Below are 72,089 nucleotides of genomic sequence, written 5' to 3'. Positions count from 1 at the left end.
AAAATACACAGTTAAGCAGGGCATTGATGGCTTCAAGCTTATAATTCTAGCTACTCAGGAGGGTGAGATTCCAGGAGCAATGGCTCAAAGCCAGCCCAAACAGGGAATCTATGAAACTCTTATCTCCAACTAAAAGATGGAGTGGACATGCAGCTCAAGTAGTAGAATACCAGCATTTATCCAAAAAGTTAAGGGACAGCACCCAGGCCCTAAGTTCAAGTCCTAGGAGTAGCACAAATAAAGAAAGGAAAAGAAAAGAAAAAAGAAATTCACAAATGGAAAATATAACTATAAACAGAAACAGAAGTATCTTTGATTTCTTAGAATAATTTGTTCCTAGTACGATAAAGTCTTTACTTCAATAACCTTTAATTTTTTCTAGTTAAGTAGAACACAAATGTAGTACTAGACAAGATAAAGAAAACAATTGTATATACATTTGTTTATTTGAAATAGGAAAAGGAAGGGAGGAAAAAAAGATGATTGAGAGGGGGTGGAGGGAGGAAAATGGAGGCAAAAACAAGAGAAGGCTTATCAATGTGTGAGAAGTAATGCACCTACTATCTGGCGAATGTAACTGTAACCCCTATATACATTAAAATAAAAATTAAAAAAAATATATATCAGAAAAAATAGACAAGTAAAAGAAAAAATATTCTTAAAGTAACGATATAAATGATTTCTTTCCAATTATAACTTATTTGATCTTTGATACCTTAATGACATATGGAAATAAGGAAAAAGATTTAAGTATGATGATTTTTACTTGGCTATTTGTTTTTGACTTGAGCAAGGCACTCAATCTCCAAATACAATGTTAGTTAAAACCTATTTTCTGTTATGCCACGAGGAAAAAATAGAATGGGAAACGATATAATGTCTGAGTGATAATTTATTAAAATATGGAATGTGGCTTTATAGAAATGTCAGATTTGAAGAACACAAGGGAATTTGGAGATTTTTGTTTTCTTTTCAGGGCCTAATTATGTGTTGATTGGTCAATAATCTCAGCTTATTTTCTGTGATGCAGAAGATGATGTGTGATGAAATTATTTTAGGCCAGTTGGAGGGTAGACTCTATACCAAACTTATTCAGTGTGTAGGAGTTCAGGTGAATTCCCAGTTAAGAACTTTGTTGATATCATGGGATAGAAAAGATCCATTTGTGTAACTAGCCTTTCCTTTTACTGGGAATATACATTCCTGTGAAGTGGAGAATTATAGTTGCTTGTAACACAAGAAATTTTGATGACTATGAAATAAATATCCCCCTTATTTATAAGGGCATATTCAAGTAAAAGTAAAATATAGTAGTAAATTAAAACTTTCCAAAACGTATCTACAAAATTTTAAGGCACTGTCTATTACAATTATAGTACAAGCTACTGTAAGTGCTAGATATCTGAGATTCCTTCCATCTCATAAGAAGTCTTGCCTGCCTTTTTCTCTATACTTCTTTAATTTACAATATCGCTGTGTGAGCAGTCCTGAGAAATAAAGTAAGTGACTATAACAGGGGAGGGAAGAAATCTAACTGCTACACAGGTGCACATAGAAAATAAATAAAAAATTGGAAAATCAGGCCCCACGGGTGATATAAAGGAAACATTTGCTGAATAACTAATTTGGTAGCCCTTGTGCCTTATGAATTATTGTTCTGATTTATCCAATCACACTGTCTAACAAACTCAAATTGCTTAACCCTCTAATTATTCTGTATGCAACATGAGAAGAGAGCAATTTCTAACAAGCCAATTATTGAAAGAAAAAGTGATTATCTTTCTTTTGTTTTGTTTAATTTTATTTTCAGTTTCTGCCATAATAGAGGCTTTAATAATTCTGAATCATGTATTGTTTTAATAACACCGAATATTTAAGTGCAATGTAGCAATTTGATGGAAGTTACAAGTGATTATTTGTATAATAACTATCAACGTAATAGTGTACTTCCAATTTGCTGTGTGTGTGTGTGTGTGTGTGTGTGTGTGTGTGTGTGTGTGTGTGTGCTGCTCATGGGAATTGAACTCAGGGCTTGGGGACTGCTCCTGAGCACTTTTCCTTTAGGTTTGTGCTCTACCATTTGAATCATAGCTCCATTTCAGGCATTTTGGGCAGTTAATTGGAGATAAAAATAGTTTCATAGCCTTTCCTGCCTGGGATGTCTTCAAACTACATCCTCATATCTCAGCTTCTTTAATTGCTAGTATTATAGGCATGAGCCACTGGTACCCAACTTCTATTTGCTTTCCAATACTTTACAGAATACCTGCTATACAGATCCCTACTGACTAACACTGTGCTAATTAATACTGCAATCTCATCACCTGGATATTTTTGCAATATTTTACGTCTGTCATTCTATAAAATATATTCTCAGGTATATATCATCTTTCATTCTGGTGCATCATACCATCATTTTTCTTTGTATTTTCTAACCACATTAAGCTTGAATAAGACAAGTTCAGATTTAATAGTACAGTTTTGGCTCACAGTTGCTATGAACTGCTAAATACATTTTTGTTTGTTTGTTTGCTTTTTAGTCTATGCTTGCTTTCAGGGCCTGAGCACTGTTCTTGGGCTTTCTCAACGCCGGAGCACTACCACTTGAGTCACAGCACCACTTCCAGCTTTTTGTCTATGTATGTGGTATCGAGGAATTGAACCTGGGTCTTCATGTATGCTAGGCAAGTACTCTACCACTAGGCCAAACTCCTGGTCCCGATGTCTTGTTTTGATTATTATAAAAATGATTTAGTGATGTCATTTTGTCAAGGCACATTTTAAAGATGATGAAATGATATTTGGATAAATAACTTACTTAAAATCACACTACTAGTATATGCATTCAGACAGGAACAAATTTTAGAGAATGATATGGCAGCCATCATTTCATGCATTATCTACATGCCAACTTCACCAGGGTTTGTGCATTCTTAACAAGCACAATAAAAATTTCCCCCAGCATCTGTATGAGGGGTTAGTTTCAAGATCCCTTCAACACATGAATACTTGTATTGTATTCATGATTTTTTTGAAAGATTTTATTAACACTGATTTGTACATCATATTTCAAATGTCATGTTTAACAAACAAGAATTCACGGAGGGAATCTCTATATGCAATCACTGGCACATAGATTTTTTTTCTTTTTTTATTGTAATTAGTAAAAGGGTTACATGATATTTGCCAGATAGAAGGTGCATTAATTCACATACATTGATACCCTTTCACATGTCTTGGTACCCATTTCCCTCCCCCCCCACACCCTCCACCCGTCTTGGTTTTCCCCCCTTCCCTATCAAATTTCAAATATCCAAATACAAATAATGATTTTTACACCAGAAATTCTGGTATTTGCACTCAACTTGTGTGTATCTTCCTTATATTTAAGCCATTCTATGTTAATTATATTATATGACATAACATAAATGCAATTCAAATAATTGCCACATTGTATGTCAGAGAGAAGAATGACCTGCAACATATTTCTATGTATTCTGTAGAAATGCCATCACCATAGGAGTACCTATATTTCCAATCATTCCTCCAATTACAATATTTTATTTAATTCTCATAACTACTTTTAAACATTTGCAGTGGATGTTTCAGGTGCTTTCCATCTTTGAATGCAGAAATTTAACCTAACCTCAGCTCCTAAATCAATATTGTTCCTTTTCTTAACTAGATCATAGGTCTAGCTGATCCTATGAGAAATTCTCAAAAGCTCCCTTCTGTGCCATCATGTTTATGACCAATATATTTCCATGTCTGATAAATATGTATACTCTATTTAACTCCATCACCGTCATGTTAACTGGTGATACCAGCAGCCTTCGCCTATATGTTTCAAGAGATGCTATATTAGTCACCTGTGCTAACCACCATGGAACCTCATATTATTAACTCATCATACCTTTAATGTCTCACGATTTCTCTGCCCTGGATTTTGGCCTAGTGGTAGAGTGCTTGCCTAGCATGCATGAAGACCCGGGTTTGATTCCTCAGTACCACATACATAGAAAATAAAAGCTGGAAGTGGCCCTGTGGTTCAAGTGGCAGACCATGGGCCTTGAGAAAAAAAGCCCAAGGGCAGTGTTTAGGCCCTGAGTTCAAGCCCCAGGACTGGCAAAAAAAAGTCTCACAATTTCTGTAGATCAGAAATGGGATACTGTTCTGCTTCTTGTCTAATAAGGATCTATTAAGCTGTAGGCCAGAGTGCATTCTTCTCTGTGATTCATGGTCTTCATCCTAGCTTATTCATGTTATCGGTGGAATTAAGATTTGTCTTTAGAAATAATAACTGCTCTTTTTCTTGCTTAAATTCTGAAGGGATGTTTTTAGACACTAGAGCTTCTACTGAATTCTTTGCCATATGGCCATCTTTGTGGTTCACAATATTGATGCCTGATTTTTCAAAACCAGCACAAGAATCTTTCCTTGTTTGAATCACTTATTTTTTAGATGAAAAGACTACACTTTTAGAAGTACACATTGGTTATTTTAGATCCAGAATAATCTCTCTTCTTTTTGACCAAAAGAACAATTAATAATTTTATTTTTGTTTTCTAGATTCCTTCCCCCTTGCCATATAAATTCAGTCCAATCATCAAAAGTGAGATTCCACACATCTTACCATGTTGAAGGGATAGGGGATTGCAAAAAGTGACTTACAAGGAAATGCAATTACTGGGATCTGTTAGCCTTAAATCACTTTGACAAAATATTTAAAAAAATCAACTAAGAAGAAAACTAGGATTTATTTTGGCTCAGAGCTGTAGATACTTCTTCAGTCCACGCTCCCTTGGTGTTAGCATAATTATTTATCATGGCAATACAGAACCAATAAGAGGAAAGCACAGCTCTTCAATGACCTAACTTACTCTCACTAGGCTTCTCCTCCTGAAAACCCTACCACCTCTGGATTGTACCACAGTTGATAGAGCAAGACTTCAACATCTGGGCATTTTGAAAAATATGTATCCAAATATCAGCAAGAACCATCTTAGAATCCTGTGTATCACAATTGTTGGGTAAGACAGAAATGAATGCAGACTTTTCTCCTTTCGATTTTCTAATATTAGAGACACCTCAAATACAACCTTGATCATTTTCCTTCCAAATATTAAACTCCATTGCTTCTTCTCATTGCTTATTTTTTAGATTTTAAATATTTCTTATTGTTATTTTCTTTTTATTTTTTATTATTGAAGTATTATATAGAGGGGTTACAGTTCACCAGATGATAGATACATTACTTCTCACACATTGATAACCCCTTCTTATGTTTTCCCTCCCTCTATTCCCTCCCAATCATTGTGTTTTCCCCCTTCCCTTTCCTATTTCAAATAAACAAAGAAACGTATATACAATATGCCAGGTAAAAGTCAGATACATTAACAATATGAGATTAACCAAACAGCAAAAGAGAAGAGAAATAACATAATACATTAAGAACAACGATCACACAAGACAAAGCTCTTGTCTGTATCCTAGTGATCCTTTCATTTAGTCCATCCTACATGACCTTATGTATCTAGGTTTTGCACTATTGTAATCCTCTGCTAGGAGAGTTGTAGATGTGTACTAATTATTACAAATGAGGGAAACCATTGAGCCTATGTGCCTTTGGGTCTGGCTTACCTCACTTAATATGATTTTTTCCAAATCTTTCCTTGATGTCAAGAACACATAAAAATATTATTACAAAGCACATGGAACTGTCATGGCCTGGCCCATTTTACCTTTCTAATTATATCCTCTACCATTGTCTATATTGTAGAAAACAATACTTTTAGGCTTCTTTTATTTAGTACACTTTAATTCCCATAGGGAATTTGCATACATTATTGGATTGGTCAGCCCATCTATTTCTGCCCCGTCTTTTTTATCTAGTGATTGTATCTCATTCTCCAGATCTCAGATGATGTATCACTTCCATAGACTAAATGTCGTCTTTTATGGACATGCTTTACACTACGTGATTTTTTTTCCCTAGCACTTTCAAAGCTGAAATTTCTTTGTGTTGTGAAGTAAATATTTCTGTCTTCTCTACCAAGCTGCTTAAGGCAGAGACCAAACTGAGTTTTTACACCCTTGTGTATCCTCAGTGCTAGGACCAGTAGCTAGCATAAACTCAATGAACATATGTTGCCTGACTGAATGAATGAGAGTTTTCCAACTGACATCTTTTACATTTGGTTCTGAAAGGAAGTGTAATCTCCTTCTCAAGGCAGTTAATAATATATCTGTATGTTCATTGAAATTTTGTTTATGTGAAACAGCAAATAAGGTTATTTACTCCTCTATATAACACATAGGAATTTTATGATATTGATAGTATTTGAAAGTTATCTATCTGAGAAAAGGCAAGGTAAGTTTTTATACACACACACACACACACACACACACACGTATGTGTGTAACTAATTGCATAATGTCTTACATTCATGTGGAGCATAATTATTTAAAGGCACAAAAATTTACTGAGATATTTTTAATTTAATGTTTTGTCAGGATAATTTACACAGGGATTACTATTACATGTGTAAGGTAGTGAGTACATTTCTTCTTAAACATTGTTACCCCCTCCCATGTTTTTCTCTCCTACTTTCCCTCCTTCCACCCCACCTCTTGACATCTAGTGGAAATTGTGAAATCAATTTATTATTAAATTTGGAAATATGAAAATATTTAAGTGGAGCGGCTGGGAGTTTGGCCTAATGGTAGAGTGCTTGCCTAGCATGCATGAAGACCTGGGTCCGATTCCTTGATACCACATACATAGAAAAAAAAAGGCAGAAGTGATGCTGAGGTTCAAGTGGTAGAGCTCAACCCTTGAGAAAGTCCAAGGACTGTGCTCAGGCCCTGAGCTCAAGCCCAAGACTGGCAAAAAAGATTTTAATTGGAGAGTGTAGTAAATAGAGCTGTACAAATTTAATATGGCATTTAGTATAAATATAAAGTTTATAGATAGAACCAGTGTCTCCTGCCTGCAGTCCTATCTATTCAGGAGGCTAAGATCTAAAAGTAGCAATTTAAAACCAGGACAGGAAGGAGACTTTTTTCTACAATTAATGAATCAGAAAAAAACTGGATATGGAGTTGTTCCTCAAGTGGTAACGCTATATTTGTGCAAAAAATAAAACAGCTCAGGTACTGTGACCAGGCCCTGAATTCAATCTCTACAACTAGTATACACACACACACACACACACACACACACACACACACACACACACGTATGTATGTATATATATATACATGTGCATGTGTATATATATATATACATGTACATGTGTATGTACGTGTGCACACACACACATAAACACACACACACAAAGTAATTATGCTGGCTGCATTTACTTTGATATAAAAAGTGTATAAGTCATCTTCCAAGCTAAAATTTTAGAATATTAATTTGAATTAAAAAGGAATAAAAATCATGCATGGATGGCTTAAACCTGTAATCCTAGTTGCTGAGATCTGAGGATTATGGTTCAAAATCAACCTGGGCAGGAAAGTCCACAAGACACATCTCCATTTAACTATAAAAAAGTCAAAATTTGAGCTATGGCTCAAGTGGTACAATGCTAACCTTGAACAAAAGGCTCAGGGACAATTCTCATGTTCTGAATTCAAGTCTCAGGATAGGTGCAATAACACTTACATCCATACCCACCATCACACACACACACACTCAGCACCCCACCACAAGGAATATATAGACCAAATAAATAATTTCAATACCTAACATCTTCTAGAGTTTTAAATTATTAAATAAGACTGAATTTCTATTGGATTGCCTTGTCTTTGCCCCTATTTTCAGTTTCAATAGGCTAAGAAGCAAATTCAAACCTCACTACTGCAGTTGAATTCTCAGAATGATATGCCTATGCTATAACACTTGTTTTCACAATTGTCAAATTGCTAGAGCACTAGAGGAAGAAATACCACATGGTAACTCATAATAATTATTCTTGAAGATATTTTTTGCACTGATCAGAAACTAAGAAATTTGACTTTGTTCATGGAAATGTAGAATAACATTATTATTCCCTGTGAATAAAGCACTACTCGTAATTTTGTTGGAATTATCTCATGAACAAAAATGTTCTCAGGATATATTAAGTTCAAATTGGAAGCCTATTATTTAGCATGCAGATAGTATTTAGAATTGTTATCTCATCCTAACTAGTTGATTCTTTGTCATTATGTAACATTTACCTTTATCCTTTCAGATAATTCTATAGCTGATATTTACTTTGGCAAATGTTAAAAACTTTGCTAGTAATATTCATGTTAGGTTTGATTCCTATTTTTACTTTTAATATGTTTATTTGGATGATGAATTTATTTAATGCAGTCAATTAGAGTTGATGCACACGTGTCTTCTGATATAGATCAAATCATCATTCTTTTCATTTATGACTAGATTGTGTATGTGTAATGTGAGTGCTGATCTTTTTTTCTTCTGTTTTCCTCTTTTCTTTCTTCTTTTGGGTTGAGAATTTGAGAATCTGTTCCATTTACCTTCAGGAACAGCTTATTGGTTAAGTCTCATTTTAGGATTTTGGAGATGCTTACAAGTTCACAAGAGACAATTTTAAATGATCAAGTCCATTCTTCAAGCATTATTATTTCTTTTTGCCAGTCCTGTGGCTTGAATACAGGGTTTGAGCACTGTCCTTGAGTTTTCTCAAGGCTAGAACTCTACCACTTGAGCCATAGCACCACTTCTGGGAGTTTTTTGCTATGTAAATTGTACTGAGGAGTCGAATCTGGGTCTTCGTGCATGCTTTGCAAGCACTCTACCACTACGCCAAACTCCTGGTCACTTCAAACATCATTATATTTCTGTATTAGTAGTATTAAAATCATGAACAAAATGCTTAAAAATTTCTTTCTTCTATTTTCTTTGGTCAGTTGTGAGGCTTGAACTCTGACCCTGGCTATTGTCACTGAGCTATTTAGCTCAAGGCTACTTACTGCCTTATCCCTTGAGCCACAGCACTAGAACCAAAATTTTCTTTCTTCTTAACCTTGGCTCTTATTGTCATAGATTTTTATCTTTACATGTATCATCAGGCAAGAAATGCATCCCTATGATATTGTTCAAGTTAATCATCTTTTGAAGAAACCATAAATAACGAACAGTATAATCCCTCTTTCTTTTATACATGCCAAAGTTCACATTCATTGTGTAAAGATTTTCAGTTGGCAAACTACTGATCCCTGTAGGAGAATCTATTAGTGCTATTTATGATAGTGCAGTTCTGCCATTAATGAATCTTCTTCTTCTTCTTCTTCTTCTTTTTTTTTTTTGCCAGTCCTGGGCCTTGAACTCAGGGCCTACACACTGTCCTTGGAATTTCTCAAGGCTAGAGCTCTACCACTTGAGCCACAGGACCATTTCTGGATTTTTTTTATATGTATGTGATACCAAGGAATGGAACCCAGGTCTCCGTGCATGCCAGGTAAGCCCCCTGCCCCTACGCTAAATTCCCTGCCCCCTCTCTACATTTTTGTATATTAAATTTTTACATCAGCTCCACCTTAATTTTATATGAAAAGAAGATAAAAGAAGCAAAGTTTGAGAGATAATTATACAAGGAATTTGATGGCAACAATTGTCATCTCCTTTTATTTCTATTTTTATGCTCTCTAGCCCTAGAAATAATGTCTCTTGCTTTTTTTTTTTAACTATTGTGTGACTGCATGATCTCAAACTCATCTCATCCTGGAACACTTTAAAGACAATCTAGGATATTTGGCTTTGGCTTAGACTAGATTACACAATGATGTGATCAATAATTTTTTTTTGCCAGTCCTGGGCTTGAGCTCAGGGCCTGAGCACTGTCCTTGGACTTTCTCAAGGCTAGAGCTCTACCACTTGAGCCTCAGCACCACTTCTGGCTTTTTTTCTATGTGTGTGTGGTACCAAGGAATCGAATTCTGGTCTTTGTGTATGCTAGGCAAGCACTCTACCACGAGACCAAACTCCCGGCCCATGTTCAATATTTTTAACAAGAGCATTGCTGATAATGTTTTCTCACTAGATTGTACAGAAGCCTGGATTCTAACTTATCAGATGACCCCCCAAGGTAGAACTGCCCTCACTTTTAATATTTCAATTTAATGAAAGATAAACTATGTAGAAATTTATTGATCTGTTTTGCATCTCATAGAATGAGGGCACAACATTTGTGTGGCAGTCTTTTGACAGAAAAAGTGGTCTTGTGGAAATCTTCTTCATCTATTTGAATTAGTTAACAGTAATTACCAATGCTACATTTAAGCATTCTCCCATACGTTCTCACAGACAACTGATAAATTTGCCCTAAATAGTTTTTCCTCAAAAAACTTGAGAGAATTGATAAGATTGGGCTAGATGGTAGAGTGATGAAAGGGTCTTGACATTGATCAAAATGAGTGGTTCTCATGTATTGATGTGTTAAATTTAACTCCCTTTACACAAATAAATAATTGTTGCAGGCAATCAAGTATAAACATCTAATATCTTTTCTTTCTACTTTTTTTTAATGAAATCAGATTCCATATGAAAAAGCTGGAACAAAAGAAATAATACAATTTATGTACAATGAAGTCAATTTAAGATAAATGAGAAATTAACTGAATGATATTTATAAAACTCATGTATTTTGATAGGTCACTCTCTATATATGTGCAGATATATATATGTGTCTGTGTGTGTGTGTGTGTATGTGTTTGAACATGTTTAGAAAGTCTGTTATTAGGAAATTAACATATTGTACATTTTTCAGAGGATTTGAAATAAATAAATATATGCTTTACCTCATGAAATCATAGTATCCAAAGCTTACTAAAAATGAGGCAGAATGGGCTGGGAGTTTGGCCTAGTGGTAGAGTGCTTGCCTAGCATGCATGAAGACTTGGGTTCAATTCCTTGGTACCACATACATAGAAAAAGCCGGAAATGGTTCTGTGGCTCAAGTGGTAGAGCTCTAGCCTTGAGAAAGTCCAAGGACAGTGCTCAGGCCTGAGCTCAAGCCCAGGATTGGCAAAAAAAAAATGAGGCAGAAATGCTTAACTTGTATTTAATGCACCTTCAAATACCAGAGAATCAGAAGCTACCTGATGGTTTGTAGATATTTTAATGATACAACAGTATTTCAAGGAGTACATATATAACTTCCTTTACTTTATTAGCAAAGGATTTCATGGTCATCTTTGGGAATCCTGATAAGAAGATGTTGTCTCTGCAGAGAGACATATAAGCCATGCACACTTACTTCTGTTCTCTTGCTGTTTCAGTTGATGCTAGAGGTGGCCAGGAAGCCATTGAAAGAAGTGACACTGCTCATCCCTTCTCTACTCAGCATTTGAGAACTGTATCTTGGTACTGTAAAATCTGGCCACAGTAAAAGTATTGCCACCACAATCATCAGAAAGTATTCAGAGCTGTGTTATTAGTTTTTATTTTTATTTATTTATTTTTTGCCAGTTTTGGGGCTTGTACACAGAGCCTGGGACTGATTCTTGGGAAAACAAAATGAAGCACTAAATTGTTGATGTTAATAAGTCTGTTAGGATGATATAGTTAGAACTCTGTAATGTTTCTTTGTGGTATCTTGTAAACTGTTACCAAAATACTATTTCCTATTTATTTATTTTTGTTGGTCATGGGACTTGAACTCTGGGCCTGGGCGCTGTTCCTGAGCTCTTCAGCTCAAGGCTGCGGCCCTACTCCTGGAGCCACAACACCAGGAATGGTTAATTGGAGATAAGAGTCTCAAGGTCATTAGTGCCCGGGCTGGCTTTGAACCTTGATCATTAGATCTCAGTCACTTGGTAGCTAGGATTACTAAGATTACAGGCTTGAGCCCCTGTACCCAGCTTCCTCACTTAGTTCTTTAAATAAAGTTAAAGACATTTGTGTTATTTGGCACATGGTCATATAATCAATTAATATATAATTGAGAAATATGAATTTCTTGAAGAATATTGTACTGCCTTTATACCACACATTTTATGAATTGTTTCCTGTAAATTGCCTCAGAATAATTATGCACCAAAACTGCCTTAGATTAATATATGAATTAATAGGCAAAGTTGCATTCAAACAAAATTTTACTTACTAAATATGGATTTTAGCTTAATGTTGCCCGAGAGCCATTGTTTGATAGTCTTTGGTCTTTTTCCATCAGTGTTGATACATAGCATTATACTACCGAAAACAAATGTTCTGTTTTATTTTATATTAGAATTTTTGGTATCTTTATGTAATTGTACAAAAGGTTTTCCATTCAACATAGCAATTTTCTGGGTGTTCTTAATATAAGTTCCACGAACTGTAGTTTCCAATAACCTATGAGTTCTAAATACTATGTATGAAATATCTATATCTGGAGGGGGAGTGTAAGTATGTAAGATAAATCATGATAATTCAAATTAATATGTTTGGTAAAATATACCTTGAAATAAAATTTGTTTCATGTCAACTACCTCTGATGTTTCTCCCTGCCTTAAAAGATTAAAGCAGATGAACTGGTTAAGCACTTGCAGAAAACTAAAGTTGGATCCTTCTTTGTCACCCTGCACTAGAATTAACTCCACATGGATCAAAGACCTCGAGGTAAAAGCCGACACACGGAAAACTTTACAAGAAGGAATAGGAGACACACTAGGCCTCCTTGGCACAGGTTGAAACTTTCTTAATAAGGACCAAGAATCACAAGAAATCAGAGAAAGGCTGGATAAGTGGAACTGCATCAAAGTGCAGAGCTTTTATATGGCAAAGTACATAGCTAGTAAATTAATTAGGAAGCCTGCAGAATGGGAGAAGATCTTCACCAACCATACAACGGACAAAGGCCTCATATCTAAAATATATCACCAGCTCAAAAAATTGAATTACTCCAAAACTAATTTCCAAAGAAACCACCATCCCATTAAAAGATGGGCCAAAGATTTAAAGAGACACTTCTCTGAAGAAGAAATAAGAATAGCCTATAGACACATGAAGAAATGCTCAACATCTCTGGTCATAAAAGAAATGCAAGAATCAACATCGTGAAAATGACAATCTTACCAAGGGCTATCTACAAATTCAATTCAATACCCATCAATACCCCAATGTCATTCTTTAAAGAAATAGAAGAGGAAATCCAAAATTTCATATGAAATAATAAAGGACCCCATATAGCAAAAACACTTAGTAGAAAGAATAGCACAGGAGGAATTTCAATACCAAACTTTAGACTCTATTATAGAGCTATAATAATCAAAACAGCTTGGTACTGGCACAAGAACAGGCCTGAAGACCAATGGAATAGAACAGAGGACCCAGGTATTAAACCACAGGCATATGGCCACCTAATCTTTGACAAGGGAGCCAAAAAAATAGAATGGAAAAAAGACAGCCTCTTCAACAAGTGGTGCTGGCAGAACTGGTTAAGCACCTGCAGAAAACTAAAGTTGTATCTTTCTTTGTCACCCTCTACTAGAATTAACTCCAAATGGATCAATGACCTCAAGGTAAAAGCTGACACACTGAAAACTTTACAAGAAGGAATCGGAGATACACTAGGCTTCCTTGGCACAGGTTGAAACTTTCTTAATAAGGACCAAGAAACAAAACAAATCAGAGAAAGGCTGGATAACTGGAACTGCATTAAACTGCAGAGCTTCTGTATGGCAAAGGGCATAGCTAGTAAATTAATTAGGAAGCCTACAGAATGGGAGAAGATCTTCACCAACCATACAATGGACAAAGGCCTCATATCTAAACTATATCAACAGCTCAAAAAATTGAATCACTCCAAAACTAATCTCCAAAGAAACAACCATCCCATCAAAAGATGGGCCAAAGATTTAAAGAGAGACTTCTCTGAAGAAGAAATATGAATGGCCTATAAATACATGAAGAAATGCTCGACATCTCTGGTCATAAAAGAAATGCAAATCAAAACAACTCTAAGATTCCACCTCACTCCAGTTAGAATGGCCAGGATCAAGAAATCTAATAACAACAGATACTGGAGGGGATGTGGCCAAGAGGGATCACTACTACACTGCTGGTGGGAGTGCAAACTCGTTCAACCACTATGGAAAGCAGTATGGTGGTTCCTCCAAAGACTAAACATAGAGCAACGACCCAGCAATTCCACTACTTGACATTTACCCAACCATCCAGAAACAAGGGCATACTAAATCAACTAGCACAACGATGTTCTTTGCAGCACTATTTACCATAGCAAAGATATGGAACCAACCTAGATGTCCCTCAGTTGATGAGTGGATCAACAAGATGTGGTATTTATACACAATGGAATTCTATGCTGCTGTCAGAAAGAACGACATCTCCCCATTTGTAAGGAAATGGAAAGACTTAGAAAAAATCATATTAAGTGAAGTAAGCCAGACCCAAAGGAACATAGGCTCAATGGTTTCCCTTATTTGCCATAATCAGTAGAAACCTTGGACTCTTCTAGCAGAGATTTGCAATAGAGCAAAACCTAGATACATAAGGCCGTACAGTATAATGCTAAATGAAAGGACCTCTAGGATATAGAAACAAAAGCCATATAAAGAGTGATTGTTGTCCTTAATATACTATGTTATCTCTCATCTGTTTTGCTGTCCCTTGGTTATCTCATATTGTTACATTATTTCACTTTGTTATCTGATATATTGGATAAACGCGTTATTTGGTTATTTGAAATTGGATAGGAAAGGGGGGAAAAAAGATGAGGGTATGGTTGGGTGGAGGGAAATGGGGACCAAGACATGAGAAAGGGTATCAATGTATGTGAAGTAATGCTCCTTCCATCTGGCGAATGTAATGTAACCCTTCTATTAATTACAATAAAAAGTATAAATGAAAGAAAGTGTATCAATCTTTGTGAAGTAATGAGCCTTCTATCTGGTGAATATAATGTAACCCTTCTATTAATTAAACTAAAAAAAGAAAAAATGAAAAAAATATATGGAAGAAAAAAATAAATATTTGAAATCTCAAAAAAAAAGAAATGCAAATCAAAACAACTCTAAGAGTCTACCTCACTCCAGTTAGAATGGCCAGGATCAAGGACTCTAATAACAACAGATGCTGGAGGGGACGTGGCCAGGAGGGATCACTACTATACTGCTGGTGGGAGTGCAAACTCGATCAACCACTATGGAAAGCAGTATGGCAGTTCCTCCAAAGACTAAACGTGGAGCTTCCTATGTCCCAGCAATTCCATTACTAGGCATTTACCCAATTGTCCAGAATCAAGGACATACTAAGTCCACTAGCACAACGATGTTCGTTGCAGCACTATTTACCATAGCAAAGATATGGAACCAACCCAGCTGTCTCTCAGTTGATGAGTGGATCAACAAGATGTAGTATTTGTACACAATGGAATTCTATGCTGCTGTCAGAAAGAATGACATCGCCCCATTTGTTGGGAAATGGAAAGACTTAGAAAAATGTAACCCTTCTATTAATTACAATAAAAATATATGGAAAAAAAGAAGAGAGAGGCAAAGAAGGAAGGGAGAAAGGAAAGAGGAATGGAGGGAACTAAGTTTATATTTTCATTCTTAATAAGCATTCATTAATATGTATTATTTATTATATATTGTTAGTGTAGGATTAAAATAAATTCTGTGCTTATTAAATTCTAAAAAAAAGATTAAACAGACAAGTCATTTTAATGTAAGTATCCACTATAAGGTAGTTCTTTACCATGCCCCATTCTGTGGCAGAGAATTGAGGAATACGTAAATAGATCAAAGATATAAGATCTAAAACAGCAAATGTTGTTGCTGGTTGGTCATTAAACTTGAGTGTTCCATATCACTTTCAGAGATTTTTTTATATAGATTTCAATTTTCCCAATTATAGTGGAAGCTTGAGAAAAGTTATGCACTATTAGAAAGCAGCTTCCAGAATTGTGTCTTAAAATTGAATTAGATGAATAAAGTAAAATATAATTAATTATCTAATAATGATATTATCATTAAAATAAATACTATATTTCTAATAAATATGATACTATGATCAATATTTTATGGTATCTTGTATTGAAGATTCATCATTGTCATAAAATATTTGTGATTGCTTTGTGCATTGGGAAATAAAAATAATCCTATCATATTTTAAGAATCTTTCTGACATGAAATTTTTAGGTATTTTATCTTTGTAAAATCAGGGATACAAATCCTACTTGTCATGTTAAGTTGACAAGAGTTAGAAGTTTTATATACACTCATGAGACATTGATAGACCCAGAATACAGTAAAAATGATAACAATAAATCCTTCTCTAGATCAGAAATAATGAAAAACTTTGTGTGTCTCTATAAAGTCAAAAGACCCTCAAAACTTTCACACATTAATTTTCCTTAAATTTAAATTTTCAGGTAAGACTACATCAAGTCAACAATACAAAGACAATATAATCACATTATTACCCAAGTATCAGGTAAATATAGAATGACTGAATTAGTAACATTTGCTTGTTCATCTATAGCATGCCAAGGACAAAAAGGTACACTGTCTTCTAACATAATTGAGTCTTCAACTATGGATAATCAAGTACTAAATATATAGTAGGAAAGGTTTTTCTGACCTAAAAACCTCCCAAAAAGAACTGTGAATACAAGTTAAGTCACACTTGTGCTGTTCCACACTGTTTTAGGAGAACAGGGAGTAGAAAGGCATTGCGGCAGACAAATATATTTACTATATATGAATAGATAACCACCCAGTGACTAGGAGGAAAGTTTTAATTCCCACCACATAATGGTCCATTTGCCGCGAGTGTTTCAGAATGGTTCAATAATCACTAGCCATGTGTATAGTTTGTTGAATTATTTAAGCTTATTTCCAGGGGGGGTAAGAAGACAGGGAGGAGAGCAACTGATTCAATGCAAATGAAAAGCTTTCGAAGCTCCCTATGGTGAAGATGTGATTACAGTCAGACAGTTAATAACCTAGACTTAGAAAAATCTGAAGGTTTTAAAACTGTCTGGCCAGTCAGTAAATGAGGTTTTTCCACACTATCGACCAACTGCCATGCGCGGTAATAGTTTCAGATCTGTGTGGAGTTGGAGTGGACCCAGCAATGAAGCAAGAATACCACCCCCTGTACTTCTGATGATTAAGAAAAGTAGTTTGTAAACCTCCCAGGTTTTCCTTTGGATTTCAGATTGAGTCTTTAGCACGTACAGTTTATAGAGCCATGAACAGCAAGCTCTGTTCTTTAAAAACAGAGACAGAATATCGGTGGCTGATTTGCAAAGTATGAATAGAATATGTTGGGAGTGGGAGTCTCTCCTCTTTAACTGACCCCCGCTGCTCTACTAATGAAGATCAAATGCATCAGAAGTAGTTCCAAAATAGATTAAAGAGATAGAGGAATTATGAGATTTATGAATATCTTGTGATAGAAATTAAACTGCCAAATACAAAAAGAATTTAAGAAATGTTAAGAATTTATATTGACTGCTGCCAGAATCCATTTCATTCATCTGTAAAACTACATACCGTCACTTTTCTTAAATCAAATATCCAGGAGGCACACAATACCTGTTTATGAATTTCTTTGTAGAAAAAAAAATCATGATCCTTTTTGGTAATTAGGCAATATTAGATGTTTGATTTAGGTTAAATCTTAAATCATTTAGTCAGTGGTCAGTGAGAACTTTGAAATCCTTTGAAAATTGAGAAGTAATGCAAAATATTTTCCCAACTTGCCTGTGCTCTGTGAATGAAATCATTTATGCTAGTTAAACTGTTGTTGTTAGTTTCCTATTTTTGTGCTAGTTATTTTCTGTTAGGAGAATGAGGGAAAAATTATTATAAAATTTTTATCTTGTAGATATTTGGTATCTGACTGTATTAATTTCCTTATTAAGATTGCCTTTGTTATTGGAACTGTACAGGATTCTACTCTCAAGGTCAATAGGAGCCTGTTCTAATGCAATTGCATTAAATCAATTGTGTGTGTGTGTGCTTTCATTTTAAAACTAGAGAAAAATGCACATTAATATTCTTTATAATCTGAGGGAAATCCCTTTCAGACTTAAGAAGCAAATTTTCTTCTGATCATACAAAATAATATTTGTCAAAATGAACTCCAAATAGTGAGTTTTCTTTTTGTCTTGTTTATTAATTTGTATGTCTCTGGGAGGGTAAAGGAAGCACAGAAATAGAGGGACAAAGGCTGAACAAATACAGTAGTGGTACTCACTCTACTGTGCTGAAAAATGAATTAAACTATGATTGGGGAGGAGGGAAATAACTGGAAGAGAGGGAGGGAAGGGGCAACATTACTATTTAATTGTTACTCCTCTGCACATCATCTTTTAATAACAAAATTATATTTTTAAAAAGAAGCAAACTCTCCTCAGCAACAGCAAGTGGGTAAGTTTATATAGCTTTATCTTCAGCCTCGCTGAAAAACTGTTTGCTTTCCTTGTAAATATGTAAAATTCCATAACTCAGTCTAAAAGTGCTTTCAAGTAGAAGATGATTAGAAATGTAGCAAATGCAATGCATTTAAAAATTCTATCTCATGATCTCCAACAAGATAAATGATATTATACTTAGATAAAAAAAGATCTATCCCTTCAAAATTTGCTATTGCTCAATTATTGACAGAAATTACCAATTGAATTTAATGATCAGTTCTTTCTCAAAATATGAAACTTCACAGTTTCTTTAAGAACCAAATGGGTTAAAAAAGAGTTACTATTCCATTTTATTCCTAGTCTTTAAAAATCTTATAAACATCTGATAAAAAGTACTAATATATTATCATTAGGAACTACGTGAGTTGTAATTTATCTTTGACTCATAGCATCAGAACTATTTCTTTTTTTATTCACTAATTTTCCTTGCCATACATGGGAAAATCGTGTTGTATAAATTTATACATATTCATATTAGTTATAATGAGAAGAAAATATAATCTTATAGTGTTACATATCACAGTTGAAAATACAAGCTTATGTTCCTGTATTTGACTAATTTACTCACCTTTCTTAAATTTAGTTTTATATCATCAGATTTTTTATATCAGGATTCTAAACTGGTTATTTGACATAAGAGCTCAAAGTATTCAATTGAACAGAACTATTTTATTTTGGAGACAGGTATATGAATGGGTTTTCTACTTCGAGATTAACAATATTTGGTCTCTATCCATACAAATAGTTAAGGAAATGATCATTCATAAAATGTGCAATTGTCCTTTCCTCAAAGGCGGTACAATATGCTAGAGAAAATAGCCAATAGCATTCGTACTCATAATTGGACAAAAAATCTGTCTAAGATTCACATTAATGAAGGTCATTGAACACAAATATATTTGTCCACATGACTATAAAGATCAATGTTAGAATCTATATTAACAATCATAGATTAAGATTGAAAAATCCTAAATAAAATTTCTAACATAAAATTTCATTTTGTTATTCAAAAGTTGTTTCTATTTTACACATAGTTAAATTATGAGGATATGATTATACCCTCAGAAAATAAATATATATATATTATAATGAAGTCAATGTTGCATCATTGTTTTATCACTTCCCAATAATATTCAAAGGGAAATATCAGAAGGAACTTACAGTGTACAAAGTTGCATCAGATTATATATGTATGTACAAGCATAAGAGAATGCTTAAAAAATATAAGCTAGAAATGACTGAACTACATATATGAATTATACAACACGCAATGTGGGTTCTCTTATGAAATGTTGGTTGAAGAATTTGCATGAGAAAAATTAAACCCAGTAAGGTATAGATGCTATGTTAGAATAATTCTTCACTGTAATTGAATAAAGTATAAGCAATATCAAAACTGTATAACAAAAAGCAAATAAAACTGAAAACATTTGCTAGTAAAACTCTTACAAACTGTATGATGGAATCAAAATTTTAAACTCACTGTCATAAATACATACATACATTTACAATGTCCCTTTATATTTAAATCAGCCCAATATATTTTCAGTGATCCAAACATTATGTGGTTATCTGTCTCTACTATTTCCCATGAAAAAAGAAATTCAAGAAAAATATTTTTCCCCCAGATTGGTAAATACCTTAAAAACTGACAATAAACAAAAGATTTTCATGACTGCAGATTTTGAAGCAGTTTCAGTGGCACATCAACAAACCATCTATAAAGAGATGTTTCTGACTTTTATCAGTGTCAACACAGCCAGCAATTGCATTTGATTTAAAACAAACAAACACAATTCCTATTATTTAAAATAGATTGCTTTTGGCATAAAATTGAAGTAGGGAGGGGGAGAATATAGAATTCCACTTGGTTCAAAGAATCCAGAGAGGAGAGCAGCCACACGGCAGAATAAGGAAAATTGTTTACATCGGGTCCTAATCCTGCAAACAGGACAAGTCTGAGAAACAGTAGTGTACATTTTTCTGTGGGTTTGCTTTGCTTTAACTAGAATCAAAAGAAGCCCTTCCTAATTGTGAGAAAAGAAAGCATTTCAGAGGTGGATTGCTTTGGATATTAAAAGGTAGGATTTGTTTTATTCGTTTGGGAAAGACCCTATCAATAACAGGTGTGGTTTAAGCACATCACATTAGGTTCGTTCATCAAGGAAGGAAGAACCTAGAACTGTACATCAACAGAACTCCCGAGGAGTTATATATTAGGCACTAATTAAATAATACTTTGTGTTGCTTTCTTTCACTGGGAATTACATCCTTTTCACCTCTTCTCTGCTAAAGCAGAGACATCCATTAGGCTGAGGAGCTACAACACTTGTCAGATCCAATCAGCCCCAAAGAGCTGAAGGCCAACTGAAGTGTACTCTCTTAAAGCAGCCTTCTTGTGCCCCCAAAGCCCACTATCCTTCCACGTGCATGCAGCAGTCACAAAGGATCACATCACCTAATGAAGAAAAACAGAAACATATGGTAGGAAGGGGCCTCAGCAGGAGATGGCTGAAATGCCAAGGCTTGCACATAAACAAAATATATGCAAAAATGTGTGCTCATCGAACCTGTCACCCAGAGCTTGGGGGAAATAATAAGCCTGTGGAAGAAGATAGAGTTGTTCTCAGACCACAGTTACTTTGGAGTCTGTATCTCTTTGTTTTTCTTTTTTGGGCATTAATTTTTAGTGCGCTAAAATAGTATATCGGAGCAGCCGAGTTCCAGGTAGTTAATGATACATAAGCAGTTGCAAAGGTGGATTTTTGCTCTGTACGACTGAGACACATACACACACACACACACACACACACACACACACACACACACACTGCACAGTATGTTTTTTTATACCTACAGCAGACTTCCACATGACAGCTGAATAGCAAACTGTAAGTGACTTTGTCTATACCCATCGCTAGGCAAGGCTGAATGTTGAATGAAGTTCACGAATCCGCTCTCAGCCTTTGCCACGGATATGTAGATACTGGTATTTCCAGAGGTGAATTCATTAATATTTTAGATGAGCATTGGGCATTCAACCCTAATTGTTTCTTTCAAATTGCTTCCTTGCAATGTTAACGGTCCTAATCAACACCCTTTCTTTCGGGGATGGCTCTCATCTGATTGCGTAAATATACCTTTCCTGCCGCACACAATCTTTATCATTTGTCAGTGCAAATGAAATTTCCTTCTGTTCGACTTAGCTTTTTTGTGTGTGTCAGGGTGACCCTAGGGTTTGCACTTTGTGTACCCGCTTGACTGGAACCGTAGAAAGGTGTATGTCCTTGTTCTGTGAACATTTTAATATACTGTAATGATATTGTTAGAATCAGGGTAGGGGGTTTGTAAAGAAATAACCCAAAAACAGAACCCATTGTGGTTTTCTAAACAAGTCTAGAAGACTCTTACTCTTTAATGTCGAAGAGAAATGAAACAAGCTTGTTTTCTAAAAACAAACAAACAAAAAACCAGACACAGGTTCTCTTGTAAATGCTTGCAATAAAAAATAAATTTAACTTCAGCATAGCAATGCTCTTACTCTAGTTTTAAGTTTAAATTTTATACAAAATACACCCTGTCCCATTAAATGTTTTGATTCATTCATGAAGAATAATTATATTTCTAACATATTGGTGATGCTTTGTCATAACTTTTAACCAGGTTTTCTCCATGCAATATTTTAGCGTTAGGGAATTCTTTTAATCGTGCATTTATTTTGACAATAATATGAAAACAAGCTATATAGTTTTCTTAAAATAACACTTTATTAAAACTTTATTATGATGCTGTACAGCTTTTTTCTGAGACTAAACATGTAGTAGTTTATATGATTGAAATTTGACGCAGAATATTGTGATCTTCCCAACAATTGAACAACTTATATCCCATTATCGACTTATTTGCTTCATTGTATGACTAAAAACAAATAAATAGTACTATGAACAATTTTCTTTTTTTCTTTGATAATGATGGTTTGTTTGCTAATTTGACAGTGATGGTTTGCTCACTAATTGTTGATATAATGAGAATAAAAGGATTCCATGTTAATGAGTACTTTGAGCTAGCCTTCTTAACGGATATCTTTATTGCTGATCATGGCATGTAAGTCAATTCCTTCTTACATTCTTGTTTATTCCTCACTTCCTCTCCTTGTCACTTCATTCTAAAACTTCCACTTGAAGCAGTAAATAAATAAATAAATACAGCATGTACCTTGAGAAGTTCCATGTGAATACAACAGAAACTTGTCAACTAGGTTTCACTGGATAAAAGTGATGGCACAGATAAAATGGATAGCTGTTTATTAAAATCTGTTTAACAGCAATGGACTGATGTTGAAATTTTACTCCCAAATGCTTGAGGCTGTGTCTTACACATTAGCTTCTCTACAGAAAAGTAGATTGAGATATTTCTTAGGATTTTATTGTTGCTGTTGCTGTTGTTGTTTTGTTCAATTTGGCTGTGATTCTTCAGGTGGATCTAAGGCTGACCTGCTTGGTCTGGGATTGTCCCAAATGTCCTTTTAGCTACTATATTACAGCAATGGGATAGTAAGAGAGAGCCATTGCAGGCAAAATGTTGACTATTCCTGATGTGCCTTTGATTGCAGTGCAAAGGTGCTCCGAGCATTCTGTTACACCCTCCATTTATCTCTGAATGCAGCACTTGGTGTGAGAGAGAAACATGGCCCTGAAGTGTGTTATTTTTTCCCTTTTATTTCCCTGTAGCATAGCCTTTTAGAGACTTACGATAATTTCATTTTAAAATATTGAATAAAGAGAATGGGGTGGTAATATCAGGGGACTCTGGATCTTACAATCACTAGAATAATTCAGAAGAGAAAAATAAAAATGTGCCCATAACATTGTGACCACTGTGTATTATTGTTTGAGGGAAGCTCATTGAGTAAGAAGCTTTGTAGGATGAAATAAAGATTTCTGAGAGTTTCTGGGACCGTTTTGAGTGCTTGCTTATTTTCTTCTCTGCTTCTTCAAAAATGATCTCCAAATATAGCAAAGTAAATATCTAATAATATCAAGTAATATTATTTACTGTTAATAATGTAATCAATGAAATAAGTTAAAATGGAGCATTTAAAAATTCTACTCAGTTACTCTACACCTGTGTAATTTGCAGAAAATTAATTTATAGTTTATAAAAGAAAATATTTGAGGAAAGAAATCATTTCTTCATGAAGAGGCTGCCTATAGAACTAAGGATCTTAAATTAAAATTGAATAATTAAACGCTGTGTCTAAATATATCATTCTAACTTTTCATTATAATTCAAATTAATCCTATAAATATGTTAATATTACAAATTATTTCAAACTAAATGTATATCGACAGCAAAATGTTTTTCAGGCGTGAATTATCAGAAGATAAAACTTTCACTTTTAAACTTACTTAACATATCATGAGTGCAAATCAAAATTATTTTTCTTATATTCCTAAGATAGTCTTGTACATAAAACACTGACTATTTTCATATCTTATTTGATCTAATGAAAATAAGATATTTTATTTAAAGAAAATGACAGAGTTCACCTGACCATAATTCAAAATTTCCACAAAATTAAGCCTTTACTATTAGCTAAGAAATAATGTCTCACACTTCAGTGTAAGAACAATTTCTTAGAATTATATTCTGTTAAAAGTAACTTGGAACAATGTTTTCAGATTGAGGTGTTGTGGGACAAAATCACCTATCACAGTTGTGAATGAACTTTCTTCAATAGGAACAAATGCCACCACCTTTGGCCTTTATTTTACTTTTCATTTGCTTTCTTTTATTTTGGGATATAGACAAAATAGTGGGGTGGGGGAAAGCATATATAGACACAAAACATAAAATAGTACACTTGAAGTATATCAACAAACATGAATAAATGAAAGCTTGAGTAAGGATATTTATATTACTAGACTGTTGAACCACCTCGGTGATATCTATTTGGTTTCAGCAACATCTAGATCTGTTTTTGAATTATTTTCTAGTGAGACCAAAATGAAGATAATCACAGCCCTCTTGTGCCTCTTTTATTCCCTGTGGTGTTTCTATATCACAAGATATACAACAATATTGTTTTTGTTGTTTCACTTTATGTTGTTTTACTGATATATTGTTTTACTAATGTCAGCGTAACCTGTGGTTACATAAAGAGTTTAGTTTATTTTGAAAGAATGTGGAAAGGTTTCAATACTTAAAGGAAAATATATAAAATGAAATTGTCCCTGTAGTCCGATCATAATAGGCAAGAAAAATCCTATCTAGTAGCATAGATGCCTTAAAAAATGTTCAAATTCAAAAACATAAGAAAAATTATATTTGGAATGACCCATATATAATGTGTGTGTATATATGTATATATATACATATATTGCATATATATTGCATGTAGTATCAAAACTAAGTTTATTATTGTTGATCAAATGTGAAAACCTGATGACCTTGTGATAGGAGCAGCTCTGTGAGCTATGGCATTTACTTGTGTTTTATCCAAAGTGTCAAAACATTTGTGGCTTCGTTATTTTTAAACTTAGGTGTGTTATCAGTTATATATCTACAAAGCTCTAAAGATGGGTTCCTACAGGTTATGATTTTTATATCGCTAACAGCACACATTATGTGACTAATTGACAGATATTTTAATTAGGAGTGTCTAAGTTAAATATTGTTCTGATAGAGCAGTTACAGGGATTGACAGCTTGGCACTGACTTTTAAAATCCTTGGCATGATGTTTTCAAAATAAACAAAATCATACAGAGAATCAATAATAACAACAAAATTAAATGGGTCCAGGACAATTAATTTTCTATGTAGCTTGCAGTTTCACACTCCCTACTCTTTTCCTTTGACAGGTAAATGGTTGGAGAGAGAAGACTTATTATAGATTTTACATCCAACCCATGAGGATTTTGACTGATTCCATTGAGCAGGCTCAGGTCAGCTAAGTTCTTCCCTTCAAAGCATTCTGGGTGTCTCCAAGCATCATTGCAAGCTTGTCCTGGCAGTAAGCCAGGCTTCAAAAGCTTTCACTACAGTCACTGACTCACTAATGGGCAACTGCAGGCTTTCTGATTTTCCTCTCGTTTCATGTGTTCATTTGACATAAATTTAATTAAACCAAATCTGGTGTTAAAGCAAGTTGAGATAAAAGTGATATGTTTCAAATTAAAGAACTGTGAAAGACACAGGAAATAGAACTATGCTTTTTTATATAAAAATCTGCTCCTATAAAATATTGTCCATTTTTGTAAGCTTACTACTTAAAGTCGGCCAAAATGGGAAAAAAGATAACACTATGCATTATTAGGAATAATATATATCTAGGGTTAGAGAGAGGTCTTGGCCTCCTATTCTCTGCACTCAAACCTTTCATTCAATTCTTATTTCTCTTTCATTTGCACGCTTCAGGTAGTCACCTCTTCTCAGGATGTGAGCCAAGCTTATCCTTGTACAGGCTAAATAGATGTAGTTGCTACACAGCTCAGAAGCATGCAACAGCAGAAACATGAAAAGAACATATATTAAATATAAAAAATCATCAGGTTTTCAAAGGTCTCTTGGTTTTTACTTAAGGCTAAAGAGGAGATTGAAAGAGTAAAAAAAAAGATCATGTTCTTTTAAAAGCTCCATTTAATTGCTTTGAATGTTGCTTTAGGAAATATCTGAGTTCTCCGTCTTTAAAATAATCTCTTTTTTCCCCCATTAAAAGAAACCTCAGACTAGCTGTACACTTACACACTCCATGAACTAAGAGCAGCTTTTCAATCTTCCTCACAAATGCTCAGACTGATCTTTCTGCCACTGAAATGCTACTTCTTAGCCCTCACTCTCAACCACTGAGTGTTAAATGATTACTCTGGGCAAACACACACCAACTTGTAAGTGATTACAGTGTCCTGTGGTTAAGAACCTGAAAACCTGAAAGAACTAAGCTGGCAAGGTGTGGAGCGAAGGGAGATTTCCTTGGAGCAAGAAATAGTATGTCTTTTTCACATCCTGACTTTTGATGACCAACTTCTTTCATGTCAAACAGAGCTCAGGTGCCACCTTCATATACCCCTGACTTGATAAAGTTCCTGTAGAAACCACTGCAGTGTAGATTCTTAGGGTGTACAGTCATAAAATCCCTTTACGACACTTTTACTTCAGAGGTGGAAAAGTTAAGGGCCAAAAGGATTGTTCACGTGACTTATCCAGGGTCACACTGGCAGTTATTAACACTGTGGAGACAAAACTCAGTTCTCTTGATTCCCCAGAATGGTTTAATACTTTGGAAGAGTGCCTGAATACCACAGACCATTTAGATTCTTTGCAAAGTCATCTTTCTATTTACTTGTTATATCTCTGACCTAAGAGAAATTCATTCCTAATGATACTGGTAGAAATAAACCTATTTTAAATTCTTAAGAGCTACTTATGGAGTTCTTCAGCAATTACTTGTTGATGTTAAGTCCTGTACTTTGGGGAATTGTTAATGTCACTGCTTTTAGACTATGCACTCATAGTCTAACTACATAAATATATGACACATAAAAGACAGTGGAGTCATTTATAACTATAGAGCCATTCTCTAGGAGAGTAGCAACTCTCAGTATAATAGGTACTTATTTGTTTCATAAGAAATTTCACCTTAAACTTATCTGCATACATTGGTTTGGAAAGAGAAAACACTGAGATTTTTTTTCCCTTGGAAGCCTCGATTTAATGACATTTGGCTGCTTCAGTTATCATTCCAAGGCTAGGCAGCATTATTAATATATTTTTCAATTAATCTACCAATTAACATATCCAGCACTTAACTATTCAAATATACAACCCAAGTGTTAAAGCAAAGCATTTTCAAATGTCTTGTGAGCCAGGCTGCAGTGGCAGAAGCCTACAATTCTAGCTACTCAGAAAACTGAGGTATGGGACAATGATTCTAAGCCAGTAGAGACAGAACAAACCACAAGAATCTATTTACAATTAGCCAGTTAAAAAGGTCAAACTGGAGACATAGGTTTCCTGATATAGGACCAATCTTGAGTGATAAGCCAAACAAAAATGCAAGTTCCTGTTCAAACACTGGACATGGGTGAAAATACAAAAGCAAATGCTGCATGAGACTTAATTAGCTCTACATTAATAGCTTATGCTAATATGACATTATTTTCATTGTTCAGTTTACTGAGTTCAAATTATTATGCAAATATATATCATTGAAAAACTCTGCAGTTTACTACATGTAGAGCAAAATTGTGACTCATTGAGTCCTTAGCAGTTCAACAACAGAACACAGATGCTTATTTTCTCATGGAATATACTGTCCCATTGATTAAACATACAACTGTAAACATGCTATAGTATTGGAATCTTTTGTAATAGAATGTAATTTTCTACTGTATTGTTACGGAATGAAAATTTTTGTAATGTAATCTTTTGTAATTATGCAATTTCTTAAGTATTCTCTTTTAATAAAAACTGAATTGCTAGTGATAGAACACCGAGATAGTGGTTCTAGATGATTTAAAGATGCTAGAGTATTGAGTGGATCAATGGACTGAAATTCAGTGGTTAGCATCTTACTACAGTGAACATCTGACAGAGACTTTAAATTAAAGCACAAGAAAATTTTAAGTTAATCAAGGATGACCATAATTTGCAAAAATGTATAATTTTCCTATGAGAATATGACATTATTATAGTCTTCAAAATTATCTTCCTTAATATTTCCCAAATTTGATAATAAAAATATTCATTTATAAGTATTTTTAACAACTCACTTAACATTTTTCTAACTAAATTTTTATATTTCTGTCCAAAATAATTTTAGCCAACAGAACTTAGCTATTTTTTTAAAAAATATTTAATATGTGGACATTCCAGGGTCTAATTATTAGTGTTTAGATATGTATCAATAACTGTAGAAAATTTAGATATTCTTATCCCCTGATTTAAAAACAAAAATCATCTTCCATGAGGCACCAGTGGCTCATGCCTGTAATCCTAATTACTCTGGAGGTGGAGAGTAGAGGATCACAGTTAAAAATCTACGAGACTCTTATCTTCAATTAGCCACCAGAAAACTATCATCTCCAATTAAACCACAGCAATGGTGTTATGGCTCAAAGGGATAGGGCACTAGCCTTGAGCTGAATAGCTCAGGAACAGCCCCCAGACCCAGAGTTGAAGCCCCATGACTGACAAAAAAAAGAATATTAGTTCCTTACTTCTTACTAGTGATAAAAAGCCAGTTATTTGATTTGTTGACCTTGAAATATGAATTCTATACAGCATTCATATGGCATCTGACAGTACAATTCTGTTTTTCAAACTTTAAAAATGATTTTAAAAATTATCAGTTTTCTGGTTAAATTTGGTCCATAGGCCATTGTTTCTGATGCTGTGCTGAGAGTGATCACATATATTTTCCTTTGTATGAGACTTTTCAAATGTTACACAAAGCCTATGAAATAATAATTATTTTCCTATGAGAATGAAATTGCAAGTAACTGTTTTCTCCTAATGTGATTTTTATGCTTTCATAATTAAAACTACTTAAAATATTAATTGATGAATTATTTTATAATCTGAATTGTTTTTCCTATGGGATTGCATCAGAAATTCAGAGCAACGTGAGTTTACTTTTGATCGACTTTTTTTTTCAGGAAATAGTTTTTCTTAACATAGTCTTTTCAAATCTTTAGGTCAAATGTTTTATGATATATTGGCAAGAGAGAATACCTCCTAAGCACTTGAACCTTTACATTGTCATTAAATATTAATTCATAAATGCATACTTGATTTTTTTATTGCTTGTCAATAAATAGGGTATAGCTTTTGAGAAAACAAGTACTATTTTTGCAAAACAGAATTGTTGAAAATTAGCCAGGCATAATATAAAAAATAAATCATAGGTAGGGAAACAAAACGTATCTGAATCTACTCCAAATTCATTTCAGATCCATAACCAGCATTGAATTTTCTGTAATTGAACTGGTGGAGATGAAGAAGATCTCATTGTTACTTAGGCACAGACAGGTGTGTGTCTCTGGGAATTTAGGGAATCACTGGTTGAAATCCAAAACACATTTACCCATAAAACTTCAAAAAGAGTGGTTAAGACTTCTAGTGTTAATGGTTCTAAGAAGGAATTAAATAGTTGAAGGTGTGGCTGTTAACTCACCGTACCATTTCCAACAACTTTTCATTGCTAAAAATGGATTTCCTACTGTAAACTGCTAACTTCCTATCATACATTTGCTTCACAAACTGTGAGATCAGCTTTATAATTGCAAATAGAGTTCTGTAGGACTTGAATGATATTGTAAATGAAGGAAACATAAAAGTTATTCCCTCTCTGGCAGCAGAAGTAAAGCATCAATATACACTTCATCCCAGTTAACACAAAGAAAATGTTTCAATGTAATGCAAATCTGAAACAGCACCAGTGGTATCATTGAACTTGGGCAGAGCAGGGATATGACTAAACTAAATTTGGCTAAAGTACTCATTACTCATACCCTCTTTTTTCTGCATTCACACTTCAATTAACAAACTGTGTATGACACTCACACACATATATTTATAGTTTGTGTTTTTTCCTGTGTTGGCACTGAAGCTTTGTAAGTTACCTTCTGTAAGCTTTGAGAATCTTCTACGTGAATCTGTATGATGAGCTTAGCTTAGCTTCAAAAGGAGGGGAGTGAATTGATTTTTCCAGTTTAACCAAAGGCAGATTACATTGGTGTATTTCCATTCACCTCTACTTCATTACATTTCCTACCCCCCTTACTAAGGGAGAAATTATCACCCCCCCATATCCTTTTCAGAATAAGAAACACTTACTCACAAGGGGACTTTGGGCCATGCGTTTTGTATGCACTACTTGAGGTAGCAGTTAGATAGATACATCAAAACTTAAAATTAGGAAACTTGAATAGGATTATATTCAAGATTTATATCTTGGGTAGTCAGGTTTTCCATCTTTGCCCTTCTACTCATGAACTTTGATTTTATTGGTTGGGTTGTTTGAGTTATAAGTTGCATTAAGAGTTATGCTGCTATGACAGTATGAAAACCCCTCCTCAATTAACATAAATATTTTCACCACAGTAAAATATTCTCATGACTTTTTTACCATCAAGATCCTCTACTCATCTGATTTCTGTCTCTAGAAATATATCCTTGGTACAAGGCCATAAAAATGTGATCATATGGGAACATCTGTGTATACATTTTTAATTTAGTGTGGTATTTTAGGATGCCTTATCAATTTTCCTCAAAAATTTTTATCAATGAGTGATATTCCATTTGTTCAGTAATTAATAGACTTTTTATATATTATACTCATATTTTAATGATGGTGAGTAAAGACACTATGAATATATTTGTGTGGTCATGTATTTTCATTGCTTGTGATAAATACCTACAATTAAGAATATTGGAGAGCACCTGTAGTTCATACATGTAATCTTAGCTACTCAGGAGGCTGAGATCAGCTGATCTCATTAGAAGTCATCACAGGGAGAAAAGTCCTGAGCCTTTTATCTCCAACTGCTAAAAAACAATGACACTGTGGCTCAAAGTGGTAGGCCCCTAGCCTTGAGCCAAAGAGTCCAGGGATGGTTCCTGGGCCTGAGTTCAAGCCCCACAACAGGAAGAAAATAAAAGAATATTGGGTTGTCAGGCTGCTTACAACATGTGGATAATTCTTGGTACATTCCTATGGATGGTGCTTTAGAATCTGTTACTCTTTATTCTCAGCAGGCAATCAATCAAGAAGTGTGTGGTAGAATCCACTCTTGCAACATAACATGCATCTCACCAAGCAGTAAAGATCTGAAGTATCTAATCTTGATCTTGTTAGTCACCTATTTATTTCCACCAGGAAATATCTCCTCAAGTCATCTTTCTCCTTTAAAAATGGAGTTTAAAAATTATTGAGTAATGAGACTTCCAAATATGCTCTGGATAAAAATACTCTGACAAATATATGTACTGTAAACATTTTCTAAATTTCTGTGCTTGTTAAAAAATACTTGCTGGAAGAAGAGGGTGTTTCGGGCCGGGAGTTTGGTCTAGTGGTAAGAGTGCTTGCCTAGCATGCACCAAGACCCAGATTCCACATACATAAGAAAAGCCAGAAGTGATGCTGTGGCTCGAGTGGTAGAACACTAGCCTTGAGGAAAGCCAAGGACAGTGTTCAGGCCCCGAGGTCAGTCCCTAGGACTGGCAAAAAATAAAATAAAATAAAGAAGAAGAAGAAAGAGGGTGAGTTTCTAATAATCATCATCTTTTTTCTTTTATGTTCTATGTGGGGTGGTCTTCCTTCCTTCCTTCCTTCCTTCCTTCCTTCCTTCCTTCCTTCCTTCCTTCCTTCCTTTCTTTCTTTCTTTCTTTCTTTCTTTCTTTCTTTCTTTCTTTCTTTCTTTCTTTCTTTCTTTCTTTCTTTCTTTCTTTCTTTCTTTCTTTCTGCCAGTCCTGGGACTTGAAATCAGGGCCAGGGCACCATCCTTGGACACTTTTTGCTCAAGGCTAGTGCTCTGCCACTTGAGAATCACAGCACCATTTCCAGCTTTTTCTGAGCATGTGGTACCAGGGAATTGAGCCCAGTGCTTCATTCATGCTAGGCGAGCACCTTACCACTAGGCTACACTCCAGGCCCATGGGTTTTTCTTTTTTATCTAATTTTATCTTTACTCAGCTCAAGGTCACCCAGCATGTCTTCTGCATTATTTTCTAAGAATTCATAGTTTTAGATTTTAAATGTTTATTCTGATTTGTTCATTTTTGGCCTATGATTCCAAGTGTAGAATGAATTTCAATTTAGGATTTGTTTTCTTTGAAATACTTCAGATCAAATGAGGATCTTCATTTGTAAAATGAAACAAAACAAAACAAATGCTACTGCATTGCACTTCCTCTAAATTTTCAAGGTAGTCCAGTTTTCTTAACTATTTTATTTTGAATTGCTGTAGACATTTTTATTATTTATTTTTATTGCAACATATAGAGGGGTTACAGTTATATTTGCCAGATAGAAGGTCCATTATTTCTCACACATTGATACCTCTTCTCATGTTTTTGTCCCCATTTCCTTCCTCTCACCCCCTCTCAAGCATCTTATTTACACCCCTTCTCTTTCCTATTTCAAATAAACAAATAAACATATATACAATATATCAGGTAACAAAGTCAGATACTGTAGCAGTATGAGGTTAACCAAAGGGTACCAAAAGAGAAGAGAAATAACATAGTACATTAAGAACAACAATCAGACAAGATAAAGCTTTTGTCTCCATAGCCTAGAGATCCTTCCATTCGGTCTCATCCTATATGACCTTATGTACCTAGGTTTTGCACTATTGTAATCCTCTGCTAGGAGAGTCCTAGATGTGTACTAATGATTACAAATGAGGGAAATCATTGAGCCTAGGTTCCTTTGGGTCTGGGCTTCCTGAAACCAGACTCACACTGAGATCCTCCTAGCTTGCCTCCACTGTACCTAGGACCAAATTCATGGCCACCATGGGGTCTTAACATTTTGCCTTGGGATACTTTACAATCATGATCATCTGAATCTGCCTGGATACCTCAGGTTATAAGGGTATCATCGCATTATGCCTCCTCCAGAAGTAATTTGATTTTCTATTCTGATACAATATTTCTATGTATATTATTATGCCACTATGTAGTGCCTTGATTCTCTCAGCTGTATTGTACATTTTGAGCTCGTGTAATGTAGTCAGCTTTATTTTCTTCCAAAGACGTTTACAGTGCTTTATGCTAATATTCTATAAATATTCTGCTATACTTGAAAAATCTCACTGTGGTAAGGATTTTAATTTATTACTTTAACATTTATTAATCACTCTTACTTGCATGTCTAAGGTGAAAGTATTAATTCTTCAAGCAATGATGTTTCTTAATCAGCAGATGTCTTTGTTCTGTGATTGTCTGACAATTCAAAGAGCTAGAGAAAACAGTTTTAAAAACATCACCAAAATACATTATTAAAATATTTATCTCATATTTTATTACCAATGTCCAGCATATAGTTCACAAAAATCTTGACTATGAAGTTTGCATTTAAGTAAGCATTAATACTTAACATTAGTTTGATGATATATACTCTATATTGTCATAGATATTGCCAAGTAAGATATATTTAGATACTGTTATTATTGTTCTGTTTTCCAGCATAATTCCATGAAAGAATAAGTTATTTCAAAACTTGATTGATTGTATATGTGTGTGCATCAGCACAAGAGAGAAACAAACAAAGAGAGTTTTGATCCTACTGCCACTGGGGCTTGAACTCAGAGAATCTCTCTCCTGTTTAGCTTTTTCATTCTGTGCTGGTGCTCTCCCCCTCAGTCACACCTCCAGCCAGCTTTTGTTGCTGGTTAAGAGGAGATGAATCCAAGTGTTCACTATTTGTTGGGAGGGGAAAGTGTCCATGAGGCTTTGTGCATCAGGATACAGGCATATGATTTGAGAAAGCTCAGGATGATGAAGGAAATATGTTTCCATACATGATTTACCACCATTTTTTCTAAAAAACAAAAGACATCCTATATTCTAATTATAGACAAAGTACAAAGAAGAGTCACAAAAAATTTGGATGGTATGGCTGAAAAATACTTAACTTTAATATGGAAGCACTTTTTAAAAGTAGCTCAGTTATTGATGATTGATACTTTACAAAAAACTTAGTAGTGAAAATAAACTTCACAAGTAGCATGTGATTTAATGCTGAAAAACTGATATAATATGGAAGCTGGAAGGTAATAATAAAATATCCAATGATTTCATATCTTGGGCTCTCTGAATCAGTTTAAATGGCCATCAATAAATTTTACCCCAAGAAATTAAAAATAAATGAATTCTTAATTTTAATTATATAAACTGATAAAATGTTTGGTCTCTCTCTAAATGTCCAAAGATCTTCATCTTTACATACAGATTACATATGAATGTGGTCATAGCAATAATAAGATTAGGAAATGCATCAATAGAGAAGTTACAAAAATTAAGCATGCCAATGTTTACATTTCTCACAAAGAAAAGTATAAATAATTACATTTTTCTATCATTAGAAAATATTAAAAATATTCACTAGTAGAATTCATATAACCTCTCTGGAAGACAAGTTGCGAAGATGTTAAAACCTCATATGATCTTCCAAATTTTACTTGTTGGAGATTTTCCTTTAGCCAGACTAAGAAAACATTGCAAAGAAATTAGTGGCAATATAATTACTAAGACATTTGAAGTAACAATTTTATTATACTGAAATTATATTAAATTACTCTAGTAGATTATTATAGAGTCGGGAGACTAATTGTAATTGTGTGTCTTTATTGTATCACTAATATAAATATTAAAACACTAGGTTGTTAGATGAAAATATACTGTAAAATAGTACCGTGCTGACTTTTGCATCAGCTTTACTAAGAAGCTGTGGATGTTCTTTATCCCATGAAGACAGCCATTTCTTTGTCTGCATTTCTTTGACATCTTTTGAATAAGTCAAGTTGACAGGAGGATGAAAGAAGTGGATGTGAATAATACCATCTAAGAGTGATGGCTTGCTTTTTCAATGTTATTTACAGTGTCAATAATGGCAGAGATGGAAGAATCAGCCCCAATGATTTAATGAGACCGTACGGAGAGTGATGGCCACCAAGAAGACGCAAATGATGATCCATAATCCAAACCAATCCATACATAAAAGCCAGAGGTGCCTATTTCTTAAAATATCAAGTGGATAGGTACATATTTGATTGACTACATAAACCACCAATTTGTGATCTTACCTTGCATAATCCCTATGAAAAGGGTACATTTTGGTCATAAGGATCCCTGGTATATATTTTAGGTCACAACATAATTGGAACTGTAAATTCTCTTTTATTTCTCCAAAAATCATGTGTGATTTATCATATAATAAAATTCTGTGCTAGTGAAACAACTGAGATATAAATCCTTTGTAATCCTTGAAATTCACAAGTCTTCCATGGCAGGAGCCATATCAACTTTTACCAGGGCCTCTCACTTCCAACCTACCTGAAGAATTTTGTATTGCTAATATTCACAATCTCAAGTGCCAGTTATTTATGTTTCTCTGTCTCTTTATGTATCTATAACCTCTACCCTCACCCCTCTTGATTACTCTTCCTTGGTCTTTCTGATAACACTATGGGTTCTGTTCCTCTAAACAACCTAAGGCTTGGTAATTTCCTATTGGTAATTCCAGTCAAATTCTTTTTAAATTATTATATGTGTTGCTGAAGTGTTTGGATTCCCACACCCATTCCTTCAACTGTTTCCAAACTATTCTAATGTCATTATATTTTCCATAGCTACTCATGAGCAAACTCAGGCTGTCATCAATTTCTTCTGATTAATTAATCCTTCTCCGCCTCCTCTTTCTTTTCCTCATCTTCTTTTCACTTACTCCTTCTCCTTTTCCTCCACATGTCCAATCTAGTTCTTCGTCTACTGGTGGTTCTGCGGAATGAACAAGGATTTCATAATATGCAAGCACTTTACCATTTGAGCCTTGGCTCCAGTCCTTTGCTTTTCAGTCTTTTTATATTTTATAGATAATATATTCAGCTTTTGTCTAGACAGCCATGGGCCTAGATTCTCCCTGATATCTGAGATTATAGTCTTATGCCACCACACCCTGTGCTATAAAACTCTCTAAATATTTTTCATCTCTACTTTTCCTCTTATATTACACTTCACAAAACATATGCACCATTTCACTTTGCTCATGAGAAGCTTAAGCTCTGCTTTACTATTGCCCTCATTTCTTCATGGTTTGAGTGAATACTTTGTTGGTTAGTAGGCTTCTGGTCTTCATAACTATAGCTACTCCTTTTGCTCTACTGTCATTTTTAGCCTTTCTATTCCTTCATTGTTTTCATAACAACAATGACATTGATTTCTCTGTAATAGAAATTTTGAAAAGTCATAGTAATTCCTTGTTCGAATAGTTTATCAAATATCTCCATTGGAACATGTGTTATAAAATATGACTGGTGACCCTTCAGTAGGATTCTACATGACATGTTCGTTATAGGAAATAATAACAGAATAACTGCTTGAAATTCTGAATGCATTTATTTTTGCCTGCTTACACATATTCTTAATTCTGAAACTCATATAAATTGTGGCCATCAGAATGATCTGGAATATTTTTACAAGAAAAGATTCATGTATTTTAGATCCATTTTATGATTGGATGAAATCTTGCATGGAACCTTTTCAATTGTTGTACTAGTTCTATGAATTAAATTTGGAGCCTCCAACTCTTGCTTCAGCATTTTGTGCTTATGTCTATGATTCTATCACTAGAACCATTCCTTTACTTTTTTCTCCTTAGAGATCGTTAATTGGAGATAACAAATATCACAGATTTTTCTGCTCAAGTTTGCTTTAATTGTGATCTAAGTTTCTTTAATACATTGGACTATAAGCATGACTCACTGATGACTGGCTTAGAATTTGCATTTCTAATAAGTTTTCAGATTACATTGATGTGGCTACATCAAGAAACCCACTTGGAAATGGAATGAATGCCTTCCAAGATGAAGATTGGAATCTTCATAGAAGTGTGGCGTGTATGTGTGTGTATGTGTGAGTCTGTGTGCATGTACACATACATGTTAGTACCAGGGCTTAAACTCAGGACAGGCAATGTCCCTGAGTTTTTTTTTCCTGTCAAGGCAAACAAACTACCACTTGAACAACAGATCCACTTCTGGCTTTTGGGAGAACAGTGGAGTAAGAGTCACATTTGCTCTCATGTCCAGCTTGGCTTCAAAACTCTATAATCAGATGTTAGCCTCCTAAGAAGTGAAGCCATCAGTGCCCAGCTTTCAGTAGGCATGTTGGCATCAGTCTCACTAGCTTTCATTCTTCATTTAAGCAAACCTATTTCAGTGAAGTTATATAAGCCTTCAGTCTGTTTACTTTGCTATAAAATAAATACACTATTTGGCTATCATTAATCTTAAATAATAAAGTGAAGAGAGCCCAGGGCGTGTTAAGTATTCAAACATACTACTACTTTTATTAAATGCAAATAGATACTATTTCAGACCTTTAAGGCTTTCTATCTATTTTCCTGGCAAGTTATCCTGCCTTTACTCAAAAATGGAAAATGGAAAATATAAATAATGAAATTAGATCAAAGTCTCTTACACCTATCTCATCTAAGGCTTCCTTTGCTGACATTCTATGCATTTGGATTAGTGTCTTCAAATAAAATTGTTCAAAGTATGATATTATATAGTTCTGCTGATTTTGTGCTTTATTTTATAACATAGTTATAAACAAATAATTGTTCCTAGAGTAGAATGCTCTGTGAGTTTCTATCTGGCTTTAATGTTTTCCTTCTTCAATGTGATGATGAATCACTGTCTACATTATAGGTAGGGGTATCCATACAGCAATAAAACCTAGGGCAATTCTTTAATTCCGAATGCTGTAACAAGAGTAGATAATTAATAGGAAATAACAAAACATACATATAATAAGACTTGAAGTGTTTATTATAAATGGCTGCCTTCCTTTCTTCCTTCCTGCTTTCCTTCTTTCTCTATTTTGTACTTTCCTTCTTTGATATCTTCACCTTACAGAAAAATATTTGTATTAAGTTACAAATCATCATTTTAAAGAAAACTGTAGGAATGCAATTCCCTCTTTGAAAATAGCCTTATCATATATATATATATGTATATATATATATGATATATTTCCTCAAATTCTTGAGATCTTCCTCATCCTCTGACAAAGCTAACTTCTAAGTTTGAACTTGTGGGAGATGAAAACAAGATGTTGAAGGTCTTTATACAGAACATAACTTTTCCTTAATGCATTATAAAACAGAAGTAGAGTAAGGATAATTGAATGGATTATGTTACTTATACATTCAAATGTTGACTCCTCCAGCCTCTCTTTAATGCTTATGAGTTTCTTGCATTTTCCCTTTATTATCTAGGGAATTATTTGGGGAAACAAGTGTCAATGACTAAGCTCAGTTTTGTGAAGTACAAAAGGTTTTTGAGAGGAAATACGCTATATTGAGAAGGTGCAAATTCTGATCATTAATCTTAAAGAAATATTTTTAAACTTCTGGCAGATGGTGAGTACAATGAAATATTTTTATAGCTCCTTGTTATATTTTCAGAGATGGGAAGGCTTTGTGAAAATATGAGGTTCTAAATATTTGAACTCACTTTTTATTGCATTTTCAGATCAGTGTCACAAAATCATTTTTTTTTTGTAAATAGCATCCTGGTCTTTAACAAGTGAGGTGAAGCTTAGAGAAAAAGAAGAAGAAAAGAAAAGGCAAATAAATGTAAGAGTAGGATTCCTGTAAAAATTCCAGTGGGACATCCGATTTTACACTTCCTGGGCAACCCATTCCATCCTTTAAGTAGAAACTGCTTGAAAGGAACTTGCTGTGGATCACTCAAACAGCTCGTACCATGGATGTCAGTATTAAAAACACCGAATTGGCTGGAAATACTGTTGTATGTCAACCTCTATTTGTCCTTTAAGGAAAAGAAAACAATAAAAGTAAGCCTGTAGGCAAAATAAAGGCCCTTCTTTCTTTTCCCTCCCTTCCATTCCTCTTGCGATCTTCAATTTATGTGAGATTTGTTAAAAAAAAGATTTGTAATAGTTCAGATGACAAAAATTACAGTGGTGTGGCCAAGAAAACACCCAGGGGGCTCTTAGGTTCCCTTGTGCCAGGGCTGAACTATCAGATCAGCCTTCTGGACTCAAATGCGACACTGTCAATAAGGATACATCATCCTTTTTGTGGTGTAGAAGAGCTGTCGGTTATAATTCCCATTATTCCATAGCCAGGATTTTCCATTAGTACAGCCACCTGCTGGGCTGCTCCACTCGGGTTTAATGGAGTCTGAATTTGAATTTATCACCATCTGTAGGAAGAAGGGAAATAAGAGAGCATCACTAATTCCTTTTTTCATTTGCTAAGCCCCCATATGTATAATTTTTATAAGCAGGAGAGCTCCAGATAGATGGAAGAATATTTTAGTTCCTGTTGACATCAGAGCTCCAGACCTAGGGGGAAAAGCGCTGTCTGTCCTAGGGCTAATTTCAGCAACAAAAAGAATGTTTTAATTTCATATGTTATATAGAATGAATTTCATGCAGATTCAAGATATGTTTCTCTTCAGTACCCCTTCCCCACCAAAAAAAAAGTCTCAGATGATTTAATCAGATCTTTGGCAAAGATGAAAGACTTGAATACATATCAAGTTCCACCCCCAAAGCTCAAGATTCCTAATTACTACATTAGCTCATAAATAGAACAGTATACATGGTGGGTGTCTATTTTACAGGTTTCCTTTTATCCTCCACACAATAAAACCAATGTTCTGACTTCTGTAGAAATGAGAAGAGGATAGATGAGGAAATATCAAACATTGAAGACGACATGTAAATCTGAAGTTCCATGACAAAGTTGATGTAAATATGGCACACAGGTTCTGACTTAAATCACTAGTGCTGTTTCCCTGTTACTTAATTGATTAAAAAATAAGTTAGACAGGTTTGTAGCACAGTAAACGATTTGTGATTCATTCTGGCAGAGGCTAGTTGCAAAATTTATCAGGCTGATCTTGGCCATCTCTGACTCTACTGGATAAAGATACTGCCTTCTTGAATCTGCTGTCCAAGCAAAGATATGGAGGAGAAATTAATGTCATTCTTACTACCTACAAAATGTCTGTGGTCCATCCTAACTTAGACCAAAGCAGAAAATAACATAATTGGAAAGATACAGGGGTAAAACATTCAGAAAACGGGAAAGGTTAAAAATGAAACACATACACATACACACACACACACACACACACACACACACACACACACACACACACACACAGCCTTTGAGCAAACTCTGTGTGTCACTGTCTTTTCTTAGGAACCATGGGTTCCTTTTTTTCTCATGAGCCTCCCTCCACGTTTATCATTTTACATTAATGACTCTAAACAATGAGTCTGTTTTAAAGTCATAAGGGTCAGCTGTAGATTTGATGAGCCTGGATAATTGGAGGGAATGCTACTTAGTATGGAGGAGCCCACAATTCCAGGGGAGGAGAGGAATCTACACAAACAACTGGGCTGTTCTTGAAAGCTACCAGGAGAGCAGGCTCAGCTCTCAGAGAAGCTGTGAGTAGTACATTGTGACAAACCCAAATGCCTCCTGGGTACCAGCTTCTCTCGTGGAAAACGTTTGATGTTTGATTTGTAATGAGACCGAGGAGGAAAACAGTTCCCTTGGTTAACAAATGCATATTGGAGATGAACAGATTCAAAGATTTATGTGTTGTCCAGGGATGAGATTTCCCCCCACTTCACTCATTTATTACTTAGAAAATTCTCTAAATGCCTTTTGTTTTGCAATGTGGTGAGGATTAGGATGGTACTGCAGTCAAATTTGACTCTAGGAAATCTAGAGATGGCGATGCTGTATTTCATATTGATTGGTTTGATTCTTTTCTTCCTGTGCAGGTGAAAATGGCTTTAAGCCTTTCCTTTGGGCAAATAGCTGTCCAAACCCAAGACTCTTAAGACAAGGCAATCAGTGGACTGGAAGCTAAGGGAAAAAGAAAAAACCATGAATGGCGATAAGAATACGTAACACAGACCTTCTAAAGAAAAATGAAATGAAAAGCAAAGTAAAACGCTAAATGTCTCTGTGGTTAATTTCACTCCATCAGGCTCCTTGTGGGTGTCGTCACAATTCGCTGGTACATACCGACAGCCCCACGTTTGGAGAGGAAGACCGACCCTAGAAAAGATCTGTCAGTTTGGGTTAATGGAACATTGTTATTACCTGAGGTCAAGCAGATGGAGGGCAAACTTCTCTGCTGGATTCTGCTGCTCTTTAATTAACGTCCACATTTATTATGTCAATATAATGCATCATGCCTGGTTTAAAGGTTGCTTCACTCAAAAGCTAAGAACTAGTTACTAAAATCTCAATATCTGAATAATTGCACAAGTCTCTGAGAGATAGACTTACACATTCATTAGACAAAGTTTAAATCAATTATTTGGGAAAAAGTCAAAGGATGGAGAAAGGGGAAGGAATCAGGATTCATTAGTATATATTTCTTAATGTGTAGATGGTTTTGATAATTCTTTGATGAGCATTTACAAATGAGGGAATGTAAGAACAGGTGTGTGAATAAAGAAGAAAGTTAAACTCCCAGTCAATAAAGCAATGTAGGTCTTCTTACTGAGTTATTCCTTTGGAAAGAAATTAATAGCTATAATTCATTTAGTGTTCTGTTTACCATTGTAGAGAAGAATAGCACACCGGGAAATAGCACAAAAGAGATATCTTTTGTAAACTTTTATTATCTTAGGCCTGTACATAAGCTAAAAGGAATTCCTAAAGTCTAATAGGTACCATGTGGCGTTCTGGTGTTAAATCTTTAGCACCATTCAAAGAATGAGTCTATTATGTAACCACAAGAAAGTATGCATGCCATCACTACAAACATTCTTAAAGATGACAGGCTTGCATTGTTCATTTTAGGAAAGTAGTTTTTCCATGTTAGCTTCAGCCTTTAATTATTTAAGCTAGTCAAATTCAAGATCATTAAAATGTGCACATATTATCTGGAATAACTCCAAGAGGAAACAGCAGGCAGTGATCTGGCCCTTTGGATTAAGCACTTGGTTGCTACTTCATGTTCTCTTTTCTCTTCAAATTCAAGAATAGATGCACTCTTTAACCAAAACTGGTTCACCCAGAGCAACTAAGAAAATATACTTCATAATTCCATGAGAATTTTCAGTTGCTGAGACCACACCCAGTACTGTGGACCCCGATTTCTAGAAAACATAAATTAACTTTTATTGAGTATAAACTTTATTCCTATTAGTAATTTCCCCCCACACACATACATGTATGCATCTTGTCAAGGACCTTTCCTTGTGGATTCTAGATTATATTTTCCTGTGAAACAATCTTCCAGATTCCTACATATCTTCATTGTTCTAAAATAGTACAGACTCAGACTTAATGCAATAACTGAAGAATATACTGGAAGAGCCAGTATCAGTGCCAGAATTTCTTTTGTATGTGTGCGTGTGTGTGTGTGTGTGTGTGTGTGTGTGTGTGTGTGCATCCCCTAGTGTTTGAACCCATAGCCTCACATATGCTGAGAAATTGCATTATCACTTAAGTCACGATCCCTACCTTTTTGTTCATATAGTATTTCAGAAATAGTTTCTTGCCAACTTTGCTTGCACTGTGTTAGAATTCATCCTCCTCCTAATTCTGGAACTATAATAGCTGGGATTACAGGCATATGGAAGCATACCTTGTCCATTGATGTTCTTTATAAAGTTGTCATTTAAGTCAATAGTTCTCCAAGAACACCAATTTTCTTCCTGTCAGGGTATAGAGGTTCTGTGGGAGAGAGTGTCTAATAAAATCAAATTGATAGATGCCAGAGTTTGAGCTAAACTTTTCACAATACATAAAACAGAAACATAAGATGATACTTTATGGAGCCGGGAGTTTGGCCTAGTGGTTAAAGTGCTTGCCTAGCATGCATGAAGACCCGGGTTCAATTCCTCGGTACCACATACATAGAAAAAAGCTGGAAGTGGTGCTGAGGCTCAAGTGGTAGAGCTCTAGCCTTGAGAAAAGCCAAGGACGGTGCTCAGGCCCTGAGCTCAAGCCCAGGACTGGCAAAAAAAAAAAAAAAGATGATACTTTATTACTCATGTTGCGATTTAGAAACTTTGATCTATGTCAACAACGTCACCATTACATCTCTAAAGGAATAAAATATCTCTTTACTGACAAATTAAAAAAGAGTAGTTTAAAACTCAGAGAGTGGTTTCTACTCTACTTGCTATGACTAAGAAAGAGGCAGGCAATACAAACCATGGTTTTCTTATTTGAAACCAAGTATTACTGCATATGAAATTACACATATAGTAAACTACATAACAAATGAAAGATGCTTTTTCCACTGGTTTTCATCAGTCTGCTTTTTCTCACTTTTAGTGCTTCTTATGGATACTTCTTTCAGATCAATTTGTCATTTCATTTCTTAGAGGAAAAATGTACCAAATTGGCATGCCCTTATGACTGCTTCTGGAATCTTTTTCAATTCTCAACTCCAAAACCTGATAAAAAAAATATATCTCTAGTAATTTTCCTATACTTTAGTAATGGAACATTCATTTCTTATATGTGTTTTGAACACTTAAGCATTTAGGTGATTTTTTTCGTATTACAGATAACCTATTTCATATATTTTAATTGTAATTAATAGAAGGGTTACATTATATTCATCAGATAGAAGGTACATTACTTCATAATTATTGATACCCTTTCTCATGTCATGGTCCCCATTTCCCTCCTCCCCTCCCCCTGCTCATCTTGATTTCCCCCCTTCCCTACCCTATTTCAAATAACCAATTAAGGTTATATAAAATATATCAGATAACAAGGTGAAATATTGTAACAATATGAGATAATCAAGGGACAGCAAAAGAGCTGAGAGATAACATAGCATATTAAATACAACATTCCATTACAAGGAAAAGCTGCAATATTATGTAGCAACAAAATCAGCATTACAAAAAATTCTCAAAGATGTTCTACACATTAAAAACCAACACAAACGAAATAGTGACAAATAAATAGCACCTAAAATTCATACCATCTAAGTACCACAAGAACTGTCAACCCACAGGCCTTAATGAAAGCTTTTAAAAATGTCAGGAACTAGTAAATATTTTTCAATCCTAACTCTCAATATCAATGTACTTAACTCTCCAATTAAATGGCATAGACTGTCTAGTTGGATCAAAAAGCAAGATCCATCGTTCTGCTGCCTTCAAGAGACACATCTTGCTATTACATGGTTTTTAAAGGTCATAGAGTGAGTCTAAACCTTATGTATGCTTTACATTTTTTAGCATGCTGCAATATTCTTGTTGTCTCTTAATTCTGTAAGTCATTCTACATTCCTGATCATTGAATGGCTTTTTCAAGCATTCTTTCTTATCAATATTCAGTGATAGACAATAGATACAGAGTAAATGCAGTTCTCAAACAAATAAGCTGTTTGTTTTCCTCTTTCTCTGAAAAAGGTAGAAATGAATGATAGTCTAGAAATGAAGTGATAGAGTGCAAGCTTTGAGAAGCTCAAAGACAGTGTCTAAGACCTGAGTTCAAGCTCCAGGACTAGGGGGTGGAACAAAGTATATTATGAGTAGACGAGATACAGCAATGAAATTTACTTACTTTATTTAATAAACCTACAGAGTGATTACACTGAGTAAGTAGAGCTACACATATAATTATGGTGCATCACACACATACAATATTGCATTAAACAATCCAACTCTAACATAACATATATGTCTGATTCTATTAACAAAATGTTCAGATATAGGCAGAACAAAAAACATCTATTCTTACAAATAAAGATACCAGTTGTATTTGGACAGTGGAAAACATCTAGGAATTAAATTATGTTTTATTTCTAGGCTTGGAGTGTTTTAGCTAAAAAACGGAACTTAAACTACTAAGAAGAAACAAAAATGGCTTATAGATACATGAAGAAATGCTCAACATCTCTGGTCATAAAAGAAATGCAAATCAAAACAACTCTAAGATTCCACCTCACTTCAGTTAGAATGGCTAGGATCAGGAAAACGAATAACAGATGCTGGAGGGGATGTGGCCAGGAGGGATCACTACTACACTGTTGGTGGGAGTGCAAACTCGTTCAACCACTATGGAAAGCAATATGGCAGTGCCTCAAAAGGCTAAACATAGAACTCCCCTATGACCCAGCAATTCCACTACTTGGCATTTACCCAACCATCCAGAAACTAGGGCTTACTAAATCCACTACCACAACAATGTTCATTGCAGCATTATTCACCATAGCAAAAATATGGAACCAACCTAGATGTCCCTCAGTTGATGAGTGGATCAACAAGTTGTGGTATTTGTGCACAATGGAATTCTATGTTGCTGTCAGAAAAAAACGACATCACCCCATTTGTTAGGAAATGGAAAGTCTTAGAAAAAATCATATTAAGTGAAGTAAGCCAGACTCAAAGGAAATTAGGCTCAATGGTTCCCCTCACTTGTCATAATCAAGAGAAACCTTGGGCTCTACTAGCAGTGATCTGCAATAAAGCAAAATCTTGATACATAAGGCCATATAGTATGAAGCTAATTGAAAAGACTTCCAGGATATAAAAACAAAAGCCATACAATGAATGATGGTTGTCCTAAATGTACTATGTTATCTCTCATGTCTTTTGCTGTCCCTTGGTTATCTCATATTGTTACAGTATCTCATTTTGTTATCTGATATATTGAATTTATTTGTATTTGGTTATTTGAAATTGGATAGGGAAGGGGGGAAAACCAAGATGGGGGGGTGGAGGGGAGGGTAATGGGTACCAAGACATGTGAAAGGGTATCAATATATGTGAATTAATGCACCTTCTATCTGGCAAATATCATGTAACTCTTTTATTAATTACAATAAATAAATAAATAAATAAATAAATAAATAAAAACAAAAAAATAATAAAAACAGAGGGATTTGAAGCAAGGCTCAGATGTTAGAGTGACAGCCCATGAATGAAAACAATAAGTACAAGGTTTATGTCCCAGTATCAGTAGTAAAGAAGTAAAACATCAGATCACATAAATATATGGCTTAGTGGTAGAGTGCTTAGGATTCATGAAGCCATGGGTTGGATTCCTCAGTACCACATAAATAGAAAAAGCCTGAAGTGGCGCTGCAACTCAAATGTTAAAACACTAGCTTTGAGTTTAGAGAGGATCTGGCACAGAGCCCAGGCCCTGAGTTCAAGGCCCAGAACTGGCAAAAAATAAAAAGTAAATGACATTCATTTTTTAGCATGAGGTTTCCTTAGACTGAAGCCTAGGCTCAGTGCTTCCCTGGTTAACGTTTCATGAATCTAAAATCAAGTTATAGATTAGCTGCATTCATTTCTGGAGGCTATAGAGAAAAATTAAGAATGAATTTCCTAATATACTCAGGCTGCTAGCAAAATCTAATCCCATGTGTTTGCTTCAAATTCCTTGTTGGAGGTTTATCAGGTCATGCTCAATTTTTACAAGCCATATGCATTTTCTGACTTTTATCTTCGTATTCAAAGGCAACAATAGTGACTCATACTTTTTTCCATTCTGAATCTTACTCATCTCTTTCCTCTGAGATTTCCTGACTCATTTTCTTTTTTGCTCTCTATATATGTGTAAATCTACACACTCAGTTAAAATATAGGAGTATGTGACCTGTCTATATATATTTTAAAATTCATAATAATTTCCTATTCTTTTGGTGAACATATGTATATATCTTAAATATATATGAAAATATTAAAATGCAGAAAGTAAATAATCCAAGTTCATAACTTTTGCTATGTTCAGAGCACAATTTATGTAGAAAATAAAATAAATATTGCACAATAATTAAAATTTTAAATGAGTCCTGTGTATTTGCTTATCACATCACTGTGATTTTTCTGTTTATTTAAAGTTTTTCAAAAAATGGAAGCACTGTGAAATATAATAAAAGAATTTAAAAGATAAATTTAGCTGTTCCTTACATATTCATTTAATTCCAACAGTTAGGTCTATGATCTAAGTGAAAGTTAAAATGCTATATTTTGACCACAATGACAGATATGGAACCACTCTCCTCCAGCTCTGCTTTGCAGATGAAAATGATGAGTATTTAGAAAATGAACCATTTCTTATTCATGGAATGTTTCTACAATTCATGAGGGCAGGATTCTGTCTTTCGTATTTGGGAATGCGTCTTTGATGCCTAGATTACTGTCTATCATTCAGTAGACATTTAATATATACTCGTCAATGGGTGCATCTTGTGCCTGTGCAGAAATACTGGAAAGTGGCAATGGACAATCAGTATGCAAACATGAGAGCCCCTGCCTACTACCTCTTTTTTACTCCTGTTATGAAAATACGTACGATGTGTGCCAGTGACAATGTTGTCTACCACCAAGGCTTTTCCTCAAGCATAATGAAAGATTATATTGCCTCCCTCGTTGTTAAGTTGGAACCCTATCACTAATTCCTTGCCAGTGAGAATGTGGAGGAATAGAAGGAAAGTGTCACTTCTGGTTAGAGGCAAAAAAGAAAAAAAATGTCTCTCTCTCCATCTTTGAGATTTGAAAAATAGAAATGTTGAGGCTGGTGATATATCTTAGAGTCATTTCATTTGCATTGGTGTGTAAGGTCCTGTGATCTAATGGCTAACACAACCAAAATAAATAAAGGGAGGGGAAGAAGGAAGGAAGGGAGGAAAGAAAGAAATATGGAAGGAAGAAAGAAAGGAAAGAAGGAAGGAATGCAGGCAGAAGGGAAGGAGGGAGGGAAGCAAAAAATTTCATCAATAATATGTCATATGAAGAATTAAGCAATAATTATCTCAGTAAATCACTTATATTTCAGTATTTATGACTAGAGTTAGTATGATGATAGTTCATACAATATGGTATGATTTTTGCAAAATATTGTGTTTCAATATTTTTGGAGGTTGAGGAAGGGAATATTAATCTACATATAGTATATATAGTCAAATGTATGTATCATATGTGTATAGTCATATATAGTGCATGTATGTAGTCATACATAATGATATATGTATAATATGACTAAGTTACATATATACATACATAATGATATATGTATAATATGACTAAGTTACATATATACATAGTCTTAATTAGTGTATAAAAGTCTATAATCAGTGGAGTATCTGTGGTTCACTCTTGAAATCCTCGCTAGTTAGAAGCCTGAGATCTGAGGTTTGTGGTTCTAAGCCAACCTGGGCAAAAAAATGTCTTGGAGACTCTTACAACAAATAAAGTAAAACAATAAATAAATAAATAAATGGCTGAAAGTGGAGCTCTGACTCAAGTGGTAGAGCACTAGCCTTAAACAAAATAAAGGACAGCACCCAGGCCCTGAGTTCAAACTGCAGGACCAGCACACATCCACACCCCCCCACACACACCCACACACACATGCACGCATGCCCACAAACACACACACACATAACCTCTGTAGTCAAAGAAATAAATTGCAATTTATAGATTAAACTAAGTTACATTGTTTTTACAAGAGTATTTCCTAATATTGAATAAGATATGAGTTGACTAAGGTAAGTATATATTGTAAGTTTAAGAAAGAGATTTTAAAACATTTTTCCCATTGATATTGAATCACTGAATATTTTTTGTATGAGTTTGCTACTGAAATGTGATGAAGTTTATGGTCTGAAAAATATGCCTGAGACCTCATGAGTAATCCAGAATTTCCTGTCCTCATTCCTGTGGTCTTCTCACCTATAAGACTATTATCTCAATCTTAGTTATTCTCAAGAGTCCCTAGGAATGCAGCACTTGATTTACTGATAGAGGACAAAATACAATTCTGCTTTCTCATTAACCTTCTGATGCTTATATTTTATCCTTGGTACAAACACCAAAATACATCAACCAAACAAATTTAACCCTGCTTTCTACTATCAGTGCAGCATTAACTTCAAAGTTAGTAGTTTGGTCAACTTCACCCTTGACATTCAGACTCTAGCTTGAGACAAAACTTTAGTCCATCTACATCCTTCATACTGTAGAACACATATTAAATTATTTGAGGAAACCTACTGAAGATCATATACTCTACATATATCCTTCTTTTTGGGACTCATAATGCAGCCACCCACTACCCAATTTTAGAATAAAATCTTCCCTGAAATTTTCTCCAATTGTGTGTGTGTGTGTGTGTGTGTGTGTGTGTGTGTTTGTCAAGACTTCAGTGCAATGCTTTGTTGCATTATTTTATTATTCAGTGCTTTGTTTTCAATGTATTTTTCTAATTCCATAAGTTGTCTAGTCTTAAATTTCCCTGTAAGATTTTGATCAGTATACCTCAACAATAAAAAATAAAATAAGAAAGATTTTATATCAGTAATACCTTTGCACATTAAAGTTCTAGCAAACTCAAAAAATACATTCTTAGCATTCTATACATATAATTACACATCTTTTAGAGGAATTTCAAATGTACTTCATCTCTAATTGTTGTTCACCAGAGAAGGGAACGTTAGAACTAACACTCCATGCTTTTGTTCTCTGGGAACTAAAACTTGGAGAGCTATGAACGACAGACATGCCTTGTCCTTTGAGCTCTAGCCAATCATCCAATCATCTACTGAGGGGAATCTGGGTTGGTTCCATATATTTGCTATGGTAAATAGTGTTGCAATAAACATTGTGCTTGTGGCTTTAGTATGTCCTTGTTTCTGTACATTTGGGTAAGTTATTCTTAATATTTGAGATATTCTTAATATTCTTAATATATACTAGAATCATTAAAATTGGTTTCTGAATTTTTAAATTTCAACTTATTGACTATTGTTAATGTGTGTGTGTGTGTGTGTGTGTGCGTGTGCATGTGTGTGTGTGTAATATTAAAGGTTTATACTGCTAAGCCTTCATCTTGTATTTTGACTCACATGTCCAAAAGGAATCTCATGATGTCTGCTTAAAAAAATGGTAGATTTTCACAATGGGAATTCTTTCCAAATGACATTTTACTCTTTTGATGTTGGAGATTCAATTAATTAACAATACATTTCAGTGTTTCAGTAAATAAATTACTGGAAATCCATGAAGTTTTCTACCATATTCCTCTATCTTATGTGTAGAGGAAAATACTTCCTCCTGGACTGATGCCACTGAATAGAGATAGAGCTGGCCAATTGATGCAGAAACTATTGTAATTTTGGTATTGTTTAGTTGATCTAGACATTACCATTCACTTGTAGAGTTTTAAACTCAAAGGCACTGAAAACCATTCATACATTTATAATACAAAACACTTATGTATTAACTTCTAGAGAACTACATTTCTGTTCTTAACAAAGAGCTAGATATATGTTACACAAAATATTCATTGTGATCCAGTGTTGAAAAGAGAAACACACTGTGGATACCAGATAGTCAGAAGAATCCTTGCTCTTGCCAGTAACATACAAGTCCTGTAACAAGTGACTTCATATATGTACAAAGTTAATCACAAAGCCTATTGCTGTTTATCACATCTGTAACCTTAATACTAAGTAGGCTAAGATCTAAGGATTGCAATTCAACTTAAGCAGGCAGATCTAAGAAACTCTGATTTCTACTATATGACAATAAGTCTATATTATATACATCAGGTTCATAATTTTAAACATTGAAATATTTGTAGCTAAGAGGTAACTATGGTCAATATATATTAATTGTGGCAAAGTAATTACCACAAATTATGTAACACAGTGTTCAGTGGGTTTTAGTAATTTTCCCACAAAAAGTACAGTAACTTACAAAGTTATTAAAAGACATAGCATTTTAAACCTCTATCTGTGATCACTGAACAGACACGGTTCCTTTTTATTCATTTTTCTAAGTCACAATGTTCCATTTTGGTCTTCCAAAAACCAATTTCCCTTCAAGGTTTCCTAATACAAATCTTTCTACTTCTAGTCTCAGCTGATGTATTTTAAAATTAGAGAGATTTTATTTTCTACAGTTTATTCCAATGTACACATTTAGACTAGATTAATAAGTTGTTTGACATTTGTAAGCAGAGATACTGTCACAGAAACAAAAGGTATTACAAAATGAAACTAAACACTTCACATAATGTGTATTTCAATTTGTTTCTATAAATCTGCATCTTTCTCATAATATAAAAAAGAATAAGAAACCAAATCATGTTTTATATTAATTGACTACTTGAATTTAATTATAATTTAATAATAACCATTCACATTTGCTACAAAGTTACTTGTTGATATGAATTTTTCTGAGTGTTTTTCACTATTAAGTTATTTATTTATTGTAACAACGCTTTGAAAGAAATAGCAATATAATTTCTAGACTATAAAGGTAATATACCATGCAGTTTAAAATACCACAATATCAAAATAAAAATACCACAATATTTAAGTAATTTATTTGAATCCACATAGTTAGTTAATGGTAAATCTGGGACAGGAAACTTAAATGTTATGAGTCTAAGACATTATTATTAATTTTATGCCAAAAGGACTAATACTGGTAAAGGCATAAAACACAGAGCCAGAAGAGATATCTTAAAGTTAAGACTTTTATTTAAAGGATCATAGACTGGGTTAGTTTATTAAATTCTATTTTTACAATATATTCAGAAACTTCGTATCTTTTACCATTCTACAGAGACAACAATGGTATATGAATGGTAACAATGTTTATTATATCACTGTTGTTCACTTTTTAATTTTTCAGTGTCTCACCTAAACAAGGTATTTCCAATAAGCTTATAGATTCCATACATTATATGGAATTCAAGAAAACACACATTTCCTGCAATAATACATCATGAACATATATGTTACGTGTGTGACTTTGTGTGTGTATATGTGTACATAGGTGTGTGCAAGTGTGTGTAACTCAGAAACCATGTTTTAATTTTTTGTTATGTATGCTTTATTAATTCTTGGTAATTCTTATACCCATAATGAAATGTTTATAGTAAATACAACCTGAACAGGCCGGCCTACTTGATAGTAAACCTTCTGGTTAATAGATTAGTTAAAGAAAATAAGTTAAGTTCTTTTAAGATGTGACCTAAACTCATTACTCTTAAGTTGTTCAAAACCATTTCTATTTGGCTCTGTGATACTGTGATTATTCAGAATAGTTTAAATAATCTTGAAAATTACTGAACCTGATGATAACTTTAATTTTAAGACTTTGAAGTACTCTCCTTGAAGCCCCAGTGCTTTTCTGGTTGTCTTCAAAGTTCACACTACCTCATTTACAAAAATCTCTATGTAGATCTATTGCAAATTGTATATAATGTTTCTTGTGCTCATCATATCCTCATCAACATATTTTGAGGTTATTAATAGCATGATAATTTTGAAGTGTTATGTAAAAAAAGAAGCCTTTTATGTAAAGGAGATCACATTAATCCAAACTGAAGTTTATGCAGTATAGGCTGAAGGGAATAGAAATTTGAATGCAAATCAAATTGGATTTTTTTTCTGAAAATGTACTGTTTAAGTCTTTGAGGAAACCACTGTATCTGTGATTAAAACTTGTCCTCTTATTCTCTTGTATTTGATTAGAAAAAAAAGTTCTCCTTTTGGAAAAAATATTTGTTAAGAAGGAACTTTACAATACTTCCAATCCCATTTAATTATTCATTGACAAGGCATTGGCGTCCAGCAGGGCACTGAGGAGAAATGGACCTCAGAAAACTGTGGGTTGAATGAAAGGGTAACCATAAGACACACACACACACACACACACACACACACACACACACACACAGAAGACTGTTCTGCTAATAAAATTTGTGGTTTAAAAAAAGGTGGGGCATTAAGTCATTTTAAAGCAGGACCAAAGTACTGTGTCTGGGATTCTCCCTGGATAGAAATTTGCTCTCAACAAACTATAAAATCAAAGAATTGGGTGTTTTATCCAGTTGAATCAAAATGACATTCAGCATTTACATTTGTTGGTGTTTTGGTGTTTTTTCCTTTCTCTTGTCTTCGGGAACTCTTTTTTCCTTTTGACTATTCTTTAAAAAATAAAACTGATATTACTTGGCATTCAAAAATAGAAATGTTAAAGGCATAGAGTGTCGCAGAGGAAGGGAAGAGCAATGCTGTCTTGTTTAGTGGGCAGAGGCAGAAGGTTTTTGTAAAGGGTGATATGTCAGCAACAACTGTGTTCATCATCTTTTCATTGCTATGACTAGGTAACCAAGAGAAAGCAATCTGAAGAGAGGAAACTTTCACTTCAGATTATGACTTCAGAGATTTCATCTTGTGATCACTTGTCTTTGTCAGTTTGGTCTGGTGGAAAAGTAGAAAAGAGTGACAGGCAACCTAGAGAGGAGTAAATAAGGTGTTTGTCTCACACACAATGGTTACAAAGCAAGAGAAAGACTGAGGTAGGAGACTCCCGATACCCACTCATAGTATGTCCACAATAGTCTCATTTCTTGATGCAGGGCCTATAGTTCTAAAGATTCCACATTCCTCCAATTTGGAGTCAAAGTCTTTAGCATTTAAATTTTGGGCGTTGGCATTTAAATATTAAAAAGGGCCTATCACTATGCACAAACGTAAACTCAAAATGGATCAAAGACCTCAATATCAGACCTGAAATTCTGAAACTGCTACATGACAGAGTAGGAGAGATACTGGAACTCATAGGCACAGATAAAAACTTGAACAGAGTCCCAGGGTCACAGAAGTTTGAAGATATATTCGACAAATGGGAATACCTAAAATTAAAAAGTTTCTTTACTAAAATAGAAAGACAGCCAACAAAGTGGGAAAATGTATTTACTAATAATAAATCCGGCAAATGTTTAATATCCAGTATCTACAGGGAACTCAAGAAACTAATCCCCCCAAAACCCAACAAACCACTTGCTAAATGGGCAAGGGAACTAAGAAGAGATTTATCAAAAGAAGAGGTTAAAATGGCAAAGAAACATACCCAAATCAGAATGGCCAATATTCTGAAATTCAAATAAAGACAAATTCTGGCTGGGTCATGAAGAAAGAGAAACCCTACTGCACTGCTGGTGGGAATGTAAATGAGTTTAAACCACTCTGGAAGGCTGTTTGGAGTTTTCTTAAAAAACTGAAAATAGACCTTCCCTACTATCCTGCCTTACCACTCCTGGACATCTACCCTGAGCATCATAACCCAAGATGTGATAAGGACATCTGCACAGCCATGTTCATTGCTGCACTATTCACAATAACCAAGCAATAGAAACAACCCAGATGTTCCACTGCAGATGAATGGATACAAAAAATGTGGTACATATATACAATTAAATTCTACATAGCTACCAGACATGATACAATAATGGCATTCTTTGTGAAGTGGATGAAATTAGAGCAAAGCACATTTAGTGAGATAAACCAACATCAAAGAAACAAAATGCACCTGGTCTTCTTGATATGTGGATATTAGATCCAAATAGTACATGAGCCATGACTGAATACTCAAGGTCTTTGACATGATCTTGGAGATATAAATATAACTACATAGACATAAAAATCTATGATGGTATATATACTCAAGACAGAATGTTATATGACATATTTTGATATGTGTCTATGACATACAAATTCTCAACTTAATTTTAATTGTGTTCTAAAATTTCTGTGCTAGTGATTGCATATAGAGATCCCATTCTTGAATACTTATTTGCTAAGCTTGACATTTGAAATACGATGTAAAAGACCAATGTTAATAAAATCTTTTAAAAAATAAATTAAAATTAAAATGGTGGCTGTAACCATAATGAAAAGAGAGAACTAGACACATAGAGGAATAGTCAATGTATCTCTAGGTCAAGGAGATATGGGGGCTATTTGTTATTGTATCACAGTGTACCTTATCCTGAATAACAGAGAAATGATTAAAGCTAAAGAAATGAGTAAAATCACAAGAGGCATGAGTATAAAAAAGAGAGAGAAAATATCCAAAAATGCAGTCATGGAGGTGCCCATTCAGCAACTGAATTGAGAATGGGTCGACATGTCAAGCAATGGTGTAGACTGAGATATTTGTGGATTATTTTAAAAATTATTATTGCTATAGTCAGATTCTTATTTCAAATTCCCAGGAATTTAATAGAAGTACTTTTCTTCTTCTGAGGGAAAAGAGAACATTTCCTTAAATACCAGTAACAACCGATTATAGCCCACATTTGACTGTATAATTTAAAACCAAGTTTCTATTTCTATAGTAAAATAAATTAAGTTTAAGCCTCTTTGCCTCCAGTCTATACAAATACTTCTGAAATAAGTTTGACTTATGAGTGTGATATATCCAAAGAGGTTCTTCATTTTTTCAGCACCCTTAGAATCTAGAACTTGGGCCACAGCTCTAGTTCTAGATTTTTGGTGGATTATTTGAGATATGAGTCTCATAGACTTTCCTTCAGGCTGGTTTTGAAATGTAATTCTCAGATCTCGGCCTCCTGAGTAGCTATGATTACAGGGGTAACCCACCAGCTTTTGATTTGTAAAATTTTGTAGTACATTTTAACTGTGGTATAGAAGAGTATATTAAAATCTAGTAAAATTTTATGATTCAGATTTGAGTTTTGGCTGTGCTACCAATTTTGTTAATTCCTCATCACTTTGGTTCTCAACTGTATTTTTGTTGAGACAGAATGTTTCCAAATTTTTTGATAGAATTTATATCAAAGTATACTGTATGCATCAACAGAAAGTCAGGATACCCTCCCATAACCAGTAATTGATGCTAATAAAAACTGTGGGATGAAATATAGAATAGTCTATAAAAATGAAATATTTTAATAGGTAAGTAGTATTTACTACATTTAGAAATGTTTAAAGTTGCTAAGCACGGTGGCTCACGCCTGTAATCTTAGCTATTCAGGACACTGAGATCTGAGGATCAAGGTTTAAAGTACAAAAGGACCGGAGACTCTTATCTTCAATTAACCTCTAGAAAATGGAAAGTGGGGCTTGGCTCAAGGATAGGGTGGCAGCCTTGAGCTGAAGAGCTCAGGGACAGTGCCCAGGCAGAGTTTAAGTCCCATGACCCTCCCCCACCCCCAAAATGTTTAAAGTTTTGTATCTTTTATTGCATAGGAAGTTCACTTGGAGACATGATCTATACCTGTAAAAGCAAAATTCTGGTTTGAAAGTCCCTATTTTTATGATATTAACAAAACTAATCATTCTCATGTGCCCAATAGATGAACAGTGCATTTTAACATGTTAAAGTTCACACAGACAGGCACTGACAACTGTGTCTTTGCATACTCATCTTCCCAGTAAGGCATGAGTTCTTTTTGACATTGAAATGATCCCAATTTCAAAAACATGAAAAGAATGAACACACAAAACAGGTTTATTGTTTGAATACTGCCAATCATTTCACAAAGGAGTTGGGAGGGCTGCCTTTTTTCTGAACAAATTCATATTACATATGGATTATATAAGTGGAAGTGCTCATTTCTTGCCAGGTTAATTGGAGTGTGCGTTGGTGTGTATGTGACTTGAGTTTATGTGCGTGTTGTTCGTATATGCTGTTGGAACACAAAGAAGGAGTGGTCAAAACATTTCCAAAGTTTCATGGAATTCAGTAGAAAAAATATATCTTCGTTTTCATGATTAATTGAACAAATAAATAGAGAAAGCATATTGAAAGAATGAAAAATATCAGCTACAAAGAAATGTAAATGGCAATAAATAGGATGTATGGGAGTGGGTAGACTTTTAGGAACTTTCCAGAGAAAAGGATGAGAGATACTGACATTAGGTTAATCCTTACCTTTTCCACAATGAACAAATCTGGAGTGTACCTGGAGTTAGATCAACTAAGAAGGGATTGGGAAGAATGATTAAAGAGGCAACAAAATCCAAGGTCTTTTGGGGCTATTGTGAGTATTAGTTTTTATTTCGAATGTGCTAAACCCTTGGTATGTTTGGAAGCTTGATGTGTGACAGGGACTATTAACTAGTTTTATTTACATGGAGCTTTTATGCATTGTTTAAATATGAAGCCACCACACTCAGTGTTAGAGTTCAAAACACTTACTTTAAATTTCAGGGACACATTGAAGCTAAGTGGATGGACACTGCTGCTGTGTCGCCCAGGCACCAGTGGCTTATGCCCGTAATCCTAATTACTTAGGAGTCTGAGATCTTAGGATCATGCTTTGAAGCCAGCCAGGACAAGGAATTCTGTGACTCTTATCTCCAATTAACCAGCAAAAAGAGGTGGAAATGGAATTGTTGTTCAAGTGGTAGAGCAAAAAATAACTTGATCAAAAAAGCTCAGGGATGGTGCCCAGCTCCTGAGTTCAAGCCCCAAGACAAGCAAAAGAAACCAAGAAAGATACAAACAATACATATATAATTCTTTAAATAGAAGTTATTACTATTGTTCTTATCTGAGTGTGTTTCTGAAAGTGTTTCCCCTCACACCAACATATCAATTGCACAAAACAGAGGACAGATGATGTTTTATGTAATGTTCTCCTTTTAGAAGCATTGTTTTCTTTAGTTTCACTGAAAGGATATATTTGCAGAATCATAAATATCACCTGCCACAATTGCTCATAAGGTGTGACAAACAGAAAAGACAAAAAGTAAATGAGAACTATGAAAATTAATGCATAGGACAAGTTGAAATAGATATTATTTATCACTAAACCATGATTTGTAGCTGTATAGTGAGGGGGTAAAATACTTTATACTCATAATATATAATTAGAGTTTATAAGCATATGGTGCCCACCAAGACAAAAGATGGGGAAGAGTTCTAAAATTTAGCAATTCGAAAGGAAAAGCTATGCATTTGATTCATAAGCAAATGGCTCTTTTTTTTCTTCTTCTTCTTGGAAACGTTGGTTCATGCTTTCCCTCTTCAAGCTCTCACTCTATGAGGCAACAGACAGAAACTCGGCCCTGGGGGAGCCCAGCCAAAGAGCCAGCATGGCAAAATGGCTGCAGATAATGGGAAGTAAATGAGGAGACTATTGAACAAGGGTCTCTGGAGACCAATAGGTCTAGTCAATATAAGGCACTGAGATGCTGGGCAGAAGGCAACCATGATTTTCAGACTATTTGCAGTCTCTGCTGAGTTGGAGAGAAGATTCTCCAAATATAGTGTCCAAGTCTGCTTAGTGAGCATTTCCTAGTATACAGGAAGAAAGACACAAAATTTCTACCTTACCTAATATCTATTTCTTCAGAGATGTAGGCCAGAGTTGGATATCCAGGTAAGGCGGCTGTGGACAACAGGCTCCAGTAATGGACATGAGCTGTGGAAAGGTCTTAACTTCAACCCTTAAATAGAATCTAGCTTTGAATCCCAGTGTAGTCACTTAAGTGGTGTGATTTTGTGCTTTCTATCTGCTCACTTCCATCTGCTAAAGAGACTAACATATCATGAGGTTAAATATTACAATCTATGCATGAGACACCATAGGTATTTAATGCATCAAGAGGATTAATATTTCTTTTATAGCACTGGGAATTTATTGGATGTTCAGAATATCTTGATGTCTAAAATTAGTCCTCCTTTTATATTCAAGGCATTGGAATATAATATTCATGTCAGCAACAAATAAATATACTCATTCTCTGTACCTCGTAAAAGTACCAAAACTATTGTATAAATAACAACTCATTTTGACAACAACCCTCCTTTTGACAAATTCTGTCTATCTGAGGAAGAAAGCAACAATATCATTTCATCCATTAGTGTTACTTTCCCACTCCTAAAAATATCAATTTTATACTTAGTTTGTACATCAAAAAGTGAGTCAATTTAAGCCTCAGTCTCTCCCTCCCCCCCCCCCCCCCCCCTCTCTCTCTCTCTCTCTCTCTCTCTCTCTCTCTCTCTCTCTCTCTCTCTCTCTCTCTCTCTCTCTCTCTTTCTCTCCACCCCCTCAGAGTACAAGGTCATTAATTGCTATTGGGACCTTCATAAACCCTAGTCTGCCGATGGGGTGAGAACTCTATTGTTAAATGTATTATGGCAGGACTGTCTTTGGAGATTGCCTGCTTGATTGCTTTGTACAGGCCCAATGGCACACAGCAATTAAAATCCATAGACCTCTATAACCCCTCTGATGTTTTATAGGCCTTTTTGTGTCCTTCGGTAGAGTTTACCATTTGTGTATTTCCCACTGGGTCTCTCTTTCAAAACTCTAAGTGGGATTTTTTTTAATCCACTGTGATAAAGCTAGTTATACATCATGTGAAAGGTTAATGAATATTTTCAAAAAGAGCGTATGTTTTAAGTCAGAGGCTGAAAGTTATACTAGAGAATGGCTATATAAAAACTAATAGTATTCTCCCAATCTCATCAGAGTTAATTTCTATGAAACTCACAAATACCTGCTCTTTCTGGAGTAAAGCAAAGCTTGCAAGATTGAAATAAGCTAAGCACTTAAGGAAGTGACAGAATTAAACATGGAAAACCTACCTAAGCAATTGCACAAAAATGACAGTTCGTATGCCAGATTTATGCCATAGAGAGAACAGAGGTGTTTTTGATGTTGTTTCACTTAAGCTCTAAATTTCTCCTGAGTAGAGGATTTCACAAACAAGGCTCCTAGGTTTCAGGTTGCATGAGAAGTTTGACGTTGCAATGTAAGTAAGAAGTTAGGACAGAGTCCTTCAGAGTGGTGTGAAAAGCAGATACTAAGACACCATTCTAAAATCTCCTAATAGCAGCTATCTTTCTAATTTCAGCACAAGTAACAGCAGATGCCATGATCTATCAATGATGTCATTTGACAGTTTATGATGCCTTCAGTCATGAGGCAGTTGCAGTTACTTTTTTCCATGAATATCTCTCCTACTCCATACCAAATTTTTCACTTTACACCTTGCATTGCCACTCATATATGCATATATAATTTGGAAAGTGATTTGTATCATTCAAAAGCAAAATAAATTCAGTGCCTAGAGGTCTTAAAGGAAAAAGCATCGCTTTAGGGTTCTTAGGGAACTGAACCCTAATGATTATCCTTTCTGTGCAGTGGGGGAGGAAAAGAAGAGGAATCCAATGAGAAGATACCATGATTTAATGGAAAGAGGACTAGTTCTTCATCTCCACTCCCAGAAGGTCACAGATCAACAGGAATAATTCAATATTGTTTTTAATTCCACAGGGTCTCTATTTATGAACCTATGTGTCGGAGTGTACTTTAAATAATAGTTTTTAATTTTTGAAGTTTTTGACCTCATAAATTATGTCATATCTCAACTCATTTATAGTTTTAAGACATCACAAGTATCTTGAAGAAGAGAAAGTGTCTCACATGTAAGCTCACCATTTTACCAGTCTTCCACACAATAGGAACATTTGCAATGGAAGTCTAACTTCTGATTGCATATCTTCTATTAGAACAGTCTTTGTAGAGATAGTATTTTAGAGAGAAGCTAGAAAATTGCTTGAACTGGTAGGGATTTTGGAAGAAATGGGTGATTCAAAGGAATATAATGGTGAATATATCCTGTGGTCAGGCAGCAGTTATAAAAAGAGCTCCTTTGACCCTATGACAATAGTTATTGATTATCTTGTGATGAAAATGAACAACTGTAATTCCTAGATACTTAAATATATGTTTCCTTGTTATCTTTGGCTTAAAGATGATCTAGACTTGCATGCACATGTCAATTTTATTTCTAGTAAGAAACAGGCCAGCAATTAATGATTTTGAATCTTTTCATGCTCTCTTATTTACTGATAAGAGATATGGTCATATATTAGTAATGAGACTCGTAGTTCTTTTGTATGAGGCTTTAAAATGTATTATATCCAATATAATATATTCAGTATCATTCACTATTTTCATACCTTCTCAAGCTCATAATCTGGAAAGGAAGTCTTCAGCTTGATTGAAACTTTTAGTTATGCAATCCAACAGCTATGTTGACTATAACACTGTTTGTCCAAATGGCTATGTGATCATTTCTAATTATTCTCTAAATGGGTTGTCTACAACTGATGCCAAACCTCTGAACTGAAACAAGGCTCTGTTTCAACTTAATGACATGTATGAAAATTCTGTCATAGAGTAGATATATATTATTGTGATGGCATGTTTTCAAAACCAGGTAACAGGGAAGATGTTATTTCAGGCACTTTGAAGGAATGTTTCTGGCAATCAGTAAATTATGAATTTCTTAGTGTTCTGTGGACAAAATTGTATCTTTAATCATCAGAGAAAAAATAATTTATCTATTCCTCAGAAACAAATTATCATGGACATAATTGAACAATATTCCTGGTTTTTGTTAGGGTGATTTTACCTTTTTTTTAGATAGGGCCTGGCTGGTCTTAAAGTCACTGTGTAGATCATATTCCTGATCCTCTTATCTCTAACTCTCCAATTCTGTGGTAACAGGCATGTACCACAATGCCTGGTTTATTCAGCCATTTACAAGTTAAAGATTGTAGAAATTGTGTATAATGTCACTGAATCAATAGTTAAATGGACCTTTTACTACTCACTCATGAATATACTAAAGTTCATATATATGACTCTAGTAGATATGTGTATATACATATAATGCAAATAGGGATATATGGCTATATACATATATATACAGAAATGTACAATGGGATTTATACAAACTCATAAATAAATTTTAAGTAGTTTATGTTTGAAAAGTACAGAAAATACTGAACAAATTAATAGGGATAAAATGTGTCTGTATGGTATACTTTGAAGATGACAGAATAAGAAAGAGTTGTCATAGGAAACTAAATTACAAAAAGTGGCCAAGAATAGCTTTATTAGGACATAGAGACCCGAAGTTTGAGAAAGAGCCAGTCAGATGAAGAGCCTGGAGACTAAAGGCAGGAGGAAAAACATATGTTCAGAGAACATTGAAGCTGTAAAGAATTTAACAACATTGAAATTATCAAAGAAGACCGGCACAGCTGGAGAAGAGAGAGGGGGAAAAGACCTCAAAAATGAGATTGGTGATATGTCTAGTGGCTGGATCATACAGGTCCTTGTAAGGTATAGCTAACAGTGTGGATTTTATTCTTAATGCAATGTAGAGCTTTTAAGTATCAGAGTGGTAGCTTAAATAATTGACTCTGGATATTGTGTAACGAGAGCCTGAAGCAGAGATAGAGCAAAAGTGGAAATAACAGTTAAGAAACTGTAGAATCAGTCCCTATAAGACATCATAGTGGCTTTACCAGAACAATGGAAATCAAAGAAGAAATAGACAAATTCAAGCAATATCTTGAGAACAAAAACATGTTAGGAATTAATGATAGTTTGGATGAGTAGTGATAAATGGTTATTTGGTGTAACTAAGAAATAATAAATGTCTGTTCACAACATTAAAAAGGAATTATTGGTCTGATAAAAAAAATGAATTTTCTTCAGAGTTAGAGAAACCACATTTTATGTAAGGGGCTAAAAATGAAGCAGCCACACACCCTGGGATAGTAATAGGATCTGATGAGCAATTTTAACATATTTAAAATATTACAGAATGCATGTACTTTCATTCATGGGAGGACATCAAGTACTTTTGCCCAGAATGTTTAAAGCTTGGCATTCAATGATATTTACATTTTGGTGATGAAGTAAGCTTAGTATTGATGAGAAAATAAGTTACCTTCAAAATAATGTTCAGTGTTGATACACATGTGAATGTATGTGGATTGATAATGCAATGCATTCTTATAAGAAGTAAACATATATTAAGATGTAGAAAGTAATCAGAATTCTACCTATAGAGGTAGCCATTTTTAAATGTATGGTATGATTCTTACAAAATGTTTCTCTATGTACTCAAAAGCACACATAGTCACATTGAAAACAGAAAGACTGAGCAGAAAATACCTAGGAATTAAGAGTGAGGCATCAAAGCAGCAAGTCAGAGTCAAACACACTCTTAGCTGGCTAATTGCTTTGTAAGAGCTTCTAAGATATCTGCAATAAGGACCAGTTACTTTTTAAACCAATTATGCCAGGAGTGGCTGTGCTTGTGGAGAAAAGAATCTGACTTTTATCTTGTAGAGATGTTCAAACTCATTCAATGGGTATCATATTCTTAAAATATTAAACTTATCTAGGATATATAGAAAAATATTTATGATGGGCGAAACACAATGTTTTGTTTTAAATATCCAAATTAGTAACTATAAAAGAAAAATGTGATAAAATGGACTTTAGTCAAGGTCACAAACTTTTACATTATAAGACTCGGATTTACAAAGGCAATTTAAAGGCAAAGGCAAAGATTTTGGTCAAACATATCTAACTATACAGATTTGTACTGGAGGCATGCAAATGTGGCCATTTGTTATGACCACATAATAACAAAAAAATGGATAATATACTTGAACAGAATTCAAAACTGTTCTAAAATGGTAGATATTATATCCTTTTATTCAATAAGAAAAATCAGAAGACCTTGGAAGTCCTGGGTGCTTAATAGAAAAACGGGGTCATATATTCCCCTTGCTTTACACTTCTTCACTTTCTGATTTTAAGAAATCTTCTAGGGTCAGAAGTGTGGCCCAGTGGTAGTGTTCTTGCCTAGCATGTACAAAGACCTGGGTGCAATTCCTTGGTACCACATACACAGAAAGAACAAAGCCAGAAGTGATGCTGTGGCTCAAGGAGTGCTAATCTTGAGAAAGCTCAAGGACAGTGTCCAGGCCCTTAGTTCAAGCCCTAGAAATGACAAAAAAAGAAAAAGAAAAAAATCTTCTAGTAGTCAAGGCTAGGTATTGTAACTAATGAAAAATAAACCTGAGCAAATAACTTGCTAATTAATTTCAATTCATGAAGCCAAGCATGAAGTAATATACACTTAGTGTCAGGTTATACATAGTATGTCACAATTGAATTTTATTCCAATGTGAATTTGGAAACATAGGAAATTCAATTGTAGATCAAAATAAATAAATAAATAATAATATGAACTTTATATCTTTGCTATCATTGTAGTGCTTAGAGAGCTATAAAAAGCCTAGAAGAATTTCAAATATAGACTTTAAGAAAAAATATTTCCCTAGAACAGTCTAAAAGCTAAAATGATGACACAAAGGACAAAGGGCAAACCAATGCAACAGGGATATTCTCAGGACAATACATTGGAAAATAACTTTACAATTTGGGGATGGGGGGTTGTGGAGGAGGGAACTAGGAGAAAAACAAGGGAGGCTGTAACAATGTTGTGCAAGAAATGTACTCACTACCTCATGTATGTAACTGAAAAACCTAATGCATGTAACTGAAATCACCTTGAGCATAAAATAAAATGAAAAATAAAACTAATTCATAACCCTAAAGAAGGAAAAAATATACCAAGAGGTACATTAATTAGCTGGGCAGTGTGAAACATTAGCCCTATAATTAATGTGCTGTAAGAAGATAAACAATTTTGAGATTTGTCTACTTATGTATAATAGTAATTCCTATTATTTTGAGTTACAAATTTTTAAGTCCTGTTCAAAGTTGAATTATTAAACTCAGAGTTTCCAAAAGGAGCTGACCCTTGGACTATCTTAGCCATCCAGCATCTGAAAAAGGTACACCTCAGTGGGTGAACAGTGCTTTCTCTGCTAAATAACAATTCATTCCTAAGTTTTTGAGGAATGAAAGAGCCACTTCTTGCTAACAAGATATTTTAGAGTGAAAGAAAGATGGAAAATACTTGGGAAGTCATTGATTAAGGTCATGGCTGGACGCAATGGTTCACGTCTGTAATCCTAGCTACGTCAGAAGCTGAGATCTGAGGATCGAGGTTCAAAGCCAGTCTGGGCACTTAAGACCAGACCATGAGTCCTATCTCCAGTTAACCACTAGAAAACAGGAAGTGGGGCTTCTCTCAAGGGTAGGGCGGTAGCCTTGAGCTGGGTCAGCACCCAGGCCCCATGACCCACCAAAAAAAAAAAAAAAGAAAAAAGAAAGGTCACTGGCTGAGATCGAAGCTCACTGAAATTTTCATTTTTCATGTAATAACTTTCCTTTTGATGGTCCAAACTTAATTATAGGAAAACAAGGTTTTGCTTGAGTTATAGCATCAAATAGAAATTAAGATATTACAATGTTTCTCAACAAGAACCACACTACAAATTGTATCTTAAATGCTGATTATTTACCCTTGTATAATTGTTGCTATTCCTTTGCATGGACTATTTTATATTCTGTAAGTAAAATCTGATCATATATGATGTAACTTTTAAAGAAACTAAACAGTCATGCCCTTAAATATTAACCTCAGTGTTGTCTGAAGCATCACCATTATTTAGTTCTGTAAGAATATGTATTTTTTATTCACAGAAACATTAAAAATTTATTTTCCCATTAAGCACATTTCTCAAATGGAAAACAGCACAGTGCAAGGCCTGTACACTAGGAATAGGGAGAAATTACAAATGAAGACAAAAACATCTTTAAATTATGAATTGTGTAAGGTCCAGCAAAATTAATATTCTGCAGATGATAGTCAGATAGGGTAGCAGTTTGGACAATCTAAATATTTCCATATATTACAAAAGGGAAATATTGATCAATTGTTCTGAGTTGGATTGCAAAGATCCCTCTAGAAATACAGAAGAAATCTTAGAAATGTAATTGAATATTCTCACTAGGCCAAATATCAAGCTGAGATAAAGGAGTATTTCATCTAGCATAGACTAATGTATAGAATTTGTAGAATTGTTTCTAAATTAATTTGTAAATAGTACCTATTCCTTCTAAAACTAACAATATGTTAATCAACATTATCAGCAAGTTTCCTAAATTACAAACAAAATAAAAGAAACTTAAATATGGGAAGAATTACTCTGAAAGAAGTAACTTCTAAATTGATGAATGGATTGGGTAGGAAAGTTGTAGTAGAAAATGTTTACTAACAGTTCAAAAACTAACTGAAAAATTATTTTTCCTATCACATTAATCACTTATATTTCCATTATGTTTTTTATTATTGGGGTACATTGACATATAACAACTTACACTATTTTAGACACATAATTTTATCATTTCTGGTAAGCTTTTCTCATCAAGTGATTAACACCACATTCAAGATGTAGGACATTCTCATTGTCTTCTTTGTATTATGTCTTTTGGCCGAGACCTATTGCTTATCTCAGCTTCTAACCAGTACCAATTCATTTTTAATCCATAAAATTTAGATATTTTTTTTCAAAATGACATTTACCTGATAGTTTAAAATAATTATCAGAGGCTTTTTTGCCTCTGTGACAGTACATAAGCTTATTAATTTACCAAAAAAGAAGGCTAATTTGACCTACAGTTTTAGAGATTTTTTAGCCTATCGTTGACTGACTCTACTGCTTTAGTTCCGTGGCATGAGCAATGATTCATCTCATGGACAGAAAGTTTAAAATAATAGAGAAAAAGTCCCTTTCAATGGCATACCCTCTGCTAAGGGCTTCTAATAGTCTCTCTCTCTCACTACTTTAAAAATCTCTATTGTTGAGTAGTTCTACAAAGAGATTACAGCTTCACAAAGTTGGGTTATTAGTGCATTGCAAAGCATCTTGATCAATGCTATCCCTCCAGTCATTCTTACCTATTTCTCCTCCTTGCATCCCTTTGTCTCAAGTTACTTGGTTTGATTTTTACATAATGTATGCTGATATAATGACAATTTTCTCAGCCATCCTTCTACCCATTCATGTGTCCTCCTTTTGTCCTTCCCACCAAAATCTTTTCTGCTTCCTAATATTCATTTTGTAAACAGTTCATTAGTTTGTTCAGAGGAATTAGATAGAGGACTCCTCCCCTAAGTCTATACTCCTTTAGTTTGCTTGTATTTATATGCAAAGTTTTCTTTAAGGAGACCAGTGTATCAATTTTGTTCCTTTAAGTAATTTTCTATGTGCAACCAGGCAATGCTCTGTTTTGACATAATTGAAAATGACATTTACAATATATATATATATATATAAAAGAAAAAAGAATATATACTAACATCTGATTTCTTTAAAAATGGTATAGTGAGAATGAAACCTCCCATTCTCTTCTTTTCATCATCTTAGTTCTGACCAGGAATGAAAATTACATTCTTACATTTGGACCTTTATTTAAGTTATTAATTCTTTTCCACATCTTAAGTTTTAGAGCCATCTTGAGTAGTTTGCAAAGCATGCACTGGTTATAGAACAAGGACAATTCTAATATTCTTTCTGAAATAATGGTTCATAAATAAGGATGTCAGCACTCAATATTTCCCTAGGCACAAACATGAGAAGGAGAGGCAGACTTCATGTAACTCTAGGTGATAAATTCATGGCAACAGAGAACCAGGGGATTTAGCTGGTTGTGTACTGATAATACACCAACCAAACTTTAGTCATCCCAGAGGAAAACTTTAATACTCCACATTAAATTCTTTCTCATGGTGATTCAACAAGTGATCTTGAATCTTGCCCACACAGGTATGGATAAAAGGTAAAGATTGTTATATAGTATTATTGTCCAATCTACCATGATTCATGAGTTATATTATAAACTATTTGCTCTTGAGAAATCTTTCAAGTAGTGCAGACATGACATACCTCATCAAAAGTTAAAGCAAAACAGTATTACTTGTGATAAGATCATTGAAGATGAGTAAACTTTTCACATTTATGGAGCAACTCTGTTGTCTTTTTAATGGATTTCTTGACATTTTCATTTAAAAAAGATTGTTGGGTTCTTCGTCATTTTTGTCTCAGTCATTGAACCTATAAAGGTTAAGCAACAATTGTTTGCAATTACCTAGCATGAGAATTACTTTTGGCTGGGAGTAAGAAGTATAAACATGTACTTTACCACGAAACATTTGGAATGTAACTTAGAACTGATTTTGCAGGTGATTAAAAATGATTCACTGGTTCATTTGACTTCAAAAGTTTGCAGGTTTCAATATTGATTAGCTTAGTAAGAACATTCTTTTAATTCTCTTTGTGCTTTCTCAAAATCAAAGTTTAATTGAGTATTCATTTTATCATTTTATTTTCTTCTTTAGGCCATCTCTAGGACCTGAACTCAGGGCCTCACACTCCTGTTCTTGCTACAATTTGGTTCATGCCTCCACTATTGCATTTTGTTCATTATTTTGGAGATAGAGTCTTAAGGTCTTTTCCATTTGGTTTGGCTTCAATTTGTGATCCTGTTGGTCTCAGGCTCCCAAATAGATACAATTACAGGGAAGAGCCACCAGCACCCAGTATGTCACTTTTATGAATTGTTTTTATAATCACTTTCTTCCGTTCTTTCTTCCTTCCTTCTTTCCTTCCTCCCTTCCTTTCTTCCTTCCTCCTCTCTATTTTTATTTCTCTCCTTCCTTAATTCTTTCTTCCCTTCCTGCCTTAATTCTTTCTTCCCTTTCTGCCTTTTCTTTCCCTTCCTTCCTTCCTTCCTTCCTTCCTTCCTTCCTTCCTTCCTTCCTTCCTTCCTTCCTTCCTTCTTTCTTTTCCTTCCTTCCCTCTCTATTTTCTTGTTTCTCTCCTTCCTTCATTCTTTCTTCCCTTCCTACCTCTTTCTTTCTTTCCTTCCTTTCTCTCTCCTCCCTCTACTTTCTACCTTTCTCCCTCTCCCTCTCCCTCACCCTCTTCCTCTCTCTCTTTCTTTCTTTCTCCTGGTCCTGATTTCAACTCAGTTCCTGGGCTCCATTCTTGAGCTTTTCTTCTCAAGGCTAGGGCTCTACCACTTGAACCATAGTTCTGTTTCTGGCTTTGAGGGTTTAACGGGAGATATGAAACTCGTGGACTTTCCTGCCTGGTTTGGCTTCAAAACACAGTCCTCAGACTTCAGTCTCCTGAGTTGCTAGAACTATATGAGTGAGTCACCACCCTACCAACTTATAAATTATTTCATTTATACCATTTATATTGAGTTGTGATTTGAAAATTCAAAGGATATTTTCAATAATAGGTATGTATATACTTTTTAATTTATGTTTTGGTGTTTTTATATCAAAATACCTAAAGGAGATAAGAGTAGAAATAATTAAATTGAGATAAAAGGAAAATTAAGGAAATGAGGAATAAGGAATTGAGGAAATAAGGAATTGAGAAAATTAAGAAATGGAAAGTTACATGATAATTGATGGTTTACTTCTAATTTGACTTTAACATTCAAGAAGGGCAAAGAAACAGGATAAAATAAAAGACAAAAGATTCAAAGCAACTCTAAAATAAGAACAAATCTGTGGCTTAAAGGAAAAACAACATTTTCTATAGATGAGAACTGTGTCAATTGTCTCTTTTGGAAGTTTACAAAGAGTTTACAAAGAGAACAATATCTTTAGAATTCTAGTAATTATTTTTCCATACTGAGTGGAATAGATTACAGAAAAGTTAAAAGAAAAAAGCTTTCGGTCAGCCAGACTCAAATAATGTAAGCAGAACTAGGAAATAATAACAAAAATAAATAAATAAATAAATAAATAAATGTGCATAAGCTCCCTTTCCTTTATATATTGAGTTATAAGACTAGGGAGACAGAATGAGGCTCTCTCCATCTGTCTTCTTCTTTGTGCTCTTAAGAAGCTACAGGTATATTGAGAAGAGTCACAGGAAACCGGAGGACATTTCTGGAGAGGAATTCCTTGAAATTGTCTCTCTCTCCCTATGCTTTGGGTAAGCCTCAACTTGCTTCCAGGTTTTTGGAAAAATAATCTCAGAGTTCATTTTAGCTATATTCTGGGAAAGAGATTCACCTTAAATCCATTTTCACTAAAAAATAGAGATTATGACACAGTAAAAGTACCTGTATTCCCATGCTCAGAATTTACCAGTACCCCAATTAAGGACTAACTGCTTTGTATCTCAAAGTCCTACAGTGACTTGTAGGAATACAGGGATTTGAAAGGAATTTGGCAAGGCAATGCTTACTTCTGCAGAAGGTCATGCTACGGAGAAGAAACAAAGTGTGCCAGTGACATGGACGAGTAGTCAGCCCAGTTTTATCCCTAATACAGTAGTCCCTTGTTGCATTTGGCCAGAACATAGTTTTTTTGAAAAATCTTGTACAATAGGCTAGCTTGAAGAAGGTACAAAAGTTTAACTGGATTAGGCTTGCAAGGAACAAGATGTTACTCAGATAAAATCACCTGGGTCCAAGCCACTTGTCTAAGAGATGTAAGTATATGACAGGATGTGGCTTTGTGTTTCAAACAGTATTTTACAAGGTTGACCGAAAGGAAGCAGCCACCTTAATAGAAAAGCTTTTAACTTTTACAATAGTGCATTAGTTTAGCAAGCAAAATAAGGGAGCATAAGATCCTAGGTCTAATCCCTCTCTCCTAGAACTAAAACACAAACACCATCACCGATAACAAGCAAACAAACAAAACAAACAAACAAACAAAAATAATTCTATCCCCATCTCTCCTTTCCAACTTCTTTCCTCTGGAAACAACCATTCTACTCTCAACTTCTGCAATCAAATATTTTGGATTTGGCATATGATCAAACATATACAGTACATGCTTTGCTTTTCCTGACTTATTTCATGAAACAGCAATTTTCATTTTAAGAATGTTCCAAATGACAGAACATAATCCTTTTTATGCCTGGATATTTTTTCATTATATGTGTATATGATTTATTTACCCATTATATCAAAAGATGAGTTTTACTTTGTTTCCACTTTTGCCTCTTTTGACTAGTACTACAGCTAGTAAGAGAGTATGATATGTGTCTGACATACTGACTTCATTTACTTTGGTTGTATACTGGGAACATAGCAACCATTTTCTTCTAATTTGATGATGACTATACTATTTCTTGTAGTAGCTGTAATGAATTACATTCCGCTTAACAGCACAGCCCACAGTCCTTCCTTTTCCTTACTTCCTTAGCATCATACAGAAGACACTTCAAAAGTAAATGGAAAAAAAAACAAGTGCACTTTAATAATGTAATTTTCTGGAGGATAGCAAACTTTACTAGGAGGTATGTTTTGATCTCTGACATTGCAGAAATAAACAACCAAACAAAAAAGTTTCAAAAATGAAGCTGGGCATGGTGGCTCACACCTCTAATCCTAGCTACTCAGGAGGCTGAGATCTGAGGATCAAGGTTCAAAGCCAGCCGGGGCATAAAAGGACTTGAGACTCTTATTTCCAATTAACCTCTGGAAAACAGGAAGTGGGGCTTGGCTCACGGGTAGGGTGGTAGCTTGAGCTGAAGAACTCAGGGACAGCACCTAAGCTGAGTTCAAGCCCTATGACCCACAAAAAAAAAAAAAAGAAGTTTCAAAAATGGACAGCAGACCTCACTAAATATGTCTCACTGGAAGAACACAAGTGGTCAATAGGACTATGAAAAAAAAACAATTTTCATAAGTAATCATTAGGAAATGCAAATTGGAAAAGCAATGAGATATTGTCCCATTATTATATTCTTTGTATGGCCCTAGGGATGATATTTGTTTTCTTGTTTGCTCTTGGGCAACCCTTTACATTTCAATAAACCCAGGCCTCTGATAAGATAAGAGTTGTCAACCTTCCAGTAGTAAGGCAATGCCCATTGCTGTGTTGCCTCACAGTTTTTCAGACCAGGGCTTTGTCATTTGGCAAGATGACATAATATTGCTGACATAATTCACTTATTAGAAAATCATCATGAGCCATTAATGTAGGAGTTTTCAAGGCTAAAGGCAATTTAGGTTTTTTATTGTCTCATAAAACCATATAAAAACATGTCAACTGATCTTGTGTTTTGCATTTCACAAATAATGTATCTTTGTAAAACAGATGTTCCAATATTTTTAAAAACTGGCAAATGAACAAATAGAAACAAATTCAATGAGAAAGAGATTTTTTGTCATTCATGGGGCTTCAAATCAATACCTGGGCACTGTCTCTGGACCCTTCTAGTTAAGGCTATTGCTCTATTGCTTTGAGCAGTTAACTAGAGATGAGAGTCTCCTAGGAACTTTCTTTCCAGAGTTGGCTTTGAACCATGATCCTCAGATCTCAGGCTACTGAGTAGTGAGGATTACA

General features: G+C 34.5%; 1 long non-coding RNA gene across 2 annotated transcripts; it reads right to left on the bottom strand.

The window, feature by feature from the left end:
• Positions 1 to 39,292: 39,292 nt before the first annotated feature.
• On the bottom strand, positions 39,293 to 55,456 carry LOC150065046 (uncharacterized). Of its 2 annotated transcripts, none has more exons than XR_016534732.1 (3): positions 55,409 to 55,456; positions 42,816 to 42,904; positions 39,293 to 39,395 (listed from the first exon to the last, which is right to left on the bottom strand). It is a non-coding gene; the product is annotated as an uncharacterized LOC150065046 (long non-coding RNA). The 2 variants fall into 2 exon arrangements; XR_016534733.1 differs by lacking the exon at positions 39,293 to 39,395 and adding an exon at positions 40,824 to 41,077.
• Between the last annotated feature and the right edge of the window lie 16,633 nt (positions 55,457 to 72,089).

Source organism: Megascapheus bottae, chromosome 3 (genome assembly GCF_031878675.1).
Source record: "Megascapheus bottae isolate mThoBot1 chromosome 3, mThoBot2.hap1, whole genome shotgun sequence".
Taxonomy (NCBI): domain Eukaryota; kingdom Metazoa; phylum Chordata; class Mammalia; order Rodentia; family Geomyidae; genus Megascapheus; species Megascapheus bottae.
This window is presented reverse-complemented; position numbering and strand designations above follow the sequence as displayed.